This window comes from Cavia porcellus, unplaced genomic scaffold, assembly GCF_034190915.1.
Source record: "Cavia porcellus strain 051 isolate PalLab524CR breed Dunkin Hartley unplaced genomic scaffold, mCavPor4.1 scaffold_9, whole genome shotgun sequence".
Classification (NCBI taxonomy): Eukaryota; Metazoa; Chordata; class Mammalia; order Rodentia; family Caviidae; genus Cavia; species Cavia porcellus.
This window is the reverse complement of record NW_026947492.1, coordinates 18,512,124-18,584,212: the sequence shown is the minus strand read 5'-3', so window position 1 is coordinate 18,584,212 and position 72,089 is coordinate 18,512,124. Positions and strand designations below refer to the sequence as shown.

General features: G+C 36.8%; 2 protein-coding genes and 2 pseudogenes across 2 annotated transcripts; 2 read left to right on the top strand and 2 right to left on the bottom strand.

Annotated features, from left to right (window-relative positions):
- Nucleotides 1-4,795: 4,795 nt before the first annotated feature.
- LOC100722909 (olfactory receptor 8B12-like) lies at nucleotides 4,796-5,728 on the bottom strand. The gene has a single exon (XM_063255650.1). It carries the CDS (start codon nucleotides 5,726-5,728, stop codon nucleotides 4,796-4,798), a length of 933 nt encoding a protein of 310 aa, XP_063111720.1.
- Nucleotides 5,729-35,876: 30,148 nt separating this feature from the next.
- Nucleotides 35,877-36,806, bottom strand: LOC100724669 (olfactory receptor 8A1-like). Its single transcript, XM_003472721.1, has one exon. It carries the CDS (start codon nucleotides 36,804-36,806, stop codon nucleotides 35,877-35,879), a length of 930 nt encoding a protein of 309 aa, XP_003472769.1.
- A 4,060-nt stretch (nucleotides 36,807-40,866) lies between these two features.
- Nucleotides 40,867-53,315, top strand: LOC100723191 (olfactory receptor 8B12-like; annotated as a pseudogene).
- A 5,767-nt stretch (nucleotides 53,316-59,082) lies between these two features.
- Nucleotides 59,083-60,015, top strand: LOC100724947 (olfactory receptor 8A1-like; annotated as a pseudogene).
- Nucleotides 60,016-72,089: the final 12,074 nt, after the last annotated feature.

Below are 72,089 nucleotides of genomic sequence, written 5' to 3'. Positions count from 1 at the left end.
CATTTGAGATAAATACATTCTTTCAGATGAAGCAATACAAATGGCAAATAAATATATGAAGAAATATTCAACATCAAGGGTCATACAAGAAATGCAAATCCAAACAACACTGAGATTTCATCTCATTCCAGAAAGAATGATTGTCATCAAGAAGTCAACCAATAACATGCTGGTGGGACTGGGGGAAAAAGGAACTCTTCTCCACCTTTAGTAGGAGTGTAGAGTGATACAACCACTGTGGAAAACAGGGTGGAAACTTCTCAAAAAACTAGATTATAGTTCTCATTTGACCCAGCTCTTCTCCTTCTGAATATGATTACATAAGAATTAAATCACCATACCATAACAATATATACATTCTTGTTTATAGCAGCACTATTGTGTGTGTGCAAGAGATAGATAGATAGATAGAGATAGAGAGAGAGAGAGAGAGAGAGAGAGAGAGAGAGAGAGAGAGAGAGAGATATGCTGGCCTTCAATGCACTATGTAGCCCAGGCTGTCCTTGAACTCATGGTGATGCTCCTGCCTCAGACTCCCAAGTGATAGGATTATGGCATGCGGTGCCACGTCCAGTCTGGTTTTGCTGCTTTAATAACCCTTTTGGTTGTTGCTCTTAAAAAATCCTTTCCCTGTAGCGTTTAGTGTACAGGAATTCCATGTGGTCCAGACTCATGTATCTTGAATGCAACCTGTTGGTCTCCAGTCCCTCTTTCTGCTGGTCCCAATTTCCTCCTTTCTCACCTAACAATCACACGTCTTTTTTTTGAGGGGCTAGTTCAGCAGGTGGTTCCTACAGCCTCACCCCTCCTGCTACTCCACCTTGCTGGCTGCTTTCTACAGGCTCCAGCTACAGACCCCCACCCTGCTCTCTGGGGGCAACCTGTGCTGCCACATCTTCTAGGTGAAGTCAGATCTTGATCTGCTGTCCTTGCATAACAGAATTTGTGAGTCTATTTCTACACTGTGTTCAGAGAGCACCATTGCTCCCCTGGTTTGGTCCCATTCCACAGTTTCATGACACTTGCTGCAAGGGCTCTGGGTTGGTGCTGTTGCAGATTTCTTTGCTCATGGGAAATGGATGCCTCCTTTTCTGTACTGTTTATTTGTTTACCATGATTAGTGGTTTCACAACAGGAGAAGGAAATAAATATTTTTATTTATTTATTTTTTGTTTTTAAAAAAAATTTATTTTAAAGAGAGTAAAGCTATACATAACAAAACAGAACAAAGCAGATCAGAAGAAAACAATGTGACACAGATTTCAAAGCAAGACAACAGGAGATCATCACTTGCTACCATAATGTGTCTTGTTTACTTCCAAATAGTTGTCCATATCTTCACACACAATGAATTCATACAAAACAAAATAGTATTAAACTGACCAGAATAGAATGATGAAGACAATATAGGCCTTCAAAATCAGACAATAGGGAAATCAATGGCTGCCATAATATCTCTAGTTCTTTTCACAATAGCTGTCCATACCTTCATGTATATTGAAATTAAAACAAACCAGACTAAAATCACTCTGAACAAAGAATAATAGTGTAGCTGGATTTCACAGCATGATGCTATGGAATCAGCACTGGATACCCTAGTGTCTCTTTTTCTTCAAAGTAGCTGTTCATTTCATCATGCATTATATAATCTATTCTCATAATTTAGGAGAAGTTCTATGCATGTGTATGAGTCTCTACATTTATACTTACCTTTTCTGTATTAGAGGGAAAAACAAAAGAAAAAAACCCAAAGCAAATCCCTAGAAAAACACAAAATATGAAGAAATGTTCAACAAAAGACAAATAAAAAACAATAGGAAAGAGCTCAAAACACTGACAATGTAGGCCTTAAAACAAGGTGAAAGGAGCATAGCTAGGGTTGTTATTTTACATAATGATCTCCAAGAGTTCCTCAGGTCACCAGACACTAACGTGCACAATTGTTTCAATCCTTTGACTGTTAACTGTTTTGTTCCAAGGACTTACAGAATTTGTAGCACAATCAGTTTAGCTATCCTGTGTGTTTATATACTTTTAGACTTTTTCTTTTCCCTTCTCTTTTGTTTTTCCTCTTTTTCCCTGTGATATTATTTTTCTCCTTTAAGCAGCTTCTTACCCTTTCACTGAATTTATTGAGTATTTTGTATCTTATATGCTCTTACCATTTCTTAAACAAGGGAGACTATATGGTATTTACACAGGTGAGTTTGATTTATTTCACTTATGAGTATGGTCTCAAGTTGCATCCATTTATTTATAAATATGTCAATGTGATCATTCTTTATAGCTAAGTAGTACTCCATTGTGTAAAAATACCACCTCTTTTCTATCCATTCCTCAGTTGATGAGCATTTAGATTGCTTCTAAGATCTGACTATTACAAATTGTGAATAGCACAGTTTGTAATAGCTAAATCTTAGAAACAATACAAGACCCATCAACTGACAAATGGATAGAAGAAAGATGTGTTTTTTAAAATGCAGTGCAATACGACTCAGTCATAAAGAAGGATAACCTTGAGACTTTTATTGGTACATGGATGCAACTTGAGACCTTACTCAAATGAAATAAACAAAACTCACATGCATAATAAACATTGTACTATCTCCTTGGTGTAAGAAACTGAAACAGTAAATACTGTATAAAATGTAAAACAGCAACTGTGAAATGGGAAGAAATTGTTTAAAAGGAAAAAGAAACTAGGATGGGGAAAGGGTAAGGACTGAGGGAAAAGGAAAATAAAATAAATCAGTTAGACTGTAAGTGTCTCTTTTTGCTTTGAATCGGAAAGTTTGTACTAACACCACCTGGAGAAATTGTAATGCTTGTATCTTTTATTATAAATAACTTCTTTAAAGATAACAATATGCAATATATTAACTATTGTTATTCTCCTATTATTTTGTTATGAAATTTTGTTTTACCTTTTTCATAAAATAAGAAAGGGAAGAAAAACAAATAACAAATTTAACTTTTCAATGATTATGAAATGGTTAATTTGAATAAATTTCCCTGATTATGGTTATCAGTATTATGACTTTTTAAATACATTTACATATCTAAACATTCTTTATTTTACTATTTTTTCTAATTTTTAATTTTGGCTAAGTTTGTCAAACACACATTGAAAAATATTCTCTTTGTAAATGATATTCCTTTCAGTTTCTTAGTAACATATTTCAAGAAACAGTGAGAATTTCATTAAATCTTAAACAGTCAGTAGTGTTTTTTTTTTCCTGCCTAAATTATTTGCCTAAACGGAAACTACCTCAGCATAGGAACAGAACAATTGGAACTTAAGATCCATTAATTCATAATATGACAGGGCAAAGCCATCATTAAAGTGATAAGTGGACCAAGTGACCCACACTGCTGCACTTTAAAGCTTTTCCCCATACTTCTTTAATAACAGTTTCACTTAACATAAAGAAAAAGCCAGCTGGATGTTACAGTGCATCACTATAGTCTCACCAGCCTGTGAGGCTGAGGCACAATGATCACTAATTCAACCACATCCTGGGCTATTTAGTGACTCAGAGATGCTCTGTCTCAACATGAAAAGGGGCTTGGGATACAGGAATGCAGATCAGGGTCAAGGCTCTGGGTTCAATATGCAATTCAGAAGGAAAACAGAAGGAAAAAAGAAATGAAAAGAAGGAGGAAGGGAAGAAAGTAAGAAAGGAGGAGAGGAGAGAGCAAAGGAGGGGTCAAGGAGAAAAAAGAGACAAAGAGAGATGCGGAGGGAGGGCCTCATAAAGAATATTTAATGATTTTTACTTATCAAAGTAAAAGCAAAAGTCCATTCATTGATCCATTTTTAAAATTGATATTTTGACCTATATAGCACTTTGGATATTCTGACATATGTACATTCCTTCTAGATCACTGAAAATCATTAAATAAAAACACTGAAAATGAAAACATAAATACACTAATTTTTATAGCTTGTCTTTAAAACTCAGTGAAATTTTATTTTCCAATAATGAATTAATAGATGCTGCCTTAAAAATTAAATAGGTACTCAAAATTATTTACTCCCTTTGCTCAAACTTCCAGAACATTCCATGGTACCCTAAGCTGCAAATCTCTCCATCCTGGGTAAAATGCATAACTTAATTCTTGAAAAATCTCTAAATTATGACTGTTTTAGTCATGAAATAATACGACTTTCTACCTGATATTTTGTAACCTATCACGTTATATAAGACCTAAATTCATGCACTGAGATTAAAGGGTGGCATGCCAGAATTCAATCTGGACATACAAATATCATCTAATGTGCATTTCTGTCACTTGCTAAATAAAAACGTTTTCTCTTGCACTTTTAAAAAATTAGTGTTGAAGAATCAGTTAAAAGAGGTTACATTAATCTAAATATAATCAAAATTTTCAAAGGAAATCTATGAGTGTAGCAGCTTTCTCTGACAATATGAGAAAGCACAGCTTTGTTAAAACAAAAGTAGATAAATTCAGATGTGTGCCCAAATAGAACACGTACATTTCTCCATCTCTAAAACAATGAGTGAGAGGTCTAGATTAAGAAATCACTAAAATCCAATCAGGCTAAGTTACTTAAATTGTTTTGTGTAATGCTTGGTGTAGTTGAAATTAGATTAGATGAACAAAAGGTCAGGAAGATCAGATCTGCATGAAACATTCAGTCAATTAGAAAGACTTAAAATTCACCTTCTTACAATACAGAAAAACACCTGGAATTTGGCTCCTGATTAAAAACACAGACACAAATAAGCAATAACTTGTATCTTTTTTTTTTTCCACAGAAACTGTTCCTCTCTTAGGACAGTATTTGTCTGTTCAAGGTTTTCCTCAAGGCAATTTTGACATCCTTATTCCTCAAGCTATAGATTAAAGGATTTAACATAGGTACCACAATGGTATAGAACAGGGAAGACACTTTCCCTAGGTCAAGGGACAAAATGGATGGTGGTTTCAGGTATGCAAAAACCCCAGAACCAAAGAAAAGAGACACTACAATCATGTGGGAGGAACAGGTGTGGAAGGCTTTGGAGCTGCCCTCTGTGGAACGAATGTGAAGAATGCTAGATAGGATGAGGGCATAAGAAATAAAGATGATAACAGTGGGTATGCAAATAACAGTAGCCACAGTAATAAAGATCACCAACTCATTTGTACCAGTGCTATTACAGGAGAGCTCAAGGATGGGAAAGATATCACACATGAAATGATTGATAAGGTTATTAGAACAGAAGGTCAGACTCATTATGTTTCCTGTGTGGATCATGGCCCCAGCAAACCCAATGAAATAGACACCAAACAAGAGGAGTGAACACACCTGGGGAGACATGGTGACTGTGTACACAAGTGGGTTGCAGATGGCAACATAGCGATCATATGCCATTGCTGAAATAAGAAAAGACTCAGAAATGACAAAGAAGCAGAAGAAAAAGAGCTGAGTCATGCACCCAGCATGCATGATCTTGTTCTTCTTAGAGATAAAACTCATCAGCATTTTGGGGGTGATGGTAGTGGAGTAGGATAAATCTATGATGGCGAGGTTGAAGAGGAAGAAGTACATGGGGGTGTGCAGGTGAGAGTTCAGTGCTATGAGCATGATCAAGCCCAGGTTGCCAAGCACTGTGACCAGGTAGAAATCTAGAAAGAGGAAGAAGAGGGGGATCCGGAGTCCTGGTTGGTCGGTTAAGCCTGCGAGGATGAACTCGATCACAGAAGAATTTCTGGGTGCCATTCACACCTTTCATTTGTGATTGGTGTAAAAAAAAGAGAACAATTTGTAAACAAAGAAATACTAAATGAACTTTTTTCCCATCTCCCCTACTGTTGCAAAAAGAATGCACATAAAATTGTTAAATTTTGGTTGGGGAATTTTTCCCATTTGCTGTGAGTAGCAAACTACCAGGTGAGGTTAACTTCCAGAGTTTCCTGAGAGAACAAATTTTGCCTACAGAATAAAAGCTGATGATGCTGAAGAAAGGGATGCCATACCACATACAAGCTATTTATTTTTTTAGATATTGAAATAAACTTGTCTCCTTTCTCTCTGACGGCTCGTCCTGAGCCTCTTCCCTCTATTGAGAGGTAGAAGCTACCATGTCTCTGGATAAGTAGTGTAAGACCCAAAGAGATTTTATTGTAGTTTTTTACCTCTTTAATATAAAAAAAGTAAAATATTTTTATTGCTGTTTTACTTAACATTTTTATTTTATATTTCAATTAAAGTTATTTTTAACTGATACATAAATTATATTTTTCCAAGATCTCTTAGCTCAAGTAGCTGCAGATTTAATACTATTTTAAAACTAGCATTTATTTAAGAGCTCTCCAAATGGCTGTGTTTGTAAGAGGCTCTGTTTTAAGTGCTATAGAACAATGCTATTATTCATTGTTCATAGATGTGACAACTGACATTAAGAATCTAACCCAAAGTTACAAATGTATGAAATCTCATTAGAATGAATATTGGCAGCCTGACTCTTACAGTCTGCATTCTAACCCCTGTGTTTATCACTAACTCTGTTCAGGCAGGCACTCACCTTCCTCATTCAGAGCTGTGGTGATATTCTCTACTGTCTCCTGTCCAATGTTTATGAGAAGAACAAGGACCCAGTGAAGAGGAGACAGCAGACTTGATCTCAGGGCATTTTCCTCCCAGCCTGGAAGAAAGGATCAGAATCTGTAACTGATCTGGTAACATTTTGTGCCATGCAGAACAAGCTTTATATTTGGTTACTTACCCAAGAGTACATGATCTTCCAGAAAGGATACTGCACTTGTTTCTTGCATGTAGGTAACAGGAGAATAAGCACTTTGATTCTCAATTACACATAACCTGATTACAAGTCATAGATTCCCTCATGACGTCTTCCTAAGGGAAACCTTCCCTAGGCAGGAAAACATGTTTGCTTATCCCTTGGAATTGCTTGAAATTATTTTAGAGATAATTACTTCCAACAACATTTATTCAGTACTATTAAGTGAAGTTTTACTATAAAAAATAAATGCAATTACCATTTTTTGAATGTCCAGTAATCTACCTATAATGTCTAAACTTGATTATGCCAATTTGATTAGTTTGGAATCAACCTAAAACATTGATGGAGCAGAGATCTTGATGTGTGTGCACGTGTCAAGGAGGTGTGACCTTGCCTATCACATCTGTTCCCTGGCTCCTTACTCCAGGCTCAGTTCCCCTGCTCTGCTTCCCAGCTCCTGTGAACTGTGCACTTTGCCATTGCCCAGCCTTTCCACCATGATGTTTATGCCTTACAGGCAAATGGAGGTTCCACCTCCATAAATGTCCTGAAACTGTGAACCAACGTCAGTTTTCTTTGTTCATGTTGTGATATTCATAGTTGTGTCTCAGGGAAGGGAAAGTTCACTAATACAACACCTGACATCGTGTCCGTTACTGACGTCTGGTTGCCCAGATCCAAAGCACTGTGCAAATATATTGATGTTTTCTTCATGACAGCAATACTCATTTCCTTGACGAATTGTTTACTGATATGTTGTTTTAGAGTTCTGCATAGTTCTGTATGCCTCTAAGCCCCTTAGCTGAAACTAAAGACTGAACTACCTGAAGCTTTAGACTTACTCAAATGTGTGAAGCAATGTCTTTGCTTCTCAAAGCAGACAGTTCTTGGAAAATCACAACAACAACAACAAAAAAACCCAATACCTTTAGTTTTTAAAAGTTAATAATATCCAGGAAATGTTAATAAGGTGAGATAATGTGACCGAATAGAATACCAATAATATCTTCTATTTCAGGTAACTGCAGGAATTAATTGCATTAGTCCCACCTCAAAAACAAAAGGTGATGTCTCAGATTCCCTTCCTTGTCTTCTCATGGGGGATATGCTTACTAGTAGAAAACAATCCTTATTATCTGGAAACTTCTCTGTACCTCTACCAAGACTGAATTTTCTACAACTAACTTACTTGGCTTTGGATTTCCTTGCCTTCCACTTACTTTCTTTGAATACTTTGCCCAAGCACCTCTTTGGTTTCCTTTTGTTTTATTATGTCAGGTAACCTCCACTTCCAACTCTTCTCTATACAAAAATTACATATTCTAAATCTAACTCTCACAGCTCTTTACTTACTATTTTCATTAGTGGAATAAAGATGCCCAAAGCAGAAGGAGATCAAGATAGCTACAATTTGTACAGAAAGGAATTTATGAAAAAACTACAAAAGAACTTATTAGTACCTAACCACCATTAATATATAAAATTGTTATTATTTTGGGTGAAACTGTCACAGGACAGTTCACTGGACCTTGTCTAAGAGTCTGTACACAGGTTGAAAACTTATAATCAATTTCTGAGATCATGTTAATGTTAGTTTTCCCTAAATTTTCCCTGTATCACAGTTTCACTCCACATCAGATGTAGTCTAAAAAATTATTTCTTTTATTGAAGGAAAAAAACCTCAATTTCTTATGCATTCATTGATTTTTTATATTGGTATTTCTAACCATTTATATGTTTGGATGTTCAAGGGGGAAAATAACATTCTAATAGAATGTTTAAAATTGTGAATAAAATGCTAAAAGTAAAAATACCAAGCTGGGCCCCGGACCATGACCACATGCGTGGGTTGAATTTCAGTGCACCAGGAAAACTTGGAACTCTGTTCCCGTGCGGTAAGAGCACCCCACACATCTGAAATGACCCTAAGACCCTCGGGAGGTGCCCACGCCCTGGCCTAACTGCACCACACCCAAGGAACTCCCAGTAGCAGGCAGAGCCTGGCATCCAGTCCTGGGCCCTGACCACATGGAAGTTTAATTCCAGTACCATGGGAAGCCTTAGAACTTTGCTCTCAGTCAGTAAGACCATGCCCTGTGTCTGAAATCACCAAAGGACACACAGAGTTCATGCAGACCCAGCGGGCCCAATCCCAGGAAGCTCCAATGGCAAGCAGTTGCCAGCAGTCTGCTTTGGGAGCCAAAAGTGGGCCAGGTGGCAGAGGAGGGGCTGGGCGGATCTGGGGTGCCTGCATCGGCCTCTCCGTGTGTTTGGAGGACTGTGGATATCTCTGCGAGCAGGGAGGGATCACAAGTTCCTGAGGCACCACGGCCTGTGGTGAGTGCTCAGCACACTCTGCCCAAATCTCAGACTCTTCCGGACCCTCCAGGCTTCTGGGTGCAGTGAAGTGGAGTAGTGGATTTGAGGCCTCTACATCCACCTCCCCATCCCGGCTGCACTTGGAGAACTGCTGAGCTTCCGACGGGTGGGCGGGCCCACACTATCCCCGGAGCCCAGCCTGTTTTGCTGCCGCGCCTAGCCATTGGTGTGCAGAGGAGGGGCTGGGCGGATCTGGGGCACCTGCATCAGCCTCTCTGTGTGTCTGGAGGACTGTGGATATCTCTGTAAGCAGGGAGGGATCGCAGGTTCCTGAGGCACCTCGGCCTGTGGTGAGTACCCTAACCCGGCTGCGATTGGAGAGCTGTGGAGCTTCCAAGGGGCAGGTGGGCGCACAGTGTCCCTGAGGCCCAGCTTGTCTGGAACTGTGGAGTTCTGAGCAGGCAGAGGAGAGCCGTTGGTTCTGGAGGCCCATGGCTTGGGGTAGCATGGTGCCATAGTCTCAGTAGCTGCAAACATAGAAGGGGATTTTCAACAGATCCTGAGGAAGCTTTCAAATAACACTTGAAACACAGAAATATAGGAAAATGACAAAAAGAAAGACCAAATTACAACCTCAAAGCTCCAGCCCAACTCAACAAACCCTAGGAGCAATGTATATAGAAGAAAATATATACCATCCACCTCAAATATCGGACACAATAGCTACTGAAATTGACAAGCAACTCCAGGAAGCTTTAAAGAAATTCAAACTCGAAATAATCTCCCAGATAAAAGAAGAAATGATAAAAGAAATGAAAGAGATTCTGAATATATCTAAAGAAAACACAGATAAAAAATTGGAGGAACTAAACAAGAAGATAGAATCCCTAGACGAGCAATATAAGAAACAAACAGAATACATAATGCAGATGCACAGAGATATACAGGAAATAAAAAACTCCACTGAAAGTTGTAAAAACCGCCTTAATGAAAGTGAAGATAGAATTTCAGACCTTGAAGACAGGATTGCAGCTAGTGAACAGGAAAGGAAAGATCTTTTAAAAATAACAAGGAATCAGGAAACAACAATTCAACAACTGCAAGACGATGCAAAGAAGAATAACATAAGAATGATAGAGATTAATGAAAAAGAAGGAGACAACACAAAGGATGTCAAGAGGGTATTTAGAGAAGTAATAGCTGAAAATTTCCCAAGCATGAGATCAGAAACTGACATCAGGATCAGTGAAGCATATAGAACTCCAAATAGTCATAACCAAAATAAAACTACACCCAGACATATAATAATCACCATCCCAGAAATCCAACACAAGAATAGATTATTAAAAGCTGTCAGAGAGAAAAGACAGATCACTTATAAAGGAAAACCTATCAGAATCGCAGCAGACTTCTCAGCACATACAATAAAGTCAAGAAGAGCATGGAGTGAAGTATTCCAGATCCTAAAGCAAAATGATTTCCAACCTAGACTGATGTATCCTGCAAAACTATCATTCAAAATTGATGGTGAAATACAATACTTCCATGACAAAGAACAGCTGAAGAACTTCATGAACACCAAACCAACCCTGCAAAAAATATTGAAAGACAGTTTAGATACACAAAGGAAAAAACCACTAAGCAAAGCAAATAATTAAACAGAACAGAAAGATAAAGATGCAACAGCAGAGAGATAACATTCCTACAATAGGAATGTTTAACATTTAAACATGTATTTAACAGCATTTAACAGTAATAACCATTAATGTAAATGGTCTCAATGCACCAATCAAAAGAAACAGACTAGCAGAATGGATCAAAAAACAAAATCTAACCATACGCTGTTTACAGGAAACCCATCTAACCCAGAAGGATACTCACAGACTGGAAGTCAAAGGATGGAAAACAATTCTTCATGCAGCAGGAATCCAAAAAAAGGCAGGAGTAGCCATTCTGTTTGCAGACAGCGTGAACTTTAAACCAACAATGACCATAAAGGACAAAGAAGGTCACTACATACTCGGAAGGGGAAAACTCCAAGAGGAAGAGATAACTGTCTTAAATATATACGCACCAAACTCCAGAGCACCCAGTTATATAAAACAATTATTAACAGAAATGAAAACTCAAATTATCAGTAACAGAATTGTAACAGGAGACCTTAATATGCCATTGACACCAAGGGACAGATCAACCAGACAGAAAATGAGCAAAGAAATAACAGAACTGAATCACACCTGTGAACAAATGGGTTTGATAGACATATACAGAATGTTCCACCCAACAGCCTCAGAATACACATTCTTATCAGCAGTACATGGATCATTCTCTAAAATAGACCATATATTAGCTCACAGAACATATTTAAACAAATGCAAAAGAGTTGAAATCGTCCCTTGCATGTTATCGGATCATAGCACTCTGAAATTAGAAATTAATGATAGAAGATACTGCAAAATCCCGCAAACACATGGAAACTGAATAACACACTCTTGAGTAATCAGTGGGTCACAGAAGAAATTAAAGAAGAAATTAAACAATACCTAAAAGAAAATGAAAATGCAGATACAACTTACCGGAACCTGTGGGATGCAATGAAAGCCGTTCTGAGAGGAAAATTTATTGCACTGAGTTCCCACATCAGGAAAACAGAACGAATACAAATAAGTAACTTGATGCTACACCTCAAACAGCTAGAAAAAGAAGAGCAAATCAAGCCCAAAGCCAAAAGAAGAGAGGAAGTTATAAAAATCAGAGCAGAAATCAATGCAATAGAGACTAAGAAAACAATCCAAAGAATCAACGAATCAAAGAGTTGGTTCTTTGAAAGAATAAATAAAATCGATAAGCCCCTAGCCAATATTATTAAAAAAAGGGAAGAAAAAGCTCAAATTCATGCAATAAGAAATGAAAAAGGTGAAATCACTACAGACCCAATAGAAATACAGAAGATCATCAACACCTATTTCGAAAACCTCTACTCTCAAAAGTTTGATAACACAGAAGAAATAGACAGATTCTTAGAAGCATATGAAGTACCAAAGCTAGATCAAGAGGATGTAAAACTGTTGAATAACCCAATCTCTGTTAATGAAATTGAAAATGTAATTAAGTCCTTACCCACCAAGAAGAGCTCAGGCCCAGATGGATTCACTGCAGAATTCTACAAGAAATACAAAGAAGACCTAATGCCGACACTCCTCAAACTATTCAATGAAATTGAAAGGGAAGCAATCCTTCCTAAGTCATTCCTGGAAGCAAATATTACTCTAGTACCAAAACCTGATAAAGACCCAACTAAAAAAGAGAACTATAGACCGATCTCCCTAATGAACACAAATGCAAAAATCCTCAATAAAATATTGGCAAATAGGATGCAGCAATCATCAAGAAGTTTATACACCATAACCAAGTGGGATTCATCCCAGGAATGCAAGGATGGTTCAACATACGCAAATCAATAAATGTAATCCACCATATCAATAAAGCCAAAAATAAGAATCACATGATCATTTCTATAGATGCAGAAAAAGCCTTCGATAAGGCCCAACATTTATTCATGATAAGAACTATACAGAAAATTGGAATATATGGTCTTTACCTCAATATAATAAAGGCCATTTATGACAAACCAACAGCCAGCCTCATACTAAATGGCCAAAAATTGAAAGCCTTTACTTTAAAATCAGGCACAAGACAAGGATGTCCTTTATCACCGCTCCTATTTAATATAGTACTGGAAGTAATAGCCAGAGCAATTAGACAAGAAAGAGAAATAAAAGCGGTAAAGATAGGAAAAGAAGAAGTTAAATTATCATTGTTTGCAGATGACATGATACTCTACATAGAAGACCCACTAAACTCCATTGAAAGACTCTTAGATACAATAAATAAATTCAGTAATGTGGCTGGATACAAAATCAATACTCAGAAATCAATAGCATTCCTATACACGAACAACAAAATCACAGAGAGGGAAATAAGAGAAACTGGACTATTCACATTAGCAAGCAAAAAAATGAAATATTTAGGAATTACTCTTACGAAAGAAGTGAAAGACTTATACAGTGAAAATTATAATACACTGAAAAAGGAAATTGAGGATGATCTCAGAAAATGGAAAGACATCCCTTGCTCACGGATAGGAAGAACAAACATTGTGAAGATGGCCATTCTCCCAAAACTGTTATACAGATTCAATGCAATCCCAATAGAAATACCATCAACATACCTTATGGATCTAGAGAAATCACTCCTAAATTTCATCTGGAACCAGAAGAGACCTAGAATCGCAAAGGCAATTCTAAGCAGCAAAGAGAAAGCAGGAGGCATCACAATCCCTGACTTGAAGTTATACTACAAAGCAACAGTAGTAAAATCAACATGGTATTGGAATCAAAACAGAGCTGAAGATCAAGGGAATAGATTAGAAGATACAACCACAACTACAAACACACTCAACCACCTTATCTTTGATAAAGGAGCCAAGCAGGTTCACTGGAAGAACGACATTCTCTTTAATAAATGGTGCTGGAAAAACTGGCTCTCCATTTGCCAAAAACTAAAGCTAGACCCATGTCTATCACCATGTACTAAATTAAAATCTAAATGGGTCAAAGATCTGAATATTAAAACAGAAACACTAAATCTATTGGAAGACAAAGTGGGTAGAAACCTTGGAGACATAGGAGTAGGTAGAGAATTCATGAATAGGACTCAAACCGCACGGGAAACACTTCCCAGAATCAATAACTGGGACCACTTCTTATTAAAAAGTTTCTGCATGTCAAAAGAAATCTCCAGCATAGTGAAAAGAAAACCCACAAACTGGGAAAAGATTTTAGTGAACTCTCTCTCAGACAAGGGACTCTTGTCTAAAACATATAAAGAATTAAAAAAACTCAGACCTCCAAAATTCAAAGATCCAATCCAAAAATGGGCATCTGAGATGAATACGCAATTCTCAGATGAAGAAATGCAAATGGCAAATAAATATATGAAAACATGCTCATCATCATTGGTCATCAGAGAAATGCAAATTAAAACCACACTGAGATTCCATCTCACTCCTGAAAGAATGGCCAGGATCAAGAAAACCAACAACAACAAATGCTGGAGAGGCTGTGGGGAAAAAGGAACTCTCCTGCACTGTTGGTGGGAGTGTAGACTGGTACAGCCTTTGTGGAGGTCTGTCTGGAGATTTCTTGAAAAGTTGGGATTGGAAATCCCATTTATTCTAGCTATTCTACTTCTAAGCATATTCCCAGAAGAACTGAAAGCATCATACCACAGTGATATATGTGCACCTATGTTTATAGCAGCATAATTTGTAATCGCCAGATCTTGGAAACAACCCAAGTGTCCATCAACTGAGGAATGGATAAAAAAGTTGTGGTATTTCTATACAATGGAGTATTATTCAGCTATAAAGAAGGATCACATTGATATATCTATCAATAAATGGGCGCAGCTTGAGACCATACTCATCAGTGAAATAAATCAATCTCGCATGTGTGAATACCGAATAGTTTCCCTAATGTAAGTAATGATTCAAATATATAAAAATATGTGGTAATCATGATTCCCCAGTATGTGTCTTTGAAGCCTTATAAAGTTTTCACTTATTAATTGGAAAGGCTTTATTCTGGGCTTCTTGATATGGAAATATTTGAAGCTATAGTATATGAAGTTTTATCCAAATATTTCAAGGAAAAAGACAGATACTATGGTAACTACTATTAAGTCGGGTTATTTGGTGGTGAAGCACTAGATTGCTGAAACAGTCATGCTTTGACCTGTATTGTTATATTGTTATGTCCTGTTTTATCTCAATCTCCCCCTTATTCTTTAAAAAAATAGTTATTTCTTATGTTTGTTTTAATTAAGACGGAAAATTAAAAAAATTAGCAGGATATATAGTAGTAATTCTTTTTGATTTCCTGTTAACTTGTTTTGAAGTCCTGTAATACTCCTGCAATCTTGTTTTGACTGATTAGACTCTGTTCCATTCTGTATGATAGTATCAAGTTTGAGGGTATAGGCAACTACTTTGAAGGCAATAAGATTCACTAAGATGCCCATTCTGGTTTGACTATTGTCTCCTTTGGAAGTCCTGTAATGTTTACAATGCCTAAGTTTTATTGGTCTAGTTCTCTACCTTTTTGTCCAACTTTATAATATCTAATGAGATAGACAATTCTTTTTAAGGAAACAAGAGACATCGTTGATAACCATTGTTGATAACCTTGTACTCTGTTTTACATCATGTGCTGGGTCTATCCTTGGTTTTGACTGACAGCTTTGTTTTGCCATATTTAACTTTATTCTCTCCCCCCCAAAAAGTAATAAGAACTAAGGAGTAATAAAACCCAAAATGTGTAAATTTTGTTGTAAAAAAGAGAGGGGGAAAAAAAAGAGCTCTAACGGATATAATAGCAAGTGTGTTTAGGGGTGTTAAATAGCTGACTATATTAATGTTTTTGGATCATTGAACACAGCTGTTTGCAGTCTCTCTGTTTGAATGTCCACTTTGTATGCTTTGATACTGTGATTTGAGCAACTATTTCTAAGATGATAATATGTAATCTATTAACAGGTGATTTCTTACTGTTTTTTTTTTTTTGTAGTTCTGTATTACGTGTACCCTTACACTGCTTTCTTTTGTTTTGTGTTTTTCTCTTTTTCCTTTTAAATAAAATTAAAAAAAATATAATAAAAGTGGGCCAGGTGATTCACAGTGCACCAAGGAAGCTTTGAAACATTGCTCAAACCCCAGAAATAGGTGTGACTCCAACCCGGATGGAGGAATACCACACTGCCCTGGGACCTTGGCTCAATTCACTTACAGCTTCCTTAGTGACTCCTCTGGCCTTGGGGAACATATGCTGCTCTTGGACCTTGGCCTGCACAGCCACTTGCTTCCCGTGAAACTCCAGTCAACAAAAAGGAATGGCATGCTGTGACTTGGAACACTGGTCTGTACCCAGCAGAAGCGTGGATCCAGGAAATTTGCTGGCTCTTTGTGGATACTCCCTAACTCCTGGACCTAATACTGCTATTGATATTCAGCTCCATACTTTCTCCTAGAACTTTGGAATACATTGGATTAACGGATTAACTGTGCTAGCTTGAAAGGAGATTCAGTAACTGCCTCACCAAAAAGAATATATCAGCAGGCTCCTGTCAGTGTGGTCAGTATGCCCCTAAAGTAGAGATGTACAGTCGGTAAATAGGGCCAATACTAAAGCTCCCTCCAACTAATTGTAAGACCTTGGTAAGTGTGGCAAGAGTGGCCACTTCCTGGACACAGAAAACTTCAGGCAGGGTGAGGAGTGTGCCAATAAGGACTCCGCCGACTTGGAGAAAATCAAAAGGCTTATGAGATACACAGGCACACAATAGGGATACATTAAGGCTTTAGCCAACACAAACACTATAGACAGGGAGATTCGGTGACCTGGAATAACCTGAAGATAAAGTAATAGCAGGAACTAAAAGTTGACCTACATCAGTACTACTAGGCTGTGGAATAAAGATTGCGAATGTAGAAGGAAGTCAAGATAGTTATAATTTGTACAGAAAGGAACATATGAAAAAACTACAAAAAGAACTTATTAATACCTAACCACCAATAATATATAAAATTGTTATTATTGTGGGTGAAAAATCACAGGACAGTTGACTGGACTTTGTCTAAGAGTCTGTTAACAGGTTGAAACTTACAATCAATTTCTGAGATCATCTTAATGTTTCCCCCAAATTTCCCCCTGTATCATAGTTTTACTCCACGTAAGATGTATTCTAAAAAATTATTTCTTTTATTGAAGGGAGAAAACCTCAATATCTTATGTATTCATTGATTTTGTATATTGGTATTTCTAACCTTTTATATGTTGAATGTTCGGGGGGAAATATTCTAATAGAATGTTAAAAATTGTAATAAAATGCTAAAAATAAAAATACTAAGTTGGGCCCTGAACCCGGACCACACAGATGGGTTGAATTTCAGTGCACCAGGAAAATTTGGAACTCTGTTCTCAGGCGGTAAGAGCACGCCACACATCTGGGTACCCACGCTCTGGTCTAACTAGGTCACACCCAACGAACTGCAAGCAGCAGGCAGAGCCTGGCATCCAGTCCTGGGCCCTGACCACATGGAGGTTTAATTCCAGTGCCATGGGAAGCCTTCGAACTTTGCTCTCAGTCAGTAAGACCATGCCCTGTGTCTGAAATTACCAAAGGACACACAGAGTCCATGCAGGCCCAGCAGGCCCAATCCCAGGAAGCTCCAATGGCAAGCAGATGCCAGCAGTCTGCTTTGGGAGCCAAAAGTGGGCCAGGTGATTCCCAGTTCACCAAGGAAGCTTTGAAAAATTGCTCAAAGCCCAGAAACAGGTGTGATTCCAACCAAGACTGAGGAACAACACACCGTCCTGGTACCTTGGCGTAAACTGCCTCCAGCTTCCTATATGACTCCTCTGGCCCTGCTGTTGGGCCTTGGCCCACACAGCCACTTTCTTGCTGTGGAACTCCAGTCAGCAATAAAGAATGCCACCGTGCCCTGTGACATTGGCCTGCATCGAGCAGATGCCCAAACCCAGGAAATCTGATGCCCTTTGGGGATACTCCCTACCTCTTGGGCCTAATACTGCTATTAATCTTCAGCTCCCTCACTTTCTCCCAGAACCTTGGAATACACTGAATTAACTGTGCTAGCTTGAAGGGAGATTCAGTAACTTCCTCACTAAAAAGAAGATTTCAGCAGGCTCCAGTCAGTGTGGTCACTATACTCCTAAAAGTACCTTAAAATGTACAGTGAGTAAATAGAGCCAGTAGTAAAGCTTCCTCCAACTAATTGTAAGACCTTCGTGAGTATAGAAGTAGTGTAGGTGACCCCTTTCTCCACACAGAAAACATCAGGCAGGGTGAGGAGTGTGCCAATAAGGACTCCGCCAACTTGGAGAAAAACAAAAGGGCTTATGAGATACACAGGCACACAATAGCGATACAGTAAGGCTTTAGCCAACACAAACACTATAGACAGGGAGATTTGGTGACCTGGAAGAACCTGAAGATAAAGTAATAGCAGGAACTAAAAGTGGACCTACATCAGTACTACTAGGCTTGTCAGCCCAGGAAGAATATAGGACTCACCCAACAGGCCCCATAGCAGGAAGTCAGGTGGCTGGCCCATCTTTTCATTGAGGGACCCAGCACTGGGCAAAAATCAACCTTATATTAGGACCCCAAGTGGCACTAGTGGCATTGAAGGACAAAATGTTAAAAGGGGAAAATGGCAAAACAAAAAAGCAAAATACAATCTCAAACATCTAGTCCATCAGGAGCAAGTACAGAAGACACTGAAGTAGAGGTCTTCAAATGTAACACACCAGAAATCTCTGAAAAGAGAGTGAGTGAAACAAACAAACAAAAACAAAACAAAACAAAAAAAAAAAAAAACAACAACTCTATGAGACTATAGAGGATATCAAATTAGAAGTAAGCTCATATAAAGATGGAAATAACAAACTTAGTAAAGGAGTTGCTAAGCACAGTGAAAGAAGAAATAGAGAAAAAAGTATAGGAGTATGGGAAACTGATTGAAACCTTGAATGAACAATATAGAAAACAAGCAGAATTTTTGAAGCAAACTCAAAGAGACATTCAAGAAACAAGAAATTCCATTCAGCATTGGCAGAACCAATTAAATGAAGCTGAGGGTAAGATTTCAGACCTTGAGGACAGGGTCACAATTGGAGATCATGAAAGGATAGAACTTTTAAAAATAACAAAGCATCATTAAATGACAATCCAATGGCTTTAAGATGATGCCAAGAGAAACAATGTAAGATTAATAGGCATCAGTGCTTGGCCAGCACTAGGGATTTGGGCCTGCAGGCACATTCAGTTCTGGAGACTAGGTGGCCTGTGCTGAATATCCTTGCACCATCCCAACCCCAGGGGTTTAACATCCTTGCTCCTGCAGACCAAGGAACTTCATGGCTTCCTGCTGCATGAGACCAGATAAGAAGGTCTTGGGCCTGCCCGCACCAACTTCTCAGCTTCCTGCTGTGTTCAGCTGGCTCTGGGGATGTGGCCCTGACTGTGCTCTCAATTCTGGAAACTGGGCAGCCTGAGGTGAGTGTCTTGCAACATTTTGAGCCTGGAGGTTTGGGATCATTGCTCCCACTAGCCAAGGAACTTTATAGCTTCCTGCCAAACTTGCACAGCCCTGCAGGGCTTGGGCCTGCCTGCCTCACTCCCAGTGACCCTCTCTTAATCCTGAGAACTGGGCAGCTAGAGTCCCAGGAGCCAAGGGCTTAAAAATGGATTTTCAACAGGCCCACAGGGAGCCTTGGAATAACACTTGAAACATGAAAATATAGGAAAATGACAAAATGAAATACCACAATACAATCTCAAATCTCAAGCCCATCCCAAGAAACCTTAGGAGCTGTGCACATAGAAGAAAATATATGCCATATACCTGAAATACAACTGAAATAAAGAAGCAAATCTCAGAAGCTTTAAAGCAATTCAAACTAGAAATAATCTCCCAGGTAAAGGAAGAAATGATAAAAGAAAGGAAAGAGATACTGAACATATCTAAAGATGACACAGTTAAAAATTGGAGGAACTAAACAAAAAGGTAGAATCCCTGGAGGACAATATAAGAAACAAACAGAATATATGAAGCAGATGCAAAGATATACAGGAAATAAAAAATTCCATTGAAAGCTGTAAAAGTCCCCCCAACAAAAGTGAAGATAGAATTTTAGACCTTGAAGACAAGATTGCAGGTAGTGAACAGGAAAGGAATGATCTTTTAAAAATAACAAGGAATCAGACTTCCAGGAGAACATGGCAGATAGATAGCAGCAGCTAGGGAGGCTCTCTAAGATACCCCACTTAGAAACCAGGAATGGGGCCAGGTGAGGAGTCCTAAGCAAGGGGAGATATACCCTGCCAACCCAGGAACAATGTAAGCTAAGAGATGCAATCCTGGTGCTATAACAAGAACAGATAAAAATCTCAATGCAGAAGCTGGATCCCATGCCATTGGAAGCCATGATTTGAATTTCCTGCTACTGCTGCTGCGTCCAAATCGACAGGGTAGGGAGAGAGACGTGCAAAAACTCTGAGAGTGGGAATCGTCAAACAGAGTTGAGAACAGGACTGGCAGGGAGCCTTGCATTGATCTGTGGTGAGTGAGCAGAACAAGGACCCTTCCATAGAGTAGGACGCTTCAGCAAAGGACATACTGGGACTAGGCTGACTTGCCAGAACAGGACACTGCAGTAACTTTAGTGGCATATTCCCCTCTCAAGCAGGATTGTTGGGGAGTGCCTGGCCTGGGTGACACTGCTGACTAAGACTCAGTAGGCTAGCCCAAACCAGGTCCCAACACCTGGAGGTGCACCCTAGCAGTGAAGCCTTCGGTAGGTTGATCTGGAGGGGTGGGCCCAGCAGAGGTTGCCCAGGTCTGTGTCTCCCTAGTACACTGCAGTGGATGGGAACACCTAGCAGATGCAATTTAAACAAACTGTAACAGACAAAGAGAAAAAAAACTGGGCCTCCTATTTTCGCTTGTATGGAAGGAACAAAAAGTATGGGAAGAGGAAGCAACAAAAAAGGGTCCTCAGTCCCCAATCCCGAGAACACTGATCCAGGAAAGGTGAGTGCAAAGGAGAATGAGGAAAGAAAACATGCAATATCAGACACGGCACCAATAGACATAAAGTGATCTCTTGGAAGCCTCATAGAAAGAGAAGTATTTAATGAAAAAAAGCAAGATATAAGTAGAATAGTTAGAGAAATGCTAAGTACCGCCCAAGAAAAAATTGATGGTGGAATGGAAGAACAGAAAAAAAGGGAGAACTGTTTGATGGAGAAAATAGAGAAAACATAGAATAAGTGAAGTAGGTTCAAAGAGATTACCAGGAAACTAAAAACTCTATCGAAAGCTGGCATAACAGCTTGAAAGAAACTAAGGAGAGGTTATCTGAACTGGAGGGCAGATTTGTAATGTGGGAGCATGAAATGAAAAACTTCTTAAAAATAACAAGAAAACAAACAGCAATACTACAAAGGCTGGAAGGTGATAAGAGGATCAATAACTTAAGAATTAAGAACAGAAAAGAAGAAGTAGGGACACAAACAAATGGACTACAAAAGCTATTTACAGAAATAAGCTAAGAGAATTTCCCTAATTTAGCAAAAGGTAAAGATGCTCAGATGTATGAGGCATACAGGACCCCAGCCACCTACAACCCAAACAGAGCTACACCCAGGCATATAATAATCAAAGTTCCAGAAATCCAACATAAGAATAGAATATTAAGAGCCGCCAGAGACAAGAAACAGAGCACTTACAAGGGAACACGCATCAGAATTACAGCAGACTTCTCAGCACAAACCATCAAGTCACCAAGAGCGTGGGGGGAAATAATTCAAGCTTTGAAAGATAATAACCTCCAGCCAAGATTGATATGTCCTGCACAACTGTCCCTAGAAATTGATGGAAAAACAAGGTGCTTCCAGGATAAAGAGGAACTAGGGGAATTTGCAACCACCAATTCAACTCTACAGAAAATACTGCAGGATATTCTAAAAAAGGAAAATACCAAGATTCCAGAAACAGTGGCAGAGAGGCCACAATGAATGGAGCAGAAAGTGAAATGAAGGAGACAAACTGACAACAAATGGCAGAAAAAGATCACAACAGAAATGAGGCAGAGAAGATTGGAAGGTAGGAACAGCTATTTTGGAGAAAACAAGACATTATAATAGCTAGTGCTGATTTAGTATCATCTTGTTTTGAAGTCTCATCAAGCTTTTATTCTCTCTCCATTGGTCTTAACAGGTTGTATCTTATTGGATTTTATTATATGTGATAATCAAAATCTTTTATAGACAAGGAGGTTATACAGAAACCATTGTTCATTTTCTGATAGTTGGTTCTAAATACCCTGTAATACTGTCATTCCCTTGAATGGTTTTACATTGTCTTCATATGTTTGGTGCTACAGTATACGAAGTTATACTCAAAGATTTCAAGGAAAGAGACAATATGGTAACTACTTTTATGTCAGGATATCTTGTGGTGAAACACTATTTTGCTTAAATCGTTATGCTTTGACCTGCGCTGTTTTGTTGTTATGCCCTCTTTTATCTCAATCTCCTTTTTTAAATTATTTATTTTTTTATTTTTTATCTTTTTAATTAAGGGTAAAATAAATAAAAATAGCAGATACATTATAGTAACCCACTTTGATTTCCTATTAACTTGATTTGAAACCCTGTATTGCCCTCACCACTTTGTTTTGACTGATTTTCCCCTATTGTGCTTTGCTTGATAGTACCAAGTTTGAAAGTATAAGCAACAACTGTGAAGACAATAAGATTCATTATGACGCCCATTCTGGTTGATTATTATCTTCTTTTAAAGTCCTGTAATGTCTCCAATTTTTTTTTGATTCTTTACTGTTTTACTCAATTTTATTATAACTGATGATATAGGCAGTTCTTTTTAAGATAGCAAGAGGCAATATGGTAACCATTGTTGATCACCTAGTATTTTGTTTTTACATTATCTATTATGTCCATCCTTTTGATTTGACTAACTCTGTTCTGTTATGTCACATTTGGTTTTACTCTCTTAAAAAAAAAGTAATAAGAACTGTGGGAGTAATAAAACCCAAAATGTGTAATTGTCATTGTATAAAAGAAAGGAAAAGAAAGTGCTCTAAAGGATATTACTGCATGTATATTTAAGTGTATAGGATAGATAACCATATTACTGAGTTTTCTTGGATCATTGAACAAAACTGTTTGCAGTCTCACTGTTTGAGAGTCCACTTTGTATGCTTTGGTTTTGTGGCTTGCACAAAGATTTCTAGGATAACGATATGTAATCTACTAACTAGTGATTTCTTCTGTTTATTCTTTCTGAAATTCTGTATAACTTGTACCCTTTTTCTGTTTTTTTCTCCTTAAATAAAAAACCACGGAATCAGGAAATAACAATTCAAGAGCTGCACGATTATGCAAAGAAAAACAACATAAGATTGAAAGGGATTAATGAAAAAGGGGACAACATAAAGGATGTGAAGAAGATATTTAGAGAAGTTAAAGCTGAAAATTTCCCAAACATGAGAATGAAAACTGATATTAGGATCAGTGAAGAATATAGAACTCCAAATAGCCATAACCAAAGTAAAACTTCACCCAGAGATATACTAATCACCATCCCATAAATCCAACATAAGAATAGACTATTAAAAGCTGTCAGAGAGAAAAGACAGATCACCTATAAAGGAAAACCTATCAGAATCACAGCAGACTTCTCAGCTCATACAATGCAATCTAGAAGAGCATTGAGTGACGTATTTCAGTTCCTAAAGGACAATGATTTCCAACCTACACTGATGAATCTTGAAATACTGTCCTTCAAAATCAATGAAGAAATAAGATATTTCCATAACAAGGAACAGCGCAAGAACTTCATGATCACCAAGCTAACCCTGCAAAGAATACTGAAATACAGTTTAGATACACTTAGGAAAAAACCTCTAAGCAACCCAGACAGTTAGACAGAACAGAAAAATAAAGATGCAATAGCAGAAAGCTAACATGTCAACAATAAACCAATATATAACCGTCATAATCATTAATGTAAATGGTCTCAATGCACCAATTAAAAGAAACAGACAGGCAGAATGTATCAAGAAACAACATCCAACCATATTCTGTCAACAAGAAACCCATCTAACCTAAAAGGATACTCACAGACTGAAAGTCAAATGATGGAAAACAATACTACATGCAACAGGAACTCCCGCCAAAAATGGGGCTAGCTATTCTGTTCGCAGACAATGTGAAATTTAAATCAATAATTCTCCAAAGAGATAAAGAAGGTCATTACAGACTGGTTAGGGGAAAACTTCAAGAGGAAGAGATAACTATCTTAAATATCTATGCACCAAATTCCCGAGCACTCAGTTATATAAAGCAAGTATTAATAGAAACAAAAACCAAGTTAGCAATAACACAATTGTAACAGGAGACTTTAACACACCACTGACACCAAGGAACACAACAACCAGACAGAAAATCACCAAAGAAATAACAGAACTGAATCACACCTGTGAACCAATGGTCTTGATAGACATATACAGAGTGTTACACCCCACAACATCAGAATACACATTCTTCTTAGCAGTACATGGGACATTCTCTAAAACTGATCATATACTAGCCCACAGAACATATTTAAATAAATGCAAAAGAGTTGAAATTATCCCATGCATGTTATTGAAACATAGTGCCATGAAATTAGAAATTAATGATAAAAGATACTGCAAAAATGCCACAAACTCATGGAATCTGAATATCACACTCTTGAGTTTCCGTGGATCATAGGGGAAATTAAAGCAGAAATTAAACAATACCTATAAGCAAATGAAAATACAAATACAACTTACAGGAATCTGTGGGATGCAATGGAAGCTGTCCTCAGAGGAAAATTTATTGCACTGAGTTCCCACATCAGGAATACAGAACGAATATAAATAAATAAGCTGATGCTACACCTCAACCATCTAGAAAAAGAACAAGAAGTCAAGCCCAAAGCCAAAAGAAGGGAGGAAATTATAAAAATCAGAACAGAAATTAATACAATAAAGACTAAGAAAACAGTCCGAAAGAACCAATGAATGAAAGAGTTGGTTCTTTGAAAGAATAAATAAAATTGATAAGCCCCTAGCCAACTTTATTAAAAAATGCAAAGAAAAGCTCAAATTCATGCAATAAGGATTGAAAAATATGAAATCAATACAGACTCTATAGAAATACAGAAGATCATCAACACCTATTTTGAAAACCTCTACTGTCATAGGTTTGATAACACAGAAGAAATAGACAGGTTCCTACAAACATATGAAGTACCAAAGCTAGGTCAAGAAGATGTAAAACTTCTGAATAACCCAATTTCTATTAGTGAAATTGAAAATATAAGTAAGTCCTTACCTACAAAGACGAGCCCAGGCTCAGACGGATTCACTGAAGAATTCTACAAGAAATACAAAGAAGACCTAATGCTGACACTCCTCAAAATATTCAATGAAATTGAAAGGGAAATAATCCTTCTTAAGCCATTCCTGGAAGCAAATATTACTCTAGTACCAAAACCTGAGAAAGACTCAACTGAAAAAGAGAACTACAGGCCAATCTCCCTAATGAACACAGATGCAAAAATCCTCAATAAAATTTTGGCAAACAGGATACAGAAAATCATCAAGAAGATTATACACCATGACCAAGTGATATTCATTCCAGGCATGCAGGGATGGTTCAACATACACAAATCAATAAATGTAATCCACCATATCAATGAAGCCAAAAGTAAGAATCACATGATCCTTTCCATAGATGAAAAAGCTTTTGATAAGGTCCAACATTCATTCATGATAAGAACTTTACAGAAAATTAGAATAGATGGTCTTTACATCAATATAATAAAGGCCATCTACAACAAAACAACAGCCAGTATCATACTAAATGGCCAAAAACTGAAGGCCTTTACTTTAAAATCAGCCACAAGACAAGGATGTCCTTTATCACCACTCCTATTTAATATAGTACTGGAACTACTAGCCAGAGCAATTAGACAAGAGAGAGAAATAAAAGGGTTAAAGATAGGAAAAGAAGTTAAATTATCATTGTTTGCAGATGACATGATACACTACATAGTAGACCCCCTAAACTCCATTGAAAGACTCTTAGATATAATAAATAAATTCAGTAATGTAGCAGGATACAAAATCAATACTCAGAAATCAATAGCATTCCTATACACTAACAACAAAATCACAGAGATAGAAATAAGAGTGGACACATTCTTCACACTAGCAACCAAAAAAATGAAATATTTAGGAATTACTCTTACGAAAGAAGTGAAAGACCTATACAGGGAAAATTATAATACACTGAAAAAAGAAATTGAAGATGATCTCAGAAAATGGAAAGACATGCCTTGCTCATGGATAGGAAGAATAAATATTGTGAAAATGGCCATTCTCCCAAAACTTTTATACAGATTCAATGCAATCCCAATAAAAAATACCATCAACATACCTCATAGATCTAGAGAAATCATTCTTAAAATTCATCTGGAGCGATAAGAGATCTAGAATAGCAAAGACAGTTCTAAGCAACAAAGGCAAGGCAAGAGCCATCATAATCCCTGATTTGAAGTTATACTACAAAGCAACCATAGTACAGTCAACATGGTACTGGAATCAAAACAGAGCTGAAGATCAATGGAATTGATTAGAACATATAACCACAAATACTAACACACTCAACCACCTTATCTTTGGTAAAGGAGCCAAACAGATTCACTGGAAGAATGACAGTCTCTTTATTAAATGGTGTTGGAAAAACTGGCTCTCCATTTGCCGAAAACTAAAACTAGACCCACGCCTATCACCATGTACTAAATTAAAATCTAAATGGATCAAAGATCTGAATATTAAAATAGAAACACTAAATCTTTTGGAAGACAAATTGGGTAGAAACCTTGAGGCGTAGTTAGAGAATTCATGAACAGGACTCAAACCACAAGGGAAATACTTCCCAGAATCAATAACTGGGACCACCTCCTATTAAAAAGTTTCTGCATGTCAAGAAAAATCCCCAGCATAGTGAAAAGAAAACCCACAAACTGGGAAAAGATCTTAGTGAACTCCCCCTCAGACAAGGGACTTTTGTCTACAACATATAAAGAATTAAAAAAAACTAAGACACCCAAAATTCAAAGATCCAATCGAAAAATGGGCATCTGAGATGAATACACACTTCTCAGATGAAGAAATACAAATGGCAAATAAATACATGAAAAATGTTCAACATCATTAGTCTTTAAAGAAATGCAAATTAAAACCACACTGAGATTCCATCTCACTCCTGAAAGAATGGCCAGGATCAAGAAAACCAACCACAACAAATGATGAAGAGGCTGTGGGGAAAAAGGAACTCTCCTGCACTGTTGGCAGGAGTGTAGACTGGTAGGACCATTGTGGAGGTCAGTCTGGAGATTTCTGAAAAAGCTGGGACTGGAAGCCCCATTTTACACAGCTATTCCATTTCTAGGCATATTCCCACAAGAACTGAAAGCATCATACCACAGGCATATATGTGCACCTATGTTTATAGCAGCACAGTTTATAATCGCCAGATCTTGGAAACAACCCTAGTGTCCATCAACTGAGGAATGGATAAAAAAGTTGTGGTATTTTTATACAATGGAGTACTATTCAGCTACAAAGAAGGATCACACTGAGATATTTATAAATAAATGGGCGCAGCTTGAGACCATACTCATAAGTGAAATAAATCAAACTCTCGTGTGAATAGCAATACTTTCCCTAGTGTAAGAAATGACTCAAATATATAAACATATGTGGTAATCATGATTCCACATTATGTGGCCTTGAAGCCTTATAAAGTTTTCACTCATTAATTGGATTGGCTTTTTTCTGGGCTGCTTGATATTATTGCCTGTGATGAAATGAACAGCTATTTTGAAGAAAACAGGACATCATAATAGCTAGTGCTGATTTAATATCATCTTGTTTTGAGGCCCCACCAAACTGTGGCTCTTCTGATCCATTGGTTTTATCATGTTGTACCTTACTGGATTTTATTATATGTGATAGTATAAACAAAAATTTTTATAGGCAAAGAGATAATATAGAAACCATTGTTCATTTTCTGTTAGTTGGTTCTAAATACCCTGTAATACTTTCATCCTCTTGAATAGTTTCACACTGTCTTGATATGTTTGAAGCTGTAGTATACGAATTTGTATTCAAATACTTGAAGGAAAAAGACACTATGGTAATTACTATTAAGTTGAGTTATTTGTTGGTGAAGCACTAGCTTGCTGAAATTGTCATGCTTTAACCTGTATTGTTATGTTGTTATGTCCTCTTTTATCTCAATCTCGCCTTGTTCATTAAAAATTATTTATTTTTGTATTTTTATTTTTTTTAATTAAGGAGAAAAAATAAAAAAATTTGCAGGATATACTATCATAATTTTTTGATTTCCTATTAACTTGATTTGAAGTCCTGTATTACTCCCACTATCTTGTTTTGACAGATTAGACTCTGTGCCCTTCTGTTTGGTAGTATCAAGTTTGAGGGTATATGCAACTACTTTAAAGGCAATAAGATTCACTATGATGCCCATTCTGGTTTGACTATTATCTTGTTTTGAAGTCTTGTAATGTTTACAATGTTTAGGTTTTATTAGTCTTGTTCTGTACTGTTTTGTTCAACTTTATTATACCTAATGGTATAGACAATTCTTTTTAAGGAAGCAAGAGGCATTATGGTAAACATTGTTGATAACCTTGTACTCTGTTTTTGCATCATGTGCTATGTCTATCCTTGGTTTTGACTGACAGCTTTGTTTTATCATATTTCGTTTTATTCTCTTCCAAAAATGTAATAAGAAATATGGGAGTAATAAACCCAAAATGTGTAAATTTTGTTGTAAAAAAGAGAGGGAAAAAAAGTGCCCTAAAGGATACAACTGCATGTGTGTTTAGGTGTGTTAGGGTAGATGACCATATTACTGAGTTTTTATTGGCTCATTGAACACAACTGTTTGCAGTCTCACTGTTTGAATGTCCACTTTGTATGCTTTGATCCTGTGATTTGCGCAATGATTTCTAAGATGACAATGTGTAAACTATTAACCGGTGATTTCTTACTTTTTTTTTGTAGTTCTGTATTACTTGTACCCTTACGGTGTTTTGTTTTGTTTTTTCTTTTTTTCCTTTTAAAACAAATTAAAAAAAAACAAAAATGGGCATCTGAGATGAACACACAGTTTTCAGATGAAGATACACAAATGACAAATAAATACATGAAGAAATGTTCACCATCACTGGTCATTTGAGCAATGCAAATTAAAACAGCACTGATAATTCATCTCGCTCCGAAAAGAGTGGCTGCCATGAAGAAATCAACAGATAACAAATTTTGGCGAGGCTGTGGGGAAAAGAAACACTGCTCCACTGTTGTGAGTTGTAGACTGGTGCAACCACTGTGGAAAGCAGTATGGGGAATTCTTAGAAGACCAGGATTGGAAATTCCATTCAACCCAGCTATTCCCTTCCTGGATATTTTCCCAGAAAAACTGAAAAGGTCATAACACAGTGATATATGTGCACCCATGTTCATATCAGCATAATTTGCAATACCAAAATCTTGGATACAACCAAGATATCTTTCAAATTCAGAGTGGATGAAAAAGGTGGTATTTTTATACAATGGAGTATTATTCAGCTATAAAAAGGATGATCTTGAGGCCTTCGTAGGCAAATGGAGAGAACTTGAGGCTATCTTCATTAATGAAATAAATGAGTCATATTTATAAATATCACATTGTGTCTTTAGTGTAAAAAGTAATAAGAAATGTAGGAGTAATAAAATCCAAAATCTGTAATTGCTATTGTAAAAAAGAGAAGAAAAGAAAGTGCTCTAAAGGATATAACTGCATGTATGTTTGTGTAAGATAGGTGACCATATTACTAAGTTTTTCTTGGATTGCTGAACAGAACTGTTTGCAGTCTCACTGTTTGAATGTCCACCTTGTATGCTTTAATTTTGTAACTTGAACAACTATTTGTAAGAGGGCAATATGTAATTATCAGCTAGTGATTTCTTATTGTTTATTTGTTTTGAAATTATGTATTATTTCTATCCTTCTTCTGTTTGGTTTATTTTCTTTAAATGAAAAAAAAAACTAAGCTGCTTTTTAAAATTCCAGAGAAATAAACTGTCTTTCCTAATAAACAGATGCTGGATCCTGCTTGATAACTAACTAGATTCTCCAAATTATTTCTTGCTTTGAAATTTCTATATCCCATATGATTACCATCAAGCACAGATATCTCCAATTTGTTTGAAATACCTGAAGTAGCTTTTCAAAATCTTTAAGTTTTGATTTTCTTAGTCATAAAACAATGTATAACCACATAGCATGTTAATAACCCTGCCCATAGCAGACAAAATCCACTAGAACGAGATTAGAGGGCTCCACATGACCTCGATCTCAGTGTCCCCGTGTCACACACTATCTTTAATGCACTTCTCTTGTCATTTGATCACGAGCTTAAGAAAAGTTTTCATCTTCTACTCGCTAAATAAATTTGGTATTCAAAATTTATTCAGAAGTCATATTAAGCCACTTTGAATAGAATCAGACTTTCATATTCTCTCATACTTTGAAAATAAAATATATAAGGGGCATGATAAAAGTAGAAAACAGTGCATAAAAAAACACAAAGCAGACTGGACTTAATGACCTGGATTAGAGTCCCAGTCATGGCACCAGACAGTTGTGTGCCTATAAGTAACACATATAATATTTCAGTCTCCAGCATCCATCCAAGGAGGAGGCTAGATTAAAGATTGGTGAGGCCCAGTCAAGATGACATGTTCTATCTGTAGAAAATTTGCATAAAATAAATAAATGGTGGAGTAGTTGAGCTGGAACAAAGGTCAGGGAAAATAGATCTGCACTAAACATAAAGATTATGAGCTTTTCTTTATATACAAAAGACTACCAAAAAGCCACCCTGGAATTTGACTCCATCATTAAAACTGTATGAGGTGAGTGGAGAGTGGGGCAGCAAGGGTGATGTGTCACTCACCTGATGCTACAGCACCACTTCTGTGGCCCTGAGCTGGGGCTTGTGCTTGAAGACTTTGTCATACATGTGACACCTGAAGGTGTTCCTTAAGCCCCAGACTCAGATGAGTAGCCTGCAGAACAAGTCACCACAATGATCCTTGCAGCCTGAGTGGACTTCCAGGGACTCCTTCAGATGGGCCTGCTATTGTCCTTCTGCAGGACAGGCAGGTGATCAGCTCCGAGGATGACTGTACAGTGGGTGCCCCAGCTCCATGGCACTGTTGTCTGTGATCCAGCCTGGGATCTGTCCATCTTTAATGCCATCGTTATGTAAGTTTGAGAGGCCTGGGACCCCAGATCTTTGGAATCTGGAACTCTGGGTCCTAGGGCTCTACTTCCTGATGGTAGAAATTTAATTATGCAAGCTATTTGCTCCCCAGATCTTTCAAAATTGTCTCCCAAACCATGAGTGTGATTGTAGGTGACAGAGGTGGGGGTGTACCCCGCACTGTGTTCAGAAGGGCTGTCATCCTGATCTCTGATTTCTTGTACATCATCATCCTTGGCATCTGTGGAATTTCTGATGGGGTGATTTATTTTGGGATAATTCTTACTTTTGGACTGACTCTTATTTTTATTGGGATTAGATACATCCTGCATCTGAGAACAGTTTAAAAGATTGAATATCAAGAATCTGATCTGAAGACATTAATACATCTTCCTTTTCCACAGAAATCATTGCCTCCACATGTAGTTCAGGACCTCTACAAATATATCAGAAGGGAAGAAATCTATCTCTATTGCTGAAGAACTAACATATCCACCTGGAACATATTGAAAAGTTTTTTTTACAAATAGATGCTGTAGGTGATGAGAACTCATCTGAATACTGCTCTGAATTTTAAATCTTCCACCTTAGTAGAAATATCACAAAATTCTCCTTCCAGGTGTTCATTGCATGTTTTCAGAGTTTTATGATCATCATCATTATGAACAAGTTTGAGATGCAACTTTTGGCTATTTTTTGGTGTTCATTGTGTTTCCCTGATGTGAGAATTCACCCCTATTATTTCCTTCTCAGGACTCTTTTAATTGCATCTCACAGGTTCCAGGAAGTTGTATTTGCATTTTCACTTAATTGTATGTACTATTTAATTTCATCTGTGGCCCATTCGTTGTTCAGAAGGGTGTTATTTAATTTCCTCGAATTTATGGAATTTTTGCTGTTTATTTCACTGTTAATTTCCAATTTCAATGCACTATGATCAGATAATATGCAACTTCAGATAATCAGATAATGAGACAACTTCAATTTCTTGGATTTACTGAAGCATTTTTATGGGCTATGGTCTAGTTTAAAGAACATCTCACGTATAGCTAAAAAAATCTACTTTGATATTGTTGGATGGAACACTCCATGAATGTTTACTAGGTCCGTTTGTTCACAGGTTTGAATCAGTTCCGTCATTTCTTTGCTGATTTTTTGTCTGGTTCATCTATCACTTTGTGACAATGGAGTACTGATGTTTCTTGCTTCAATTGTGTTATTGCTTGTTTGTTTGGTTTTTGATGTCCATTAATATCGGTCATATATATTTGGGTTCTTCTGTGTTAGTTGATAATGTATTTTTATTATCTCTTCCTCTTGAATTTTTACACTAACACATATGTAACTTTATTATTTACCTCTTTTAATCATTCTTGGTTTGAATTCACATTATCTGCAAATAGACTAACTTCCGCTGGGTTCCTGTTGCATGAAGTATTGTTTTCTGCCCTTTGACTTCTAATTTATGAATTTCTTTTTGTGTGAAGTGTGTTTATTGTATATAACATATTATTGGATCTTATTTCTTAATGCATTCTGCCAGTCTTTTTCTTTTGATTGGTGAATTAAGGCCATTTACACTGCTGGGTATTGTTTTTCTTTGTATTGGTTTTCTTTGTCATGTTATTTTTATGTGTTTGGTTTCCTATTTTTCCCTTTGTGTAATTGCTTACCTTGCTAGCTTTGCTGCTTCTATTGTTCTTTGAACTGTGGTCTTTTATGTCTTTAAAATGCCTTTCAGTACTTTTTGTAGGATTGACTTTGTGGTCACAAATTTCTTCAGCTTTTCTTGGTCTTGAAAGTGTCTTTATTTCTTCATTATACTCTTTGTAGAGTTGGTTTAGTGGTCATAAATTTCTTAATTTCTTAGTCATGATAGTATCTTGTTTATCCATTAACTTTGAAAGACAGTTTTTCAAGGTACATCAATCTGTGTTGAAAGTTATTTTCTTTGAAGACCTGAAATACTTCACTCTAAGCTCTTTCTGACTTAAAGGTTTGTGTTGAGAAGTCTGCCATGATTCTGAGAGCCTTTCCTTTGTAGATGATCTATTTCTTTTCTCTGACAGATTTTAGTATTCTGTTTTGTGCTGAATTTCTGATGTCCTAATTATTATATGTCTGGGTGAAGATTTATTTTGATTATGGTTAATTGGGATTCTATATGCCTCACTTATCAGAATATCAGATTATTTTCCCATGTTTGGAAAATTTTCTGCTATTGTTTCGGTAAATAGTCTTCTTATATTATTTGTGTTGACCCCTGCTTTTTCATTGACATCTATCAGTCTTACATTGTTTCCCGTTCATCTGGCAGCTGTTGAATTGTTGTTTCCTGGTTCCTTGTTATCTTAAGAGATCTTTTCTTTCATGATCATATGCTTCCATCCCATCTTCAATATCTGAGAGTCTATCTTCAGTTTTTTTCAAGTGGTTTTACTATCTGCTACCTCCACTGATGGGACTCAGGGCTCAGATAGTAGCAGAAAAGCTGGAGACACAGTAGAACCCTGACTAGAGTGCACACATTGGACAGGCAGGGTTAGTGGTACAGAAAAATTGAAACCAACAGTAGTGATTTGAATCAGCAGGTGGACTGCGGAAACTGATTAGTGACTGTAGCCAGTGTAGACTAATAGAAGAAGCAGCCAACCTTGCTCCTGCATGCATGCAGGCTGCCATTTAGCACCCATAGGCAGCAAAGCCCTAGAGAAGATGCAGCCAATCCTTTCCCTGTGTACCTGTTGACTGCAGACTAGCGCCAGCATGGGCCAGGAGAAGAAGCAGTTAGCCACATCCCCAAATGCACGCTGGCCATGACCAGGACCCTCCTTTGGTAGCCAGCATGGAATGGGAGAAGTAGCCAGCTCCACCCTCATGAGCACAACAGACACCATTTGGGACCTATAGCCATTGTAGGCTGTGAGAACCAGCCAGCAGCACATTGGAGAAGTTGAATGTGTCTGGAGAAGTTGAATGTGTCTAGAGAAGACTGCCCCATGACCTACTGCTTTCTCAAGAACCTGGTTAGGAAAGGCCCAGTTTCCTCGCTCATGGCCTTACAGCACAGTTGGGTAGCCAATGCACAAAGCACCTGGGACTCCAAACCAGCTCACACAGTAGAAACCAGGAAAATGTCAATGCAAAGGAAATCTCTGGCCTCCAGCTCACACACAGCAAGAAAAGGAGACATGGACATGGAAGAAATTGGAATCCATACAACTGAAATTTCTGGGATAATGGCAACTGAAGTAAAGTTGAGTTGAATAATCTGAGTTTCTAATAAGTTTCTAGGTGATACTCTCCTGAGGACTGTCATTCATCTTTCAGTTTTCTTCATTTCTCAGTATTTTTCATAGTTGTAATAGTGATGATGGTATTGGACCTTCTTGATGTGTAGGTCCTATCTATTGTGGAGTCACATTGGAGGATCACTTAAACTTTTTGTAGTAATACAAGACTATATGCATATAACTTTTTACATTACATCCTTTTCTGTCTGAGGAAACTAATTATTTATGTTTCCCAAATCAAACCACTCAGTGATACTCTAGTATACCCCAGATTGTTGTAAATGACAAGCAAATGTCCGTAAACTCTTCAGACCACATCAAGCTGCCTAGTCTAAACCACAAATCCTTGATAGTATTATAAATAAGTGTGAGGAGAAACTTTGTCCCCCTGCAATTGGATTCACTAAGTGATTTTGTCATAATTTATAATGGAGGCTGATCAGTAATTCTAGTTTACCTGGTGAGAGGGTTTTTTCAAGATGTGGATCCCAGTGCAAAGAATGGGAGAGATTCATGGTAATCTGGCCTGGTCAGCCACCGCAGTGTAATTTTTCTGATTTATCTTGAATATGTTGCACAGAAGAAGAAATACATTTATGCAGATAATATTGAGAAGATTTAAGAAAGTGGTATCAGGAAGCATTTGAAATTGGAAAAGCATAACCAAATCAATTTTTAAAATATTGGATATCTACTGTGATGGCATTCCTCAAAGGTGACAATGTGCGAGGGACCAAAATGTGTGTTTGCAGTCATTGAGATGGTGATTTGATCTAACTATTTATTGCTACCTGGAAGACCTAGCTATGATGAAGTTACTATCTGTGTGCAGTGGAGCCACAACTGTAACTGTGGTTAGGTGTAAAGGAAATAAAATAGTATATGCTTAGTAGAGATATATGGCTCTGAAAAAGCATGAGAGACACGTAAGAAATTATTATTATTATTATTGTTATTATTATTATTATTATTATTTTATCATGAAAATTGCATGAAGGGATCAGAAGGAAATTTGGGCCAGGAATATTAGAGAGGAAATATATCAGATGAAATGGAAGAATGTGGAAAAGGAATCTGAATGACATTGGTACAAAGTATAATTTCTTCATGACTTTTGAATTCACATTTCTTTGTCTTAGGTATTGCCAGTAGCCAAATGTAAGAAATGGAATGTGTAAGATTTTCTGTACTGAAGGTAGTACCATAAATGACTTCCAAACACAATGTGAAAATTTATGTTAATTTATAATTATGATTGAAAGTAGATAAAATACATTCTGAGAGAAAAATCAACTTGAAATAGATAGCTGCAAACAAAATGACAGAAAAGAGGGAGAACAAAAAAGTAGAGAAATGATGGACCCCAGTACATACAGAAGATACAATTTCCAATCCACAGCTGGGCAACCATGCAGAGAGCACACATTTGGAATTTCTAAGAACCTACTTTTATTCACAAAGAGGACAATAACACTCACATCAAAGGAGTTTTCTTCTCAGTGTTCTCTGCAGGGCCACCTTTACTTCTTTGTTCCTCAGGCTGTAGATCAAGGGGTTGAGCATGGGGATCACTGTGGTGTAGAACACAGAAGCCACATTCTCCTGGGCCAGGGAACTGGCCGTGGAGGGTTTTAAGTACACAAATGTAGAGGATCCATAGAACAATCCCACAGCTACAAGATGGGAGCTGCAGGTGCTGAAGGCTTTGGACCTGCCCTCGGTAGATCTGATGCGAAGAGTACTGGACAGGATGAAGGCATAGGAAACAAGGACAATTAAACTGGTGAGTACAATGTCAAATCCAGCAAAGAAGAAGATTGCCATCTCTGCATCATATGTGCTGAAACAGGAGAGTTTCATGAGAGGGACAATGTCACAGAAGTAGTGACTGATGAGGTGCTTGCAATAGCTCAATGATAACATGACACCCGTCTCTATTGCAGAGCCAATGAATCCTATGACATAGACCAGAGTCACCAGAAGGGAGCAGAGAGCATGAGACATGATACTATGATAAAGTAAAGGGTGGCAGATGGCCACATATCTGTCATAGGCCATCACTGTGAGCATGTAACACTCAGCAATGACAAAAATAAGGAAGAAGTAGAGCTGACACATGCACCCCACATAGGAGATGACATTCTTCTGGGATACGAAGCTGACCAGCATATTCGGTGTGATGACAGAAGAGTAACAGAAGTCCACAAGTGACAAGTTGCTGAGGAAATAATACATGGGTGTGTGAAGCTGCTTGTTGAGACATATCAGGGTGATCATGCCCAGGTTCCCCACCATGGTGACCATGTAGATCCCCAGGAAGAGGAGGAAGAGGGGCATCTGGAACTCTGGCCTGTTAGTTAATCCTCCAAGGATGAACTCTGTCACTATAGAGTGATTTTCTGCAGCCATTCTGCCTGAGTAGGAGTCCTATGGGAATAGGAGAAAACCTTGTGAGATGACACCTTGAGCTGATTAAACAGCTATTTTTCCATATTTGTGGCTGCTGAGGCATTGCCTGTCATGACTGATGCGTCCTCCCCAAACCTAGACTTTGCAATGAAGTATTGTCCAGCTTGTGAATATTTCAAAAGTCTTGCAGAATGGTGTTCAGATCTGGATCTCTTACTACTCTCCTGCTTCTCCAGTATCTTATTTTTATGTTTCTTACCATATTGCCATAAACCAGCACCATTTGCTCTACTTTGACCTGGATGCAGATTCTCAGGCCTCACCTCCCAGTACTGAATCAGGACCTCTGGGAAGCAGTTGAACAGTTTTTGGATAAGCAATTCTTCCATGGATACTAATAAACACTAACGTTGGAGATCTTTTACTGTGTCACTCATCAGTAGTGAATTCATTTTATAGTTTGTGTTGTGAGAGGCAATTTACTTCAGCAATACAACTTTTTTACTAGTACAAAATATTTTACAAAAGAAGGTTTTTTCCTAGTTAACAGTACAGAAATAGATTAAAACTAAGCTATTTCTGCATGTTTTGTGTACATGAAGGCATGAATATCTATCTGAAATTGATGGAGTTTCTACTTATTATGGTTAATCACACGCTGTGCCACGGAGAAACTAGTCAATTTCTATGTCGAAACATGAAGAAAATATTAATATAATTTTCAGAGTTACATTTCACCTTCCTGTTTCTGAGATCAAATATCTAACACATCAAAATTAAAGGAGGGGAAATTGTTTTGGCTCAAGTATCAGAGGTTTTAGTTCAAGGTCGCCTGGCTCCCAGGCATAAACTTTGTGGTAGAAAAAGTGACCGAGGAAAGCTGCTGAACTCCTAACCCCTGAAAAGCAGAGTTTAAGTGAAGAAGTAAAACGGAAGGCCTGGGGCCAGATATCATCCCCAGGTCACATCCTCATGCCCTATCCAGAAACCCAAAGTGTGATTTACTAATATCCTCTCTTTCAAGACAATGAAATTGCCATTTAAATTTAACCACTAAACAAAAGAACTCTGGTTAATGACATCCAGCTATGTTTCTAGTGTGGCATAACAAGACAGCAACAAAACATTTTGATATAAAACTTCCTCCTAATGAGTCTAGATCTACCATCTTGTCTATCTCTGTCTCTGTCTCCTCTATCTCTATGTCTAGTCTATCTCTGTGTCCTTACCACTTTTTTTTAATCTTTAAAGGGCTTCTCTAAGACAAAGAATGTGGACTTTTCAAATGTTAGCTATAAACATAATTTTAAGCACAAACAAGATAAACCATCATACAAATCTTCTTTCATATGATTTCTATTAAAATGTGAGTTGTTATTAAGCATAAGGGTGTGATATAAGGCAGTGGTTCTCAATATTTCCTGTATATTATAATAACTAGAAACATTTAGAAAGTATTGCTGTCTGAATTCTACTCACAGAAGAATTCATTTAATGATCCTTGGTTTAATCTTGGGGACTGATAGTTAGTTATAGGTATGACAGTTGGCAGATTATAATATCAAAGCATGGCACTGTACACTCCTAATATCAAAGTGTTCAAATTACAGTCATGTCTCTAGGAAGCATCAACAATCATTGCTGGAGGTGACCTTAGAGTAGACATATTTTTGTCAGATGTATTTCTTATGTTCATAAACCATCTCACTATGTTAACTGTTTCTGGATGTAATTATCAAAATAGGGCAATATATTTTTAGAGCAAAACTTATGTTCCTGTTTCATAGGGAGAAAGATGATATGCCAGATGCTAGTGACTTGCCCCAATATACAAATTATTGGTAAGTTAGGATGAAATTTACCTCTCATCCTCTCTGACCCTGAACTTCCTCCTTTGCTCTCTACAAGTAGCCTTATAAATCTGCATGTTAGCACACCAAGAAACGGTGTGATTACAGCACACTTAGCTTAGTGTTTGCCTTGTAAACACAATAAAAGGGATGTTTGTTTGCTTTCGTTGTGCAGCAAAACAAAGCTCTACAAGTTCAGTACTTTGTAGAAAATGCCCTTGCTGGTAGGAGGCAGACTGATTCTGAAACTCAAGACTCCTGACTATCTGTTTGTTTTGTCTTCATTAAATTACACTTTTTTTTATTGCAGGCATTTAAATTTTAAATTTATGGTCCTGGGAATTGAACTCAGGACCTTGTTCTTGTCAGGCAGCACTATGCTGCTGAACTATATCCCTGGCCTGACTTTTTTGTTGTAGATACTTCATGTATCTCTATATCATTAGTAGTAAAATATGTATGATAATTTTCAAGGTAGAAGTTATATTATTTGTAATTTATGTGCATTTTTATCATTGTAAATAATAAGCAAAGAATAAAAGTCCCACATTTTCTAATTATTTGGAACCTAACACAGGCAGCTAACATCTGTATGCATGTAAATACATTTACATGCATTAAATTTTTAACTTGAATTTTCACATGATTTGAAAGTAAATTTCATTTTATCTCAATAACAGTAATAACTGGCATTGTTTATATTTTCTCTTAGAGCAAGAACTAGTCTTTAAAACGCTTAAAATGTAATGTGAGGACAAGAAAGTCTGCATTACATTGTGAATTCTATTGAAAGAGTAAATAAGAATGAAAATGTGTAATCGATATTGTGAAGTAGCAAAAAATTGTTCAAATGGGAAGGAGAACTAGGGAGGGGGAGGAGGAATAAAAAGAATGCAAAAGAAAAAATGAGACAAGAAGGATAAAATGGTAGAGAAGGTTTTGTAAATGAGGGGAAGAGGGATTGAGAGGAGAGGGAGAGGAATGGGAAAAAAGAGGAATCAAGATTATGTAGGCTTGGCATGGTAGTGCACCCCTGTAATCCCAGCACCTGGGATGCTGAGATAGGAGGGTTAGCAGGAGTTTGAGTCCAGCCTGTACTACAGAGTGAGTTTAGGATCAGCCTGCGCTACATCACAAGATCTTGTGTCAAAAAATAATCATATACAAGCACAAGTTCCTTATGACAAATGGGATAATTATGTGTATATAAATTGTACCAATAAACTATTAAAAATACATTTTCACTTATTACAAAATAATTTTTCAAGCTAATAAGAGATTTAAAATATTACATATTCCCTTGTTCCCAATATCTGCTCTACATATGATACAAAGCAGTGCATAATGATTACTAGTAGTAAAAGTATTTATTATAATTTTCAAGGTAGAAGTGATATTATTTGTAATTTATGTGCATTTTTATCATTGCAATTATTAAGCAAAGAATAAAAGCCTCACATTTTTTAACTACTTGGAGCCTAACACAGGCAGCTAACATCTCTAAGTATGTATATACATTTACATATATTAATATTTTTACCTTGAATTTTCACAAATGATTTAAAAATAAATTTCATTTGATCTCAATAACAGAAGATAACTCCATTGTATAGTTGAATCTCAGCATCAAAGATTTTATTTTTTATACCCACAATCTTCCAATAATATAAAGTAGTCTACTATAAATTACATCACCTATGAATTACTAAAAAGTATTACCTTAATCTTACCAAGTCATCAGAAGCTCAAGATTGCTGCTAAAGAGAACATAGCATAAAAGAAAAATGTACCTAGCAATGATGTAAAACAGATGATTTCTAATACTTTGCATTAACAATAAGAGCTCAGAGGAGAAAGATTTTCTTATATAATTTTCTTCAGTATGTATTAGATATATACATACATAGAAAATTGATACACCATCTCCTGGAAATTTAGGTGGATGCCAATGGCTTCACTGATCAGCAAGTGTTGAAAAAATATATAGATGTATTTCTAGTGCTAAATGTGCTCATAAGTCTAGTACTGTTATGGAAAAGGTCACCGAGATTTGTGGACAGGGAATACGGTTTTCAAATGTAAGGGAAGAACATCTCCTGGGATGCAGTTACTCTGGAGACTGTAGTCTTCACTAAGGGACAATTAAAGTCTTGCCTTATACTTGTTCTGTGAATAGTTTTTCTTTATACGTGTAGAGTCATCTTGCAGCTATGGAAATTTCAAATCCAATTCAAACATTGGAATATTTTAGCACCAACAGCCCCATCATCATCATTACTGTCATCATCACCATCCTTCTTGTTACCATCATCACTGTCCTTTTTGTAACTACTTCAGTTATTGTCATCAGCATCATCAGCAATCACTACTATGGTCAATCTTACTCATCATTAGCAGTTTATCAGTCTCCGGAACCAAGCATTGCCTTGTTTATGTTAAAGCATTTTGAAAACCTAGGCAATGATTTTACTAAAACAAATCATAGTTTTAATAAGAGAGGGCTAAGTTAATAAGTAACTTTGAATTGTTATCCTGTTATTGTACCCATAGACTGACAGGGTAGAATAGCAGGTCGTGAGGGCTATGTCAGGTAGATTTTTAGGAAGTCTAGCTGTATGTACTTGTTCACTAGAAAGCTTTTGTTCTAAGAAGTTTCTGTTTGTAGCACATGTTCAGTATTTGTTATCATGAAAACCTTTTTAATGAGTTCCAAATTAAAGTATTTATATGGAGATCATTGTAACTTTGCATGCAGTTGTAACAAATAGGGTAGTCTCAGTTGTTCTTTTTATGCCATTGCCCCCAGTAGTACCATTTTGCAGACAATTGTATAATATGCCAATACTGGCACTGACACAAATCCATTGGTTTTATTCCTGGTTGCTCAGTTTTCCTTGTAGTTGTTTGTGTCATATATATATTTTTTTATCAAGTGCAAATGTTCACATATTAGTCATCACAGTTAAGTTAAAAGTTTTTTTCCTACATTTTAAAACAATTATTTGGTTTGTAGGTTAATGGCCAGCCTAAACTGCACAGTAAAAACTTGTCTTAAACAAAATAATTCTTTTTTGTTACAATAATTTTACCTAAGATTTAATCTTGAGGCGAGAACAAGAAGTTACTAAGAAGCAAGCCCTCCCTGTGAGTTAGCACCATGTGTGGGCTTTGGTGGGAGAGCCAGATGCCAGTGCCTTCCAGCACAGGTGCTGGGAAACAAGAAGAGCGATCAGCTACCACTGCTGTAATTGACTGCATGACCTGGAGAAACACAGGCTGTGGTGATAGAGGCTATTGATGTAAAATATAACTTAATGCTTATTGTGCTTAGTTGTGTTTCACTGACTTTGCAGGTGTAAAGACTAGTATGATCATCTATTCAGAGGATAGCAATACACAATGTAGCATTTATGGGGAAGCTCCTTCTGAAGGTGGTAGCCATTGTTGATTCCATATCTTGTTTTGAAGTTCTGTATCACTTTCATTGTTTTGTTGGGTGGAGTTTTATTCTGTTTGCTTTGTTTGGTTTTATTATATACAATGGCATGGTAGCTATTTCAAGGATAATGATATATATTCTGTTAGCCATTCTGGATTTACTTTTATCTTGTTTTGCAGTCCTTTATTACATTCATTGTTTCATTTTTATTGGTTACATTCTTTTTTTTTTAAAAAAAATTTTTACTATGTCTGAAGGTATGGGCAGATATTTTGAAGATTACAAGAGACATTATGGTAACCATTGTTCGTGTTCTATTGTTTTGAAGTCTTGTGTCACTTACAATGGTTTATTTTGATTGGTTTTATTGTGTTTTGTTTTGCTTTGTTTTATTCTCTTTAAAATAAAAATTAAAAAAGTTAAATAGGCAAAAAAATTCACCTTGATTCTTTTTTATATTAAATTACTATTTTTCTAGTACAACTTCTATAAAATGCCCTCTGTTTCTGTGAAGCATTCAAAAGTACTATGCCTTGATTTCCTGTCCCTTTTCTCCTTTTAAAAGGACCTTTTGTTTCTTTCATCTCTATTGTTGCAGTACTATTAAGTTTGAGCTTTATTCTCTTTTTTATTTTACAAAGAATAAATCAGAAGAAAACGGAGCAAAGCAGAGAAGAACAAAACAATGGAAGCAACACAATATTTCAAAACAAGAAAAGAGGAAATCAACAGTGGCTACCATAATGTCTCTTGTTTTCTTCAAAACAGTTGTCCAAATCTTGACACATAATGAATTCAAACAACAAAAAAAATTAGAATAAAACTCATCAAAACAAAAGAATGAAAACATTACAGGCCTTCAAAACCAGATAAGAGGAAAATCAACAATAGCTACCATAATGTCTCTTGTTCTCTTCAAAACAGCTGTTCATACTTTCACACGTATTGAAATCAAATAATAGAAAACAGACTAAATCTAAATCAAAACAAAGAATAAAAGCATTATTGAACATCAGAATAAGATGATAGCAAATCATCAGTGGCTACCATAATGTTTTGTTTTCTTCAAAGTAGCTGTTTATACCACCATATGTAATAAAATCAATTCTTGTGTACTCTTTAGGAAAAGTCCTAAGCATATATAAGCATATACATGTACATCTATCTTTTCTGTATTAGAGGGAAAAACAAAACAAAACAAATTACTAACAAAATAAGAAACAAAAGAGACAAATAACAATAATGAAGATGCTCATTTTTGATTGGTTCTTTGAATTTCAGTGGTCTGATTTTTAAAAAATTCTTTATATGTTGTAGATAGAAGTCCCTTTCTGAGGGATAGTTGGCTAATATATTTTCCCAATTCATGGTGGTTCTTTTCACTCTGTTGGAGATTTCTTTTGACACAAAAAACTTTTTAATAAGATGAGATCAAAGTTTTTGATTCTGGGAAGTATTACTTGTGCAATTGGATTTTTGTTCATGAACTCTCTGCCTACTCCTATGTCTTCAAGATTTCTACCTTCTTTGTCTTCCAGAAAATTTAGTGTTTCTGTTTTAATATCCATTTTGACTTTAGTGCATAGTGTTAGAAATGGATCTAGTTTTAGTTTTAAGCATATGGAAAGTCAGAGACTATCTTTTGTCCAGTGTACATGTTTGGCCCCTTTGTCAAAGACAGGCTGGCTGAGTGTGTGTGTACCAGTGGCTGGATCTTCTAAACTATTCCATTAATCATTATGTCTTTTTGCCAGTACCATGTGATTTTATCACAGTAGCTTTGTAATATAATTTCAAGTCAGGGATTGTGATATCTCCTGCCATACCCTTGGTTGCCCAGAACTGCCTTTGATGTTCTAGGTCTCTTCTGGTTCCAGATAAATTTTAGGAAGCTTTCTCTAGATCTGTGAGGTATGAAAATGATAAATTTATTGGAATTGCATTAAATCTGTATAAAATTTTGGGAGAATGGCCAGTTTCACAATCTTTGTTCTTCCTATCCAGGAAAAGGGAATGTCTTTCCATTTTCTGAAATCCTCAATTTCCTTTTTCAGAATAGTGTAATTTTCATTTTATAGATCTTTTGCTTCTTTGTTACATTGATTCCTAAGTATTTCACCTTTTGAATGCTATTTTGAAAGATGTGGTTTCCCTTATTTGTCTCTCAGTGAGTTTGTTGTTTGTGTACAAGAATGCTATTGATTTCTGAGTGGTGACTTTTTATCCAGCTACATTACTAAATTTGGTTATTACATATAGAAGTCTTTCAATGGGGTTTCAGGGATCTTCTGTGTAGAGTATTATGTTATCTTCAAATGATGGTAATGTAACTTCTTTTATTTTCCTATTCCTTTCATTTCTCTCTCTTGTCTAATTGCTCTGGCTAATGTTTCCAGAACTATACTGAGTAGAAATGTTGATAATGAATATCCTTGTCTTGTTCCTGACCTTAGGTTGAAAGTTTTCAGTTTTTGTCCATTTAGTAAGATGTTGGCTGTTGATTTATTGGATGTGGCTTTTATCAGATTGAGGTAAAGACTATGTAATCCAATTTTCTGTGGTGTTATAATCATGGATGAGTGTTGGATTTTGTCAAAATCGTTTTCTGCATCATTGGGATAGTCATGTGATTCTTGTCCTTGACTATTGATATGATGTATTACATTTATTGATTTACATATGTTGAATCATCCCTGCATTCCTGGGATCCCACTTGATCATGATGTATAATATTCTTGATGATTTTCTGCATTCTATTTGCCACTATTTTGTTGAGAATTTTTGCATCAATATTCATTAGAGAGATTAGCCTATAATTTTCTTTGAAGTTTGCATCTTTCTCTGGTTTTGGTATTAGGGTAATACTTGCTTCCAAGAATGAGTTAGGGAGAATTGCTTCCTTTCTGTTTCTTTTTTTTTAACTTTTATTTAAGGAGAAAAAAGAAAAAAAAAACAGAAAAAGGGAACAAGTTATACAGACTTTCAGAAAAAATAAACAGTAGGAAATCACTAGTTAATTACATATTGTCATCTTAGAAATAGTTGAAGTTACAAAATTAAATTAAATTAAATTACAGAGGGGACTTTCAAACAGTGAGACTGCAAACAGTTTCATTCAATGATCCAACAAAACTCAGTAATATGGTTATCTATCTTATGCACTTAAATATATATGCAGTTATATTTTTTAGAGAACTTTCTTTTCCTTTCTTTTGTACAATGACAATTACACATTTTGGGTTTTATTTCTCCCACAGTTCTTGTTACTTTTTTTTTGAAGAAAGTAAAACCAAATGTGACATACCAGGACAGAGTCAATCAAATCTAAAGGATGGACATAATACATAATGTAAAAACAAAATACAAGGTGATCAACAATGGTTACCATACTGCCTCTTGCTATCTTAAGAAGAATTGCCTATATCTCAGTTATAATAATATTGCACAAAACAGTAAAGAATAAGATCAATAAAACAAAAACACTGGAGACATTAGAGGACTTCAAAAGAAGATAATAGTCAACCAGAATGGGCATCACAATGAATTTTATTGTCTTTATAGTTGTTGCCTATACTTTCAAACATGGCACTATCAAGCATAACAGAATAGAGGAAAATCAGTCAAAACAAGATGGTGAGAGCAATACAGAGATTCTAATCAAGTTAATATAAAATCAAAGTGGGTTACTGTAATATATCCAGCTATTTTTTATTTATTTTTCCCTTAATTAAAAGGATAAAAATGAAAAAGTAGATAATTAAAAGGGAGATTGAGATAAAAAAGTGGGCATAAAAACAAAACAGCACAGGTCAAAACATAGCAATTTAAGCAAAATAGTGTTTCACCACCAGATAATCTCGACATAATAGTAGTTACCATAGTGTCTCTTCCCTTAACATTTTTGGGTGTAACTTTGTATACTGCAGCATCAAATGTATCAAGACAATGTAAAACTGTTCAAGAGAATGACAGTATTACAGGGTATTTAGAATCAACTAACAGAAAATGAACAACCGTTTCTGTATAATCTCCTTGTCTATAAAAGTTTTTGTTTATATTATCACATATAATAAAATCCAATAAGATATAACACGTTAAAACTGATGGAGACAGAAGAACAAAAGCTTGATGGGACTTCAAAACAAGAGGATATTAATTCAGCACTACCTATTATGATGTCTTGTTTTCTCCAAAATGGCTGTTCCTACCATCCAACCTTCTCTGCCTCATTTCTGTTGAGCTCTGTTTCTGTCATTAGTTGTCAGTTTGTCCTCTTCATTTCGCTTTCTGCTCCATTCATTGTGGCCGCTCTGCCACTGTTTCTGGAATCTTGGTGTTTTCCATTTTTAGAATATCCTGCAGTAATCTCTGTAGAGTTGAATTGGTGGTTGCAAATTCCCCTAGTTCCTCTTTATCCTGGAAGCACCTTGTTTTTCCATCAATTTCTAGGGACAGTTGTGCAGGATATATCAATCTTGGCTGGAGGTTATTATCTTTCAAAGCTTGAATTATTTCCCCCCACACTCTTCATGATTTGATGGTTTGTGCTGAGAAGTCTGCTGTAATTCTGATGGGTGTTCCCTTTTGTAAGTGATCTGTTTCTTGTCTCTGATGGCTTTTAATATTCTGTTCTTATATTGGATTTCTGGAATTTTGATTATTATATGCCTGGCTGTAGCTCTGTTTGGGTTGTAGCTGGCTGGGGTCCTGTATGCCTCATACATCTGAGTATCTTTACCTTTTGCGAAATTAGGGAAATTCTCCTGAATTATTTCTGTGAATAGCTTTTGTAGTTCATTTGTTTGAGTCCCTACTTCTTCTTTTCTATTCTTAATTCTTAAATTATAGATCGTCTTATCATCTTCTAGTCTTTGTATTATTGCTGTTTATTTTCTTTTTATTTTAAAGAAGTTTTTCATTTCATGCTGCCACCTTACAAATCTGTCCTCCAGTTCTGATAATCTATCCTTAGTTTCTTTCAAGCTGTTATGCCAGCTTTCGATAGAGTTTTTAGTTTCCTGGTAATCTCTTTGAACTTGCTTCACATTTTCTACCTTTCCTCTATTTTTGCTATCAAACAGCTCTCCCCTTTTTTTCTGTTCTTCCATTCCACCATCTGTTTTTTCTTGGGCAGTGCTTAGCATTTCTCTAACTATTCTACTTATTTCTTGCTTTATTTCATTAAATACTTCATTTTTGAACTCGTCTATGAGGCTCCAGAGATACTGCTTTATGTCTATAGGTGTCATGTTTGATATTGCATGTTTTCTGTCTTCATTCTCTTTTGCATTTACCTTTCCTGCATCAGTGTTCTCAGGATTGGGGACTGAGGACACTTTCTTATTGCTTCCTCTTCCCATACTTTTTGTTCCTTCCATAGAAGCATATGTAGGAGGCCCAGTTTTTTTTTTTTTTTTCTCGTTGTCTGTTACAGTTTGTTTGAATCCACCTTAGGTGTTCCCGCCCACTGCAGGGTACTAGGGAGACCCAGACCTGGGCAGCCTCTGCTGGGCCTGCCCCTCCAGGTCAACCTACTGAATGCTTCACTGTTAGGGTGCACCGCCAGGTGCAGGGACCTGATTTGGGCTAGCCTACTGGATCTTAGTCCATGGTGTCACCAGGCCAAGTGCTCCCCCCACTTCTGCTTGAGAGGGGAATATGTGACTAAAGTCACTGCAGGGCCCTGTTCTGGCTATTCTGCTCGTTCCCAGAATGTCCTCTTGGAGCCTCCTAGTCTATGAAAGGGTCCCCATTTCTCTCACTCACCACAGGTTGATGCAGGGCTCCCTGCCAGTCCCGCTCTCAACACTGTTTGGTTCACTGATTCCAGCTCTCAGAGCTTTCATGTGTCTCTCTCCCTGCCGTTCGGATTGGGACGCAGTATCGGCAGCAGGAAATTCAAATCACGGCTTGCAATGGCACGGGATCCAGCTTCTGCACTGAGATTTTATCTGTTCCTGTTATAGCATCAGGATTGCATTTCCAGTTGGTTTCTCTCAGCTTAGTTTGTTCCTGGGTCGGCAAGGTACATTTCCCCTCATGTAGGACTCCTCACACGGCACCGTTCCTGGATTCTAAACTGGTAATCTCAGAGAGCATCCGTGGCTGCTGTTATTTGTCCACCATGTTCTTCTGGAACCCACTTCCCTTCTGTTTCACTGAAGATTTTGAGAAGTGTTGGCATTAAGTCTTCCTTGAAGTTCTTGTAGAAATTAACAGTGAATCCATCAGGATCTGAGCCTTTATTTGTTGGTAAGTTTTTAATTGCACTTTCAATTTCATTAACTGAAATTGGGTCATTCATCAGTTTTATATCTTTTGGTTCAGCTTTGGTAATTCATATGTTTCTAGGATTCTATTTCTTATGTGTTATAAAACCTATGAGAGCAGAGGCTTTTGAAGTAGCCATTGATGATCTTCTGTATTTCCACAGGATCTGGACTGACTTCATCTTTTTCATTCCTTATTGCATGCATTTGAATTTTTTCTTTCCTATTTTTGATAAGTTTGGCTAGGGCTTTATCAATCTTATTTATTCTAAGAACCAACTCTTCAATTCATTAATTCTTTATTGTTTTCTTAGTTTCAATTGCATTAATTTCTGTTCTGATGTTTATAATTTCCTACTTTCTTTTGGTTTTGGCTTGATTTGCTCTTCTTTTTTTAGACATTTGAGTTGCAGCATTAGGTTGTTTGTGTTTGTTCCATTTTCCTGATAAGAGAGTTACTGCTATAAATTTCCTTCTAAAGACTGCTTTCTTTTTTAATTTTTTACAGTTTTTTTATTTTAAAGAGAATAAAACAAAAGAGGACAGAACAAAGAAAATCAGAGCAGAACAATGTAAACAATTTCAGTACTTTACAACAAGACAACCGGTTATTAACAGTAGCTATCATTGTGTCTGAAATGCTCCAGTAATTTGTATTTGCATTTTCATTCAATTGTAGATATTGCTTAATTTCTTCTGTGACCCAGTGATTGTTTAGGATAGTGTTATTTAATTTCCATTTGGTTATAGGGTTATTGTGTCATTATTATAGAATTTTATTGCAATATGTTCAGACAATACATGTGGAATTATTTCAACTCCTTTGTATTTACTTAAGCATGTTCTATGGGCTACTATATGATCTCTTTTAAAGAATGACCCATGTGCAGCTTAGAAGAATATGTATTCTGATGTTGTTGGAACACTAGGTACACATCTACTAGGTCCAACTGTTTACAAGTTTGTTTCAGTTCTGTTCTTTCTTTGCTGATTTTTTGTTTGATTGATCTCTCTGTTTGTGATCATGGGGTGTTTAGATACCTTCTAATAACTGTATTATTGTTTATTTGATTTTTCATGTCTATTAAGATTTGTCTTACATAATTGGATGCTTTTCCAATTATGTATATTTATGATTATAATCTCTTCCTCTTTAAGTTTTCCCTAACAGGTGTGTTTTGACCTTTTTCAAAAAATCTCTTTTGATTATTCTTGGTTTGCAGTTCACATTGTCTGAAAACAGAATAGTTATCTCTGCTTTTTGCTGGGTCCTTGTTGTATAGAATAATTTCTCCATCCTTTGACTTTAGTCTATGAATTTCCTTCTGAGGTAAATGTGTTTCTTATACACAGAATATTAATGAATTTTTCTTCTTAATCCACTCTGCCGGTCCATTTCTTTTCATTGGTGAGTTGAGACCATTTACATTGATTGATATAACTGATATATACTGACTTACCAATGTCCTGTTAATTTCTGTTGCTGGTTTTCTCCTTTTTCTGTTTAATTGTTTGCCTTGCTTAGTGATTTCATTCTGTTGTCATTGTTGAGACTGTATTTGTCTTTGTCACTTTCTAGAGTGTCTCTCAGTGTTCTTCGTAGTGTTGGTTTGGTGGTCATGAATTTCTTTAGTTTTTTTTTTCTTTTTGTCAATAGAAGTATCTTATTTCTCCATCACTTTTCAAAGAGTTTTTCAAGGTACACTAGTGTGGCTTGAAAGTTGTTTTTTTTCAATACTTGAAATACTTCACTCCAAGCTCTTATTGACTTGAATGTTTGTGTTGAGAAATCTGCCATGATTCTGATAGGCTTTCCTTTTACATGATCTGATTCTTTTCTCTGACAGCTTTTAGTATTTTCTTCTTGGGATGAATTTCTGATATTCTAATTATTATATGCCTGGGTGAGGATTTACTTTGATTGTGGTTAATTTGAGCTCTGTATGCTTCACTTATCTGAATATCAGATTCTCTTCCCATGTTTGGAAAATTTTCTGTTATTATTTCTGCAAATAGTCTTTATGTGTCATTTGCAATGACCCTTGCTTTTTCATTGACATCCATCAATCTTACATTGTTTCTTTTTGCATCATCTAGCAGCTGTTGAATTGTTGTTTCCTTGTTCCTTGTTATTTTAAAGATACCTTTTTTCATGATCATAAGCTTCATATTTTCTTCAGTGTCTGATAATCGAACTTCAGCTTCATTTATGCAGTTTTTCCAGCTTTCAGTGGAATTTTTAATTTCTTGTGTATTCCTTTGAATCTGTTTCATGTGTTCTAATTTTGCCTTATATTGTTCATTCAAAGTGTCCATCATTTTTTTAGGTTCCTCTGGTTTTGTTAAACGTAGATCTTCTTAGATACACCAACATTTCTTTCATAATGTTTATCATTTCATTCCTTACCTGGAAGATTATTTCTGACCTGATTTCTTCTAAGACTTCATGGAATTGTTTCTTTACTTCAGTTGCTATCATTTCAGAAAGTTCAGTTGTATCATTTCCAGTGTCTTCCATTTCAGTAGCTCTTGGGTTTGTTCTTGGTGGGCTGGAAGACTGAGACTGCATCTTGCTCTCTCATTTTCCTCTGGGATGCATGTGGCTGGCCCAACACCTTTTTGATAGATTGCACTAGAACACTGCACTGGACAAAGCTTCAATCCTCTGATATTCCTGTGGCTAGCCAGGGCACACTCCCAAAATATGGCACAGGAGACTTTTGCTCTGTGGCCTGTGAGACTGGCTGGGCAATCTCCTGATATACTGCTCTGGGTTTCTCTAGGACCCTGGGCTGGACAGAGCTCTGTGCAGCTATCAGGGGCACACTCCCCAGGGTGTGTTGGTGGGGCCTGGAACCTGGCTAAGTGGAGTTCAGAACCTCTGTGACCCTGGTAGCTAGCAGGGACCCACCCCCAGAGTGTGGCACTGGGAACTTTTGCCTGGATGGGTGGAGTTCAGAACATCCAGAACCCAGGCAGCTAAGCATTGTGTCTGGCCTGGAGGAGTTTAGAGCTCTGGAGTACATGGATAGCTGGAGTGCACCCCTGGCATATGGTACTGATGCCTTGCTCCTGGCTGTGTGGAGTATGGAACCTCCAGGACCAAGGAGACTAGGTGTTTCTGTCCTGGAGTATTTCAGAGCTCTGGAGTGCATGGTTAGCTGGAATGCACCCCTGGCATATGGCGCCAGGGCCTTGCTCCTGGATGGGTAGAGTACGGAACCTCCAGGACCCATGGCTAGCTGGGCTGCACCCCTGAACTATTGAGCTGCGGCCTTGTGCTCTGATGCACAGAGCTCAAAAGCTCCAAGACCCATCATCTAGGCTGATTGTTCCCTGATGGGTGGCTCTGGGACTGTAGTCTGGGCTGGGCTCAGTACCTTTGTCACCTGTGAGGCTGGCCTGGCATTCCCCTGATGGATTGCACTGGAATGCTGGACTGGGAAGAGCTCAGATCCTCCATGCAGCTAGTGTGGATACATCCCTGGAGTGTGGTGCCAGGGCCTTATACCTGGCTGGGTAGAATTTAGAACCTCCAGGATCCAGGTGGTTAGGCAGAGTGTGCCCTTGGATTGTGGCAGCGCTGGGGCTTGCATCTGGCTCACAAGAGTTCTAGCCTCATGTTTTTCATCTTCATCACTTCAACAGAGGTCCATTGACTTCTGCCTTCATGGCATGGAAGAGACCCAGGAACAGCAACTGAAGCAGAGACAGAGAAGGTAAGCACATATTAAAGGAACTGACTTCAAATTATAAAAGACAACAAGTTTGTTTGTAGTACCACATTTCTGAGCAGCAGCAGCTCTGTTCTTTAAGTACATTTAGCCTAGAGGTTAGAGTTCCTGATAGTTTGCTACTACCCATAGGAAAAGGAAAAATCTTCCACCAAGTCTTTTTCTGTGGATTCCTTTTTCCCAAGAATAATGAATAGATATAGAAGGGATGTATTTATGCTTGTTTCTAAGTGATACTCTTTCCTTTACCCTACAGATTACAAAAGATAATTCTCCTCCCCATGAGTGAATGGCAGCAGGAATTCTTCTGTGACAGAGTTCATTCTCTCAGGCTTACCAGACCAGCCTGGTTTCCATATTCCCCTCTTTTTCCTCTTTCTAGGTTTCTACCTGATCACAATTCTGGGGAACCTGGGCTTGATCATCCTGATAGCACTGAACTCTCACCTGAACACCCCCATGTACTTATTCCTCTTCAACCTCTTCATAATAGATTTATCTTGCTCCTCTATCATCACCCCCAGAAGACTGATGAGCTTTATTTCCAAAAAGAACATCATATATTGGGTGTATGCTTCAGCTCTTTTTTTCCTGCTTCTTTGTCATTTCTGACTCTTTTATGCTGTCAGCAATGACATATGATCCCTATCTGGACATCTGAAACCCACTGGTGTACTCAGTCACCATGTCCCCTCAGGTATGTTTACATCTCTTGTTGAGTGTCTTTCACAGTGGAATTTTCTGGGGCTGTAACACAGACTGGAATCATAATGAGTCTGACTTTCTTCTCTGCCAACCTCATCAATCATTTTATGTGTGATATCCTTCCCTTCATCGAGCTGACCTGCAATAGCATGTATGAAAATGAGTTGGTGGTCCTTGTGGTAGTGGCCATTGGCACTAGAATACCCAGTGGCACCATCTTCATTTTGTATGCCCTCATTCTGGTTAGCTTTCTTCACATTCATCCCACGGAGTGTGGGTCCAAAGCCTTTAGCACCTGCAGCTCCCATGTGATAGTGGTTTCCCTGTTTTATGGTTCTGAGGCCTTCATGTATCTCAAGCCACTATTCATTTTGCCCCTTGGCCAGGGAAAAGTGTCTTCCTTGTTTTATACCATTGTGGTACCTATGCTAAACCCATTAATGTATAGCTTGAGGAATAAGGATGTCAAAATTGCTTTCAAGAATATATTGAGCAGATACATATTTTCTTAGTAGAGGAAGAGTATTTGAAAAAGGAAACATGATATTTTATTAGTATTGATACAGTGTGATCAAATATATAGTGGATATTTAAATTAGAATATTATTGTGATGAAAGACACATTTTTTTTTTGGTACCAGGCAGGCACTTATGCTGCTGAACTCAATTCCCAGCCCCAAAGACACATTTCTATTTCCCCTATCCCAATATGCCCTGCCTCTGGGCACACTTAACCTATCATTATACCACTTCCAGAAAGTAGTGTTTTGTGAATGTTTTTACCAGGTGTAATAAAATAATACAGTGAACATGGCTATTGAGTTATGTTCAGTGAAATGGCCAGCTCACAAAAACTTTATGATGTATCATCATCAACCTTATCGATGGACCTGGTTTTGTACAATTTCTGACCCTAAGGTTAAAATCACCATATAAGATGAAAACTTCAATTTGTTTAAGACATCAAGTTGGGGCCTTTTTGGAAAATTTTGGAGTGGTAAGCAGTAATAACGCAAGCTTTTCAAGATTTTCATTGCAAACACTAGAAAGCAACTTAGAGGAGAGAGAGAGAGAGAGAGAGAGAGAGAGAGAGAGAGAGATAGGGAGACAGAGCGACAGGGAGAGACAGAGAGAGACAGAGACACACACACACAGAGAGAGAGAGAGAGACAGAGAGAGAGACAGACAGAGAGACAGACAGAGAGACAGACAGAGACAGAGACAGAGACAGAGAAGAGCAGTTACCCAGGAACTAAGAATGATATGGCAGGAAAATTAAAGACTAGAGAAAAATTGCAGAGATACAACACAATGCAGAAAAGGGAAGGGTTCACTTGCATTTTCTCCCCAGCTTCTGGCTTGTAATTTGTTGGAAAGGGAGACTAAATCTACAAAGATTCTTATGCCTCCCCAATTACAAATTTCATTGTTTTACAAGTATTTCAACATATATGCTAATGGTTTTAATTCTACCACTAGTTTGTCTTAATTCACTGAAAAGAGAGATTTGTGTTATTACCTATTTGTTTGTAAGACTTTTTTTTTGGTTTATGCTTTGTATTCTGAGTAACTTCTTTGAGAATAATGATATACAATTTCACAACTATTGATTATTATCTGATTATAAATTTTATTTCATTTTTTCCTTAAAAAATCTAAAAACTGTGAATACTGGAGATTTAGAGGGCTCCAGGGAGGCAGGCAGCAGTGGAACAAAGGAGTGTCATGGACCAGTTGAATGGACCAGTGAGCTGCAGGGATAGAGTCTGTTCTTATGTGAGTCCTTCATCAGGCAATAGCTGATGAGAGGCCCCAGTCTAAGCACCCATCATAGCTTCTGAGGAGCGTGCTTCATCAGATATCAGGCTTGGGGAGGAGTTGTTCATTTGAATCCAGAACTCAGGGAAGCCATGGGATGACTTCAGTTGAAAGCTCCCTGTATTACATTCCCTCAGTGATGGGTGAGAGACAGTCATGGTAGACCACTATAGTCAAGGGGCATAGCCTGGAAAGATATTTCCTTGAAGGGGTTAAGCTAAGGACTCGGGCTCTGCATCCATGGCCAGAGGTCAGAGTGAGCCTGAATTGCTCTGGATTTTAAAGTTGCAGCATTGAGTCCTCACCATAACCCTACCACCTTCTGGTGCCTGCATCCAGCATAGATCTGGGATCTGTTTGCATTCTTTATCTGCTAGCATGAGGAGGGATATATATTGATTTGGACAAGCCCTCAAGATTATAGACCCCAAAAGAAAGTAACATGTTTGAAGTCACAGAGTAATTTAGATCTTTTAAAAAAGTTTTTGAAAGTGTGTGTGTTTTCTTTAGATTGTGTGTTGTGTTGGATTTTGTTTTTCTACCTTTTTCCCCTTTCCTCCTTTTTTCTTTACTAATTTATTGGGGATTGAGGACTTCTTTGTCCTTTTTCCTTGCTTTTCTTCTTTTTTCCTCTTCTCCTTTGACATTTTTCTTCCTTTAATTTCCTCTTATTTTTACTTTTTATATAATTTATTTTTTCTTTTATTCTTTTATGTTCTATTTGTCATCGTTTTTTTCTTACTTTTATCTAATTCCATAAACATCCTATTCCCAAAAAGATCCTCTGTGGTAGGTCTCTCTCCTCCTCATATCATATAATCTAAAGATTAAAATTTTCTTCTTGCATCCCCATTACCAAACCACATATCTGTAGTGATATAACCATAACACTCAATCTTTTGACAGTTAATGCTGTAAAATTACTGTTGATTTCATTTCTTCCATTAGTGGCTATATAACCATCACATTTATTACACATTAAGTGTAAGTCAGTACCTGGGTTGTCCGAATGTGTGAATCATAATTATTGATTTCTTCTCTAGATTTAAATGTGGTTTCTTATGCTATGTTAATGACAGGAGTAGTGATTGTGATGATGCTGATGGCAATGACTGAGGTAGTTACAAAAAGGACAGTGATGATGGTGATGAGAAGGATGGTGATGATGACAGTAATGATGATGATGGGGCTGTTGGTGCTAAAATATTCCAATGTTTGAATTGGATTTGAAATTTCCATAGCTGCAAGATGACTCTACACGTATAAAGAAAAACTATTCACAGAACAAGTATAAGGCAAGACTTTAATTGTCCCTTAGTGAAGACCACAGTCTCCAGAGTAACTGCATCCCAGGAGATGTTCTTCCCTTACATTTGTAAACCGTATTCCCTGTCCACAAATCTCGGTGACCTTTTCCATAACAGTACTAGACTTTATGAGCACATTTAGCACTAGAATATGTATCTATACATTTCCAGCACTTGCTCATCACTGAAGCCAATGGCATTCACCTAAATTTCCAGGAGATGGTGTACCAGTTTTCTTCCACACATATATCTAATACATACTGATGAAAATTATATAAGAAAATCTTTTTCCCTGAGCTCTTATTTTTAATGCAAGGTATTTGCAATCATGTTTTTACCTTCATTGCTAGGTGCATTTCTCTTGTATAGTATATACCTTTAGCTGCAATCCTGAGCTTCTGATGATTTGGTAAGCTTAAGGTAATATATGTAGCAATGATATGTGGTTTGTGGTACCCTAGTTTATATTATTAGAAGATTGTGGGTCTAATCAATAAAATCCCTGATGCTGGGGTTCGACTATGCAATGGAGTTCTCTTCTGAACCCCAATCACTATTTACTGTTTTGTATCATATTTAGAGAAGATATTGGGAACAGGAGAATATATAATATTTTAAATCTCTTATTAGCTAGAAAAATTATTTTTAATAAATGAAAGTGCATTTTAATTGTTTATTGGTGCAATTTAAATAATTGTAGCATTACCTAATAATCACATTCATCATAAGCAATTTGTGCTCATATGTGATTATTTTTTAAGACAAGGTCTTGTGATGTAGCTCAAGCTGACCTTCAGTTCACTATGTACTACAGGCTGGACTCAAACTTGTGGTACTCCTCCTGTGTCAGCATCCCAGGTGCTGGGATTACAGGGATGTACCACCCTGCCCAGCCTATGCAACATATCTTGATTCCTCTTTTTTCCATTCCTCTCCCTTCAATTCTTCTTCCCCTCATTTACAAAATCTTTTCTTCCATTTTATCCTTCTTATCTCATTTTTTCTTTCCCACACTTTTCATTCCTCCTCCCACCTTTCTAGTTCTCCTTCTCATTTGAAAAGTGTTTTTCCTGTTTCACAATACGTATTACACACTTTGGTTCTCATTTACACTTTCCGTAGAACTCACAATGTAATGCAGACTTTCTTGTCCTCACACTACATTTTAAGGTTTTTAAAGAATATTTCTGGTATCTAAGAGAAAATATAATTAGTGGCAGTTATCATTATTATTTAAATAAATATTTTTGTCATGTAAAATATTAATGGATGTAAATGTATATACATATATATATATATTACATATAGAAGGTTATTAACTGCCATTGTAGGGCTCCAAGTAATTGGGAATGTGAGGGCTTGTATTCTTTGCTTAATATTTATAATGTTAAAAGTGCAAATGAATTACAAATAATATCACTTCCATCTTGAAAATGATAGTAAATACATTTTACTACTAGTAATATAGAGATGCACAAAGTATAGCAAAAAAGTCAGGCCAGGGATATAGTTCAGCAGGGCAGTGCCTGCCTGATAAAAGCAAGGTCCTGAGTTCTATTCCCAGGACCATAAAATAAAAATTTAAACCTCGCCAATAAAAATTATAGTTTAATGAAGACAAAATGAACGGGTGGTCAGGAGTCTTGAGTTTCAGAATTGGTCTGCCTCCTACCAGCAAGGGCATTTTCCATAACTTACTGAAATTTTAGAGCTTCAGTTTGCTATACAATGAAAGCAAACAAGCATTCCTCTTTTTGTGTTTACAAGGCAAACACTAAGAGTAAGCATGCTGTAATCTTCATTTTTGGTGTGTTATCATGCAGATTTAGAAGGCTACATGTTGGGGGCAAAGGAGGAAGCTCATGATTAGAGGGAAAGAGGTAAATTTCATCCTAATTTATCAATAGTTTGCATATTGGGGCAAGTCATTAGCATCTGGAATGTCATTTTTTTCAATATGAAATAGGGGTAAAAGTTTTGTTCTAAAAGTATTTTGTCCTGTTTTGATGAATTACATCAGGAAACAATCAATATAATGAGAGTTTGCTTATAGACATAAGAAATATATCTGACATATGCATATGTCCACACTAAGGTCACATTCAGCCATGATTGTTGATGCTTTCTAGAGACATGATTATAATTTGAACACTTTGTCATTAGGAATGTACAGCGCCATGCTTTGATACGACTGCCTGAAAACTATATCTATAATTAGCTATGAAGCACCTTTTGTGTGCCAGTCTCCAAGATTTAAACTATGGGGATCATTAAATCAATTCTTCTGTGAGTAGAATTTGGTATCAATACTTTCTAAATTTTCCAAGTAGTCATAACATACAGGAAATATTGAGAACCCTTGCCTTACATCATGCGCTGTGAATAAGAATAAATTTCTCATGCTTAATAACAACTCACACTTTAATAGAGATCAATACTTGAAAGATTTGTATGATGGGTTATCTCCTTTGTGTTTAAAATTATATTTATAGCTGCAATTTTGATAAGTTCACATTCTTTGTCTTAGAAAGCCCTTTAAAGATAAGAAAGTGGTAAGGAAAGAGATAGAGATAGAGATAGGGATACGAATAGGGATAGAGATAGAGATAGAGATAGGGATAGGGATAGAGATATAGAGATGGAGATGGAGATGGAGATGGACATAGAGATAGGTAAAATGTTAGCTTTAGACTCATTAGGAGCAATGGATAAGCTTTATATCAAAATGTTTCTTGCTGTAGTATTATTATTTCCTACTAAAAACATAACTGGAAGTCCTTAATCATAGTTCTTTTGTTAACAGTTAAAGTTAACTGGAAATTTCATTGATCTGAAATAGAGGAGCTGGGTAAAGCACACTTTGGTTGTCTCTGGGTAGGGCATGAGGATGTGACCTTGGGGACTATATCTGGCCCCTGCCCCTTCCTCTTTGGCTCATCACCTAAACTCTGGACCCTACTCCTCAAGACCTTTGAAATATTCAAGGGCTAGTATATCCCTCAGGGAAAAGTCCAGGTTGAGAGGGGACACATCAGCTATGAGCAACAATGGCTCAGCAGCCCCAAACATGGAAAAACCACTGCTCAAGCAGCTCAAGGGCACCATCTCACAGGGGGCTTTGTTCTTATGCCCACAGGACTCCCACCCAGACACAATGGCTGCAGAAAATCACTCTATTGTGACAGAGTTCATTCTTGGAGGATTAACTAACAGGCCAGAGCTCTAGATACCCCTCTTCCTCCTCTTCCTGGGGATCTATATGGTCACCATGGTCGGGAACCTGGGCATGATCACCCTGATATGTCTCAACAAGCAGCTTCATACGCCCATGTACTACTTCCTCAGCAATCTGTCACTTGTGGACCTCTGTTACTCTTCTGTCACCACCCCTAAAATGCTGGTCAACTTTGTGTCTCAGAAGAATGCCATCTCCTATGTGGGGTGCATGAGTCAGCTCTACTTCTTCCTTGTTTTTGTCATTGCCGAGTGTTACATGCTCACAGTGATGGCCTATGACAGATATGTGGCCATCTGCCACCCTTTGCTTTACAATATCATCATGTCTCATGATTTCTGCTCTCTTCTGGTGTCTCTGGTTTATGTCATAGGATTCATCGGCTCCACAATAGAGACAGGTGTCATGTTAACATTGAGATATTGTGAGCAACTCATTAGTCACTACTTCTGTGACATTGCTCCTCTTATGAAACTCTCCTGTTTTAGTACATATGATGCAAAGATGGCAATCTTCTTCTTTGCTGGATTTGACATCATATTCACCAGTTTAATTGTCCTTGTTTCCTATGCCTTCATCCTGTCCAGTACTCTTCGCATCAGCTCTACCGAGGGCAGGTCCAAAGCCTTCAGCACCTGCAGCTCCCATCTTGTGGCTGTGGGACTTTTCTATGGATCCACTACATTTGTTTACTTAAAACCCTCCACGGCCATTTCCCTGGCCCAGGAGAATGTGGCTTCTGTGTTCTACACCACAGTGATCCCCATGCTCAACCCCTTGATCTACAGCCTGAGAAACAAGGAAGTAAAAGTGGCCCTGCAGAGAACACTGAGAAGAAAACTCTTGATGTGAGTGTCGTTGTCCTCTTTCTGAATAAAAGTAAGTTCTTAGAAACTCCAGATGTGTGCTCTCTGCATGGTTGCCCAGTTGTGGATTGGAAATTGTATCTTCTGTATGCATTGGGGTCCCTCATTTCTCTAATTCTTTGTTCTGCCTCCTTTCTATCATTTTGTTTGCAGTTGTCTATTTCAAGTTGATTTTTCTTTCAGTTAGGATGTATTTTATCTACCTTCAATCATAATTATAAATAAATGTAAATTCTCACATTGTATTTGGAAGTCATTCATGGTTCTACTACCTTCAACATAGAAAATCTTACACACTTCATTTTTTACATTTAGGTACTGGTAGTACCTAAGGGAAAGAGATGTGAATTGAGAAATCATGAAGAAATGATATTTTGTTCCAGTGCCATCCAGATGACTTCATCTACAGTCTTTTCATTTGATGTATTTCTTCTCTAATCACCCTGGCCCAAGTTTCCTTCTGATTCCTTTATGCAATTTTCTTGGTAATAATACTAATAATAAATAATTCTTACACGATTCTCATGCTTTTTCAGAGCCAAGTGTATCTTGTAGACATATTCTATTTTCTTTCCTTTGCACCTCACTACAGGTAGGTTTAGTTGTAGTTCCACTGAACCAGATGGTAACTTAGTGATCTTCACTTCACTATTCAGATAGCAATCAATACTTGAATCAAACCACAGTCTCAATGCCTACAATCTCATACTCTGGTCTCTCACACATTGCCCACTTTGAAGAATGCCATCACAGTGTTTCCAATATAAAAAAGTTGACTTGGTTAGGCTTTTCCAATTTCAAATGCTTCCTGATAATAATTTCTCAAATCTCCTCAATATTATCTGCATAAGTTTATTTCTTTTTCTGTGCAACATATTCAAGATAATTAAGAAATATACTATAGTCATTGACCAGACCAGATTATCACGAATCTTTCCCACTCTTAGCACTGAGAGACCCACATCTTGGGAAAACAGTCTCCCCAGACAAACCAGCAAGACTGGTCAGCCTTGACTGCACATTGCTGCAGAGTCACTTAGTGAATCCAAATGTAGAGTGACAAAGTTTCTCCTCACATTTATTTATAACACTGTTAGGGGTTTGTGGCTTAGACTAAGCAGCCTGATGTGGCCTGTAGGATTTATGGACATTCGTCACTTACAACAGTCTAGGGTGTACTAGTGTAACAATGAGTGGTTTAATTTGGGAAACATAAATAAGTAGTTCCCTCTGATAGAAAAGGATGTAATGTATGAAAGTATATGCATAGAGTTTTGAATTACTACAGAAAGGTTAAGTGATAACCCAAAATGATGCCACAATAGACAGGACCTACACATTAGGAAGGTTGAACACCATCATCACTACTGCAACCATGAAGAATACTTCTCATGTTCATGAAGCTGGGAAATGAATGACAGTACTCAGGTGAGTATCACCGGGAACCTGTTAGACACTCAGATTTTTCAACCTAACTCCAGATCTACTTAATTACTGGGTAGACCTGAGGTGATTCTCAATTATTGTACACAAAAAGAAAGGAACTTGGGTTGGGGATTTAGCTCAGCGGCATAAGCATCTGCCTTGCAAGCAGGCAGTCTTGAGTTCAATCCCCAGTACCAATAAAAATGAAAAAAAAAAAAAAAAGAAAAAAAAGAAAGGAACTTATCATTTCAACCTTCCAAATATCACCTAAGTGTGTTTAATTAAGGGAGACTAGCTATAAGGGACTTGGGCTATACCAGTTTTAGCTTTTCCACTTGACTTACAAACCAAGTCAAGGGAGTAGTGGGACAGACATGCCTAAGTACCTCCTCCACCTATTTTCATTTAAACTTTCTGCAACAGAAAGTAACATCTAACATTCTAGATTCCCAAACATTGGAATTACATTTACAAAAAATATCTGTTTATCTTCAAGTGATGAACTATGAAGAAAATAATGGTGGAAGCGGTATGTAACTGAGAGATAAAGTGCATAACATGCACAAGGCCTTGGATTTGCTTTCCTTTATTTAACATCATGACTTAGATAAATCAGATTTTATCATCATCATCATTATTCTGCAAGGTAGAAAATACCACACAAAGAGAATTTAGGGTTCTGTTCAAGAAAATACAGACAGATGAAAATCTTTAGAGTATGTTCCCTCCTCAGTAATGATTTGCCTCTTGATTTAAGCTGTTTATAAAAATAAAGATTGGGAGAGAAAGCTTTTTAAAATTGTAGAGAACATGTGTGGCTTTCTGTCTACATAACAGCTTATAAACTGAAGACTGTTACCTCAGCTTTGTTGTCTTACTTCATGTGGTCCTTTGTGTTTGAATCATTTCTTGTCCATGGAAACATCTCCAATATGCCTGAAATCATCTTTCTTCTCGTATCTATCAAAGAGCACAACTCCATTTAAAGATCATCTTGGGTTTCTTAACCTTCCATAATTTCAATCCTTTGAATAACTTTAATTTTATATTTTCTCTTGAGAAATTATAGACTTTATAGTATTGCCATGGTAGATTTCTCTTTAAGAAATAACATTTACAAAATATGATCTACTGTTCAACACAAAGAACAGTTTGTTTTCACTGTTCAATTGTTTGATCTTTTTTATATCTATCTTTTTAATTAGAACAACTACTTTGAAGGTAACAATACCCAATATGTTAAGCAGTGTTAGTCTTCTATTAGTTTGTTTCTTTTTTATATCTATATCTTGTAATCAGAACAGCTACTTTGAAAATAACCAGTGTCAGTTATATGTTAACACTTTGTTAACTAGTGCTAGTCTCCTATTATTTTGTTTTGAAATTCTGTATTAACATTTACACTTTGTTTTTAAATTTTTAAAAATGTGATTGACAACTATTGTAATTATTTTTTATTTTTATTTTTTTTTAATTTTGAAAAGAATAAAATCAAGTAAAATAAAACAGAATAGAGCCAATCAAAACAAAACAATGAATGTGCTACAGCACTTCCAAACAAGATAAAAGGAAATCAATAATGGCTATTGTAATGCCTCTTGTTATCTTCAAAATATCTGCCCATATCATCAGACATAGTAAAATCAAACAAAACAGTACAGAATAAAAGCAATCAAAACAAAACAATGAAATCAGCACAGAACTTCAAAATAAAATAATAGGAAGACCACCATAGTTACAATAACGCCTCTTGTTATCTTCAAACGAGCTGCCAATACCATCAGATATAATAAAATCAAACAAAACAAGATAGAATAAAGTCAATCAAACAAAACAATGAAAGCAATACAGGCCTTTCAAACTAGATAATAGGAAGTCAATACTGGCTACCATAATATATCTTTGAAATAGCTGCTCATGCCATCAAAAATAATAAAACCACACAAAACAAAACAATAAAATCTAAACAGAACAATGAAAACAATACAGCATTTCAAAACACATTAATAGATTAACAGTAGCCACTGCCTTCCCATTTTAGACATTCCCTCCCCTTTCATTTTCATAATATGTATTGTGCATTTTGGATTCCACTAACTCCTGTAGTTTTTTAGACTAGCGAGACAATATGATGTTCACTCATGTGACTCTGAACCATTTCACCCATGAGCATGATTTCAAGTTGTATCCACTTACCTACAAGAGCTTCATGGTTATCTTTTGTTATAGCTGAGTAGCTTTCCATGTATAAAAATGCAATGTCTTTCTTATCAATTTCACTGTTGATATGCAAGTTATGCCTACTTTGTTTTGGTTCCCTGTCTCATAGAGCATTGTTTTCACTCCTTTGAATTTCAGTCTATGAATTTTCTTTCTTGTTAAATGTGTTTCTTGTATAAAGCATAATGATGGATCCTGTTTCCTGATCCACTCTGCCTGTGTTTCTTTCCATTGGTGAATTGAGGCCATCTACATTAATAGCTTTCGCCAACATGCACTGGCTTGTCTCTGCCATGCTATTTTCCTGCCATTGGCTGACTACTTTTCCCCTTCATTCAACTGTCTACACTGCTCAGTGATACCCCTCTGCCACTGTTCCTGGAACCATGGTCCTTTTTATCTCAATCTAGAATGCCATTCAGTGATCTTTGTAGGGTTGGTTTAGTGGTCATGAATTCCTTCAGTTGTTCTTTGTCATGGAAGCATTGCATTTCTCCATTAATTTTGAAAGATAGTTTTGCAGGTACATCAATCTTGCTTGGAAATTGCTTTTTTTTCCAGACTTGAAACACATCACTCCAAGTTCTTTGTGTTAAAAAGTCTGTTGTGATTGTGATGGGTTTTCTTTCAGAGGTGATCTGTTGTTTTCTCTAACAGCTTTTAATATTCTTTTATTGTGCTCAATTTCTGTTTACCTTGATTATTATAAGTTTGGGTGTAGATTATTTTGGTTATGACTATCTGGATTTGTATATGCCTCACTTATCTGCATGTCATGTCCCTTTCCCATGCTTGGGAAGTTTTCTGTTATTATTTCTGTGAATAGAGTTTTTATATCATTTCTATTGATCCCTGCTTTTTTGCTGACATCTATTATTCTTAAATTATTTTTCTTTGAATTGTCATGCAGCCCTTTAATTATTATTTCCTGTTTCCTTTTTATGTTTAAGAGATGTTTCCTTTCACAATGACTAGCAAAATTCCTGTCATCAAGTTCTGAAAGTCTTTCTTCAGTTTCTTTCGAGTGATTTCACCAGCTTTCAATGGAGTTTTAAATTTCTTAGACACCTCTTTGAATCTGTTTCATGCTTTCCAATTCTTCCCATATGACTCATTCAAGGTTTCCTGATTTTCTCATGCTCCTCTTTTTTTTTTCAAAATCTATGTCTTTTTTAGATATGCTGCTATGTTTGTCATTTCTTGTTTTACCTGATATTATTTCTGATTTGATTTCTTTAAAAGTCTCATGAAATCATCTCATGCCATCATCCCAGAAATTTCATTTGTGTGGTTTTCAGTGTCATCTATGTCCATGTCTTCTGCTCTTGTTCTGTATGGGCTGGAGGCCTGAGATTGCCTTTACACTGACATTTTACTGGTTTCCACTGGGTGAGCTGGTTTGGAGTCCCAGGTGCTTTGTGCACTGGCTACCCAGCTGTTCTGTAAGGCCATGGGTCAGGAAACTGGGCCTTTCCTAACCTAGGTTTTTGAGGAAGCAGTGGGGCATGGGGCAGTCTTCTCTAGACACATGCATCTTCTCCAAGGTGCTGCTGGCTAGTCCTCTCAGCCTGCACTAGCTATAGGTTCCAAATGATGTTTCTTGTTCTCATGATTGTGTGGATGGCTACTTCTTCTCCAAGCACATGCTGGCTACCCACAAGAGGGTCCTGATTGTGACTAGCATGCATTTGGGAATGGGGTTGGCTGCTTCTTCTCTTGGATTATGCTGGCTATGGTCCCTAGCCAGCAGGTGCACAGGGATAGGATTGGTTGCATTTTCTCTTGGCCCTTGCCTCCTATGTGTCCTAAATGGCGGCCTGCATGCATGCAGGAGCAGGGCTGGCTGCCTCTTCTATCTACACTGGCTACAGTCCAAGACAAAGAAAAGCTGAAGAAATTTGTGATCATGAAGTCAAACCTACAAAAAGTACTAAAAGGCATTCGAGAGACAGAAAAGACTACAATTCAAAGAACAACAAAACAGCAAAGCAAGCAAGGCAAGCAATTACACAGAGGGAAAGAATAGGAAAAAAACAACATCAAAATAACATGACAAAGACAAACCAATACATGTCAGCTATAATCATCAGCGTAAATGGTCTCAATTCACCAATGAAAAGAAAAAGACTGGCAGAATGTACAAAGAAACAAGATCCAACAATATGTTATATACAATAAACACACTCAACACAAAAAGAAATTTATTAACCAAAACTCAAATGATAGAAAATGATACTTCATGCAACAGGAACTCAGGGAAAGTTAATCTACTTCCAGATGATGTGAATTCAAGAATGATTAAAAGAGAGAAAGATTACAGTTACCTATGTGTTAGTGGAAAAATTCAAGAGAAAGAGATAATAATTTAAAATACAAATGCAACCCAAATATATATGACAAATATTAATAGACATGAAAAACCAAACAAAGAATAACACAATTATAGCAAGAGACATCAATACTCCATTGTTAAAAATGATAGATTGGCTACACAAAAAATCGGCAAAGAAATAACAGAGCCTGTAAACAAATGGACATAGTAAATATTTACAGAATGTTGCATCCAACATCAGAATAACTATTTTTCTTAGGTATACGTGGGATGTTCTTTAAAGTAGACCATATATTAGCTATAAAAATGCCTCAGTAAATGCAAAAATGTGAAATTGTCCCATGCATATTATCTGATCAAAGTGCATTGAAATTGGAAATTAATGGTGAAAGAAATTACAAAAATTCAATAAACACATGGAAATTAAATAACACCTTTCTGAACAACCAGTGGGCCACAGATGAAATTAAGGAAGAATTTAAACAGCATGTACAATTAAGTGAGGGTGCAAATACAAATTACTGGAACCTGTGGGATGCAATGAAGAGTCCTGAGAGGGAAATTAATAGTGGTGAATTCTCACATCAGGGAAACACAAGGAGCTCAAATACACAGCTGAATGTTGAGTCTCAAACTTGTTCATAATGACGACGATCATAAAACTCTGAAAACATTAAAAAATATCTGAAAGGAGAATTTTGTGATATTGTTATTAGGTTGAAGATCTAAAATTCAGAGCACACAGATGAGTTCTCACAGCATCTACTTGAAAAAAGAAGCTTTTCAATATGTCCCAGGTGGCTATGTTACTTCTTCACAATAGAGATAGATTTCCTTCCTTCTGATATATTTGAAGAGTCTTTGAACTACATGTAGATGGCAAAGATTTCTGTGAAAAAGAAAGATGTGTTAACATTTGCAGATCAGATTTTTGATATCCAATCTTTTAAACTGTTCTCAGATGTGGATGTACCTAATCTCAATAAAAATAACAGTCAGTCCAAAAGTAAGAATTATCCCATAATAAATCGTCCCATCACAGCTGCCACAGACACCAAGGATGATGATGTAGAAGAAATCAGAGATCAGGACGACAGCCCATCTGACCACACAGTGGAGGGTGCACTCCCACCCCATCACCTACAATCACACTCAGGGTTCAGGAGGTAGTTTTGAAAGAGCTGGGGAGCAGGTATCTTCCAGAATTAAATTGCTACCACCAGGAAGTAGAATTTATGGAGACCCCAGAGTTCCAGAGTCCAAAGATCTGGGGTCCCAGACCCCTCAAACTTACATAACGATGGAGTGAAAGATGGACAGTCCTCAGGCTGCACCACAGACAACAGTGCCATGGAGTTGGGACACTTACTGTACAGTCACCCTCAAAGCTGATCACCTGCCAATCCTGCTGGAAGACAATAGCAGGCCCATCTGAAGGAGTCCCTGACAGTCTGCTCAGGCTGCAAGGACCACCGTGGTGACTTGCTCTGCAAGCCAATCATCTGAGCCCGTGCTTGAGGAACACCTTCAGGTGTCACATGTGTGACAATCTTCAAGCACAAGCCCCAGCTCAGGGCAACAGAGGCGGTGCTGTAGCATCAGGTGGGTGACACATCACCCTTGCTGCCCCACTCTCCACTCACCTCATATACTTTTAACGATGGAGTCAACGTCCAGGGATTTTTTTTGGTAGTCTTTTGTAGAGAAAGAAAAGTTTATAATCTTTACGTTTAGTGCAGATCTATTTTCCCCGACCCTTGTTCCAGCTCAGCTACTCCACCATTTATTTATTTTATGCAAATTTTCTACAGATAGAATATGTCATCTTAACTAGGCTCACTAATCTCTAATGTAACCTCTTCCTTGGATAGATGCTGGAGACTGAAATATTATGTGTCACTTATGGGCACACAGCTGTCTGGTGCCATGACTGAGACTCTAGTCCAGGTCATTAAGTCCAGTCTGCTTTGTGGTCCTTTACGCACTGTTTTCTACTTTTATCGGTGCCCCTTATAGATTTTATTTTCAAATTATGAGGGAATATTAGTTTGATTCTATTCAAAGTGGCTTATTATGACTTCCGAATAAGTAAATTTTGAATGCTAAATTTATTTAGCGAGTAGATGAAAAATGTTCTTAAGGTCGCTATCAAATGACAAGAGAAGTGCATTAAAGATAGTGTGTGACACGGGGGCACTGAGGTCGAGGTCATGTGGAGCCCTCTCAACTCATTCTAGTGGAGTTTGTCTGCTATGGCAGGGTTATTAACATGCTATGTGGCAGGTTATACGTTGTTTCATGACTAAGAAAATCAAAACTTTTGATTTTGAAAAGCTACTTCAGTTATTTCAAACAAACTGGAGATATCTGTGGCTGGTGGTAATCATATGGGATATAGAAATTTCAAAGCAAGAAATAATTAGGGGAATCTAGTTAATTATCAAGGCAGAATCCAGCATCTGTTTATTAGAAAAGATAGTTTATTTATCTAGAATTTTAAAGAACAATTTAGCATTTTTATTCATCATTCTCAGTGTTCTATTAGAAGGATACTTATTTCCTCTGAACATCCAAACATATCAACAGTTAGAAATACCAATATAAAAAATCAATAAATGAATAACAGCCTTGTTTTTCTCTTTAATGAAAAGAAATAATTTATTTGTTTTAGGATATTTCTTTGTGTGGAGTGAAACTGTAATAGAGGGGGAAATATGGGTAAAATTAAGATGATCTCAAAAATCAATTAACAGTTTCAAACAATATACAGACTCTTAGAGACAAAATCCAATAGCAATTTTGTATATTAATGGATTTTAGGAGCCAAACTTTCCTTCTTGCAGCTTTTTCTTGGGTCCCTTTCTGTACACATCTGTACACAGCTGTCTTGGCCTCCTTGAGCTTTAGGTATCATTTTCCACTAATAGAAACAAGAAGGAAAGAGCTGAGAGATTGAGATACACAGTAGATAATTTTTGTTATGGGAGGAGTTGTAATTGGGGAGTAGGAAACAGAATAAGATGAAAGAAAACCAAAGAGGAATTGGGAGAACTATTCAAAGAAGGTGGATGGACGGCAAGGAAAACAAAAGTGAATTTTGACAAGTTAGTTATAGAAAAATCAATCGTGGCAGAGGTAGAAAGCTATTGCCAGGGACTGGGGCTTTAGCTCAGGGCCATAAGCACCAGCCTGGCAAGAGCGAGGTCATGAGTTTGATCCCTGCTACCAAACAAGAAAGCTGTTGGGAGGTAAGAAGTATTCTTTTCTACTAGTAAATGTATTCCCATGAGAAGACCGGGAAGTGAATCTGAGACGTCTTTTGTATTTGAGGTGGGAGCAATGCAATTATTTCCATAATGAATTGAAACAGAAGAAATTATTGGTATTCTATTCCACATCACATTATCTCGCCTGGTCTTGATCTTATCACACCTCCCTTATCTTATTACTTTTTTAATTTGAAGAGAAAAAACACAGAAAGGAAATACAAAAATGAGACATACAGACAAAAACTACAAGAAGAACAAAACCCCCCAAACAATAACAATACTGGGTTTTAAAACAAGAGGATAGGAATTTAACAATCGTTGCAATTTTATATATTGTTATCTTCTAAAGAGTTGCTTAGTTTACTAGATACAGACACACAAAATTGACCTAATCATGAGTATTAGCTGTTCTTTTCCAAGAATTCATAGAATTGGTAGTTTATATTTTATGCATAAACAAATTTGTATCTTTTTCTTTTCCCCTCCTTTTTTTCTCCTTTTCCTTATCTCAGTTATTTTTCCCCTTTGAGCAGTTTCTTATCCTTTTACAATATCTATTGTAGATTTTGGATCTTATTTACACATTCAGTTTCTTACACTAGAAGACAATATGGTATTTACACATGTGATTTATTTCACGTATGAATATGGTCTCTATAAAACCTATAAAAACCTCTACCTGATCCTTCTTGATAACTGAGGGTTAGAGTTAAAAATACATAAAAATATCATATCTTTTATATCCATTCCTCAGTTGATGGGCATTTAGATTGTTTCCAAGATTTGCCTATTACAAATATTGCTGCGATAAACATGGGTGCACATATGTCATTGTAGTATGATCTTTCCAGTTTTACTGGCAAAATGCCCAGAAGCAGGATAGCTGTCACTTCTGATTCTAGATTTCTGAGGAACCTCCAACACTGATTTCTACAGTAGTTTTATCAGCCTACACTCCCGCCAACAGTGGATAAAACTCCTTCCCCACAGTCCCATCAGCATTTGTTACTGGTTGATTTCTTGATCTTGGTCATTCTTTCTGGAGTGAGATGGAATGTTAGCATTGTTTTAATTTGCATTTCTCTAATGAAAAATGGGGACGAACATTTTTAATATATTTATTTACCATTTGTATTTCTTCATCTGAGAAGTTTGTATTCACCTCAGATGCCCATTTTTGGCTTGGGCCTTTGAATTTTGGGGGCCTGATGTTTTAAATTCTTTGTATGTTCTAGATAGAAATCCTTTGTCTGAGTGATAGTTGACATATTTTTTTCCCAATTCTTATATTTTCTTTTCACACTGTTGGTGATTTCTTTTGACATATGCAAAGACTTTTTAATGAAATGGGATCCCAGTTATTGATTCTGGGAAGTATTTCCTGTGCAATTTCATTTTTGTTCATGAACACTCTCCTTACCCCTACAATCCTCAAGATTTCTACCTACTTCCAGAAGATTTAGTGTCTCTGTTCTAATATTTAGAACTTTAATGCATTTTCACTTTAATGCATGGTGATATACAAGGATCTAGTTTTATGATTTGGCATATGTAAAGTCAGTTTTCCCAGCACCACTTAATAAGAGGCTCTTTGTCTTCCAGTGAACTTGTTTAGCCCCTTTGTCAAAGATAGGCTGGCTGAGTTAGTTTGTCTTTGTATCTTCTATTCTATTCTATTGATATTTGGGTCTTTTTTTTTTTTTTGCAGTACCATGCTGATTTTATTACAGTGGCTTTGTAGTACAGTTTCAAGTCAGGGATTGGGATGCCTCCTGCCTTGCATTTTTGCCTAAAATTGACTTTCCTATTATAGGTTTCTTCTAGTTCCATGTGAATTTTAGAAATGATTTCTCTAGATCTGTGAGGTATTTTGGATTCCTAATGATATTTTGATTGGGATTGTATTAAATTTGTATAAAGTTTTCAGAGAATGGCCATTTTCACAATGTTTGTTATTCCTATCCATCAACAAGGAATGTCTTTCCATTTTCTGAAATCCTCTTTGATTTCTTTTTTAGAGTACTGTAATTTTTACTGTACAGATTTTTTACTTCCTTTGTTAGATTGATTCCTAAGTATTTCATTTTTATGGTGCTATTGTGAAGTATGTGGTTTCCCTTATTTGTCTTTCAATGAGTTTGTTGTTTGTGTAAAGGAATGTTATTGATTCTTGAGCATTGACTTTGTGTCCAGCTACATTAGTAAATTTGGGTATTACATCTTTCAATGGAGTTAGTAAGACTATCAGTATGGGGAGTTAAGGGGGTCTTCTATGTAGAGTATCATATCATCTGCAAATAATGATAATTTAAATTCTTCCTTTCTTATCCTTATTGCTTTTATTTCTTTCTCTTGTCTAATTGCTCTGACTAATATTTCCAGAACTATATTGAATAATAGTGGTAATAGTGGACATCCTTGTCTTATTTTTGATTTTAGAGTGAAAGTTTTCAATTTTTGTCCATCTAGTAAGACGTTGCCTGTTGGTTTTTATCAGAATGAGGTAAACACCATCTATTCCAATTTTCTGTAGGATTTTTTTTATCATAAATGAGTGTTGGACTTTATCAAAATCTTTTTCTGCATCTGTTGATCATGATCATGTGATTCTTGTCTTTAGTTCTATTGATATGGTGTATTATGTTTATTGATTTGTTTATGTTGGATCATCCCTGCATTCCTGGGATGAATTCCATTTGTCACAATGTATAACCTTCTTGATGATTTGCTGCATTCGGTTTGCCAGTATTTTTTTTGAGAATATTTGTATCTATGTTCATTAAGGAGATTGGCCTGTAGTTCTCTTTTTTGGTT

Bases quoted from the DNA above. Each gene is read 5' to 3' on its own strand.
- LOC100722909 (XM_063255650.1), bottom strand. From the start codon at position 5,728: ATGGCACCCAGAAATTCTTCTGTGATCGAGTTCATCCTCGCAGGCTTA.
- LOC100724669 (XM_003472721.1), bottom strand. From the start codon at position 36,806: ATGGCTGCAGAAAATCACTCTATAGTGACAGAGTTCATCCTTGGAGGA.